This window comes from Mesoplodon mirus, assembly GCF_964341445.2.
Source record: "Mesoplodon mirus genome assembly, chromosome: 2".
NCBI lineage: Eukaryota > Metazoa > Chordata > Mammalia > Artiodactyla > Ziphiidae > Mesoplodon > Mesoplodon mirus.
In genome coordinates, this window is record NC_138977.1 from 126,148,480 (window position 1) to 126,219,431 (window position 70,952).

General features: G+C 54.0%; 1 protein-coding gene across 1 annotated transcript; it reads right to left on the reverse strand.

The window, feature by feature from the left end:
• Nucleotides 1-26,290: 26,290 nt before the first annotated feature.
• On the reverse strand, nt 26,291-50,123 carry CPZ (carboxypeptidase Z). The gene is made up of 11 exons (XM_082610905.1): nt 49,925-50,123; nt 44,791-44,823; nt 43,501-43,875; nt 40,622-40,837; nt 37,935-38,131; nt 37,226-37,387; nt 36,657-36,815; nt 32,484-32,619; nt 30,647-30,786; nt 27,416-27,515; nt 26,291-26,741 (listed from the first exon to the last, which is right to left on the reverse strand). The coding sequence occupies exons 1-11, from the start codon at nt 50,010-50,012 to the stop codon at nt 26,392-26,394; spliced, it is 1,956 nt and encodes a 651-aa protein (XP_082467031.1). The 5' UTR covers nt 50,013-50,123; the 3' UTR covers nt 26,291-26,391.
• Nucleotides 50,124-70,952: the final 20,829 nt, after the last annotated feature.

Sequence of the window (70,952 nt, forward strand, 5' to 3'; positions counted from 1 at the left end):
CATGAAAGGACATGGAAACTTAAATGCATACAACTAAGTGATAGAAGCCAATCTGAAAAGGCTACATACTGTATGATTTCAACTCTATGACATTTTGGAAAAGGCAACGTGGAGACAATAAAAAGGTCAGTGGTTGCCAGGAGTTGGAGGATGTGGGGGAGGAAGGAGGGTGGGATGAATAGGTGGAGTGCAGAGGATTTGAGGGCATTGAAGTTATTTTTTATGATACTATAATAGTGGCTACATGTCACTGTACCCTTGTCAGAACACACAGAATGTACAACACTAAGAGCGAACCCTAATGTAAACTACGGACTTCGGTGATTATGGCGTGTCCGTATAGGCTCATCTACTGTAGCAGATTGTAACAAATGTGCCATCCGGTAGAGGATGTTGATAATGGGGGAGGCTCTATGAGGGTGGCAGGAGTTATATGCCAAACCTTCCTCTAAATTTTGCTGTGCACCTTTAAAATGCTCTTTAAAATAGTCTATTTTTTTAAATGAACTAGAATATGTTTCCTATTTTTCTATTGTCTCAAAGAATTTGGGAGTGATTGGGGTCATTTTTTCCTTGAATAGTTGGTTGTACTGACCTGTAAAACATCTAGGATTGTGTGTGTGTGTGTGTGTGTGTGTGTGTGTTTTTCTGGGAGGATTTTTAAACTATTGATTCTGTTTCTTTAATGCTTATAAGACCTCTTCTTGACTTCTTTTCCATATTTTCTATGTCACTGTCTCTTTGGGTTACATCCTGGGTGATTTCTTCATGTCTCTTTTGCCTTTCAGTAATTCTCTCTGTAGCTGTATCAACTCTGCTGGTTAATAGTTTTTCTAATTGCAGTCTTTACATTTTCAGTTTCTAAAATTATTTTTTTGCTTCTTTCAAATGGTTGATAATCTCTTCTCCTTGGTCAAATTTTCAACACCAACTTTTAATTCTTTAAATATATTCATTGATGATTCCACTGTTGCCATCTCTGTGGATCTAATTCCTCAGATTTTAAATGTTGTGACTTTTCCTCGGGCATTATTTTTTCACTAGTATTTTATATTAATTGTAACTTACTTTGTAGAAAATGTCTTGAGGCCTGAGTTGAATGCACCCCCTGGACAGATCTGCACTCTCCCCTGCCTGATACCTGGAGTCTCCAGTATCCTAGGACCACTCTTAGCCTCACTCCCACCTTACTTTTGTTGGCTGAGGGGATGCACAGCGGTGTGACTTCAGGCCCTCGTGGGAGGAAGTCTCATGGGAGCTTTCTCTGTTCTACTCAGAACTCACCATCTCCCTCTGTGAAGTGGTGTCTTTCTCATCCAGTTTCAGAAGTACTGGCTTAGGTAGGGGTCTCCATCCCAACCTATGACCGTCCTTGGGCCCTGGGTTTGTTTCTTGTCCCCAGTTATGTGGGACCCTTCAAGGCTTATCTCTAAGACACCCAAAATAGGCAGAGGTGTCCCAATGAACCCTGTCTTTGTGCTGGCTCGCTGTTCTGGGTTCATGGTTCTCATCATTTCTAGCCGTCGAGGGTTTCCCTTTCTTTTTTACTAGCTCAAATATGCATCTTAAAAGATTTTACTTGAAACGTATAAAATGTGTGTATAGTGCATATTTATTTCATCCAGCATTTTAAGTTGTTCTGAGCTGGGTTGATTTCTCCAGACATCTAGATCACTACATTGCCAGAAGGAGGGTCCTTTAATTTCAAAGAAAGAAAAGTCCACTTATTCTTCGAGCAGTATGTGCATCGTTGAGCACATACTGTATACTGGGCACTGTAGCTGATGCTGTGCCTGCCTTGGAGGGCTCCCCTGTCCAGTGAAGGGACAGGCAGAGTCACGACAAACTTAAAAGGGTGACCAAATGTCAACCAGGCTGTAGCTTTCACTTTAATTGGAGGCTATGGAAGCAGAGAGACGTGAACCATGGTTATGCCCACCTGAAGGAGACGCAGCTAGGGACTTCCCTGGTGGTCCAGTGGGTAAGACTCTGCCCTCCCAATGCAGGGGGCCCAGGTTCGATCCCTGGTCAGGGAACTAGATCCCACAATCATGCTTCAACTAAGTGTCTGCATGTTGCAGCGAAGATCCCTTGTGCCCCAACTAAGACCCAGTGCAACCAAAATAAATAAATAAATATTAAAAAAAAAAAAAAAGACTCAGCAAGCTGGTCGCAGTAGGTGGCCCTTATCTGAACTGTGTGAAGAACTGCCAACCTTCACCTTAGCTCATGGAAAGATGACTCTGGGTCACAACCGTGAAATTTACCAATATATCCTGGGAATGATAGCTGTTGCTTACGGCGAGGTCTCCCTGTAGAAAAACACTGACATGCCATAGGAGCTGATGGAAGGAAGGGTGGTGAGGCAGTCCACGGCCATCTGAGTAGTTTTCAAATTACAATCTTATTCTCGTTTACCCTCCGAAAACTTAAGGTGATTTATGGACCCTTGTTAAGTGCGGCAATCATTGGATGGGCCTGAAGTCATTACCGACAATTAAGAAGCCGCCATCGATTCCACTAACCAGCAAATGGGTGGTCGAAGGCCGCTTGAGATGTGTCCTCAAGGGAGGTCATCTTCCTCCTCCCTGGGGACCTGCATGGACCCCCTGTACCAAGTCCACAGTGGACGCTGGTGTGGCAGCATGTTCGGTGGGCAGAGCACAGGCTCCAGGGGAGGGATTCAGGTGCACACCCGGCAGTGACCTTGAGTGAAGCCTGTGCCTCCACTTCCTCCCCGTCCACATGAAGGTGGAAGTCCCCACCTCACTGGTGGTTTTTGACTATATGCCATAATGCATGTGCCTGGAATATGGCGGTCGTGCAATGAGCTGTCGCTGTTGCTATGTTGAAACAGGTCACGAGTGGGACCTGGGGTAACTGGAAAGCAAGCTGCAGTTACAGGGCTGCAACCCAACATTACATGATGGAAATCATGTTATATTATTATTAATACAAATGCGACGTGCTGCTGAATGTGGCAGAAATGACCCAGAAGAATAAGGGCTCTATCTCCTTGGACAAGGCAGCCCCACTTGGCAGCCTGACAGGGAAGACAAAGCCCCGCTGGCCCCCGTGCTGGGCCTCGGGTCCAGGCTCCAGGCTTAGTTAAACTGTTTTTATCTCCCATAAATCCTCGTAAGCTACTTTAAGGCTCGTCAGACCCCTCAATTGCCATTTAAGTGTTTTTTCTGTGCTAACTGCTTCTTGTTAAATAGTTTGACATTTATGCGTCTAGACTTTGGTTGTTTTGATATTGATTTGGTCCAGAATGGTAATGGAGGAGAAAGACAGCATTTGTTTTGCTGTCAGTGGCAGTAGCCATATATCTCAGTTAAGTGGATTACTTTTTTATTTTCCCATGCTGGAACCCAAAGCGAAACCCACACAGGGTTTGGAAGAGGTTGCATCCTCCCAAATGGTTCCCCAACTCTTTGGGGCAGGGAGATGGTTCAACACGGGGGTTGAAGGTACAGCCATGGGTGAGGTTTCCTGGCAGGTGCAAGCCTGTTCTTGCTGGAGATCACAGGTGCCAGAGTCACAGGTGGGATGGTGTGGGCACTTCAAGGGAAGGTGAAATTAAATCAGCTTGTTTGCAGCCTCCTGGGCTTGCCAAGCTCTGTCATGCCTTTGTCTATGCTGTTCCCTCAGACATGAGCACCCTTCTTTCCTCCATCTTGTAAACTCCTACTCATTCCTCAAGACCCCAAGCATATGCTCCCTTCTCATCAGGTCCTCCTTTGCTTCCCAATGGCGCATGCGGTGATGTGGTGACGTGGACACCCAGGGGCCTCAGAATTGTACAAGGTCAGCCAGACCCTCCTTGTCAGAATGTGGGTGGGAAAGGGTGTGAACTGCCCAAGGCGACCCAGCAAGCCTGAGGGGCGGCTGGGCCTGAGAGTGGGCTCTCCAGCTTCTGGTCTGACCCCTCTTCCACCATGTTTTCTGTACACCCTGCCCAGATTACCTCAGGGGTGGCAATTCTCATGATCCAGACTGCTGCTGCCGACACCAGCCGGGGAGCTCGTGGCCAGAGAGTGAATTTCCGATCAATACCCAGGAGCCTCACGGAGCCACCGGCCGGCGGCTTAGGTGAGTCATGCCTGCAAGAACTGAGGGAAGCCCCTTCTTCTCTCCCCCTCTCTGCTCTCGTTCCTCATGTCCTCCGTCCTCCGGTGTCTCTTTCAAAACATTCTAAAAACACAGAAAAGCATCAAGGAAAAGTTCCATCCTTGTTCCCAGCTCCCAGAATCCACAGATAGCCACATCTTATTGTTTTTATTTAGATCTGTGGGAATAAAGGGAATAAAAGTCACAGATACAGTTTGCACGTCTCCTGCCCATTCTGCTCTGCCTCCCCCCACCCCCTCCCCATCGCCCTCCCAAGGCCACACGGTCCTGAATGTGTTTTCTCCTGGCGTTCACCTTCTCTTCTACATGGATGGCCGCCTGGAAACAATGGATGGCATTGCATTGCATGTTTTAAAATGTATGCAAAATGTTCAGACTTTGTTTCAACTGTGCTGTAGTATTTCCCCATATGAGTGTACCTCCATGTTATTTATCCATTCCACACGATGGCCATACAGGCCGTTTCCAATTTTTTTTGCCACGACCAGCAAAGCTGCCACCAGCCCCTGTATGTGCCCCCCAGGCATGTGTCATGGCCTCTGAGGGTGAATTTCTGGAAGGAAAGTGCTGGACGCTACTCCATCTCACATCCCTGGATGAGCCCACCTAACTGAAGCCTGAACATCTGTCTATTTATATGCTCGTTGGACATTCAGATTTCCCCTCTGTTTATATCTTTTGTCCATTTCCACGAGATTGTCTGCCTCTTCCTCATCGGGTCACAGCAGTGATGGATAAATCCAGGGTATTAATTTTCCTTCTGATGAATAGGCCACAGATGTCTTCTGTTGCTCAATGTTTATCTTTGTTTTTGTCTTTTGTCCTACAGACCATTTAAATTTTGACGTAATCAAATCGATAACTCTTTCCTTTACGAGTTATGATCTTTGTCTCTTGACTCAGAATTTTCCTGCCCTGAGATTCTGGGCTCATCTTATGTATTTTCTTCTAATAGTTTTGTTTTCCACACTAAGATTTTAGATCCAACTAGAAGTTTTATGAAAGACATGGATCTAATTTTTGCTGAAACAACTTTACATGTCTAGGATAAAGCTTGCTTTTTCATGATGGATTTTTTAAATAATATGTTGGACTGAACTTGCTAATTCTTCATTTAAGGTTTTATATGTGTGTGTAAAGATTTGGCCCACATTTGTCTCTTCTTTTAAAGATAGGTCTAATGCCGGGGTGCACCACCTTTTCAAGCTGCTTTTATTTTTCTTTTCTGAAAGTTTGAATGAGGTAGATATAATCTGCTAATTGAAGATGGGTTAAAACTCACCTTTGAAATGGCCTGGGGCTGCTCAGTTATTTTCATCATTGTAGGTTTTCTATTTCTTCTTAAGTAAAATTTGATAACATATTTTTTCTGGAAAAAAATCTACTCCTAATTTTTCAAAATATTCATATAGGACTTCCCTGGTGGCACAGTGGTTAAGAATCTGCCTGCCAGTGCAGGGGACAGGGTCTCGATCCCTGGTCCAGGAAGATCTCACATACCTTGGAGCAACTAAGCCCTCGCACTGCAACTACTGAGCCCACACACTGCAACCACGGAAGCCCATGCACTCTAGGGCCCGTGTGCCACAACTACTGAAGCCCATGTGCCTAGAGCCCATGCTCCACAACAAGAGAAGCCGCTGCAATGAGATGCCCATGCACCGCAACAAAGAGTAGCCCTCGCTCGCTGCAACTAGAGAAAGCCCATGCGCAGCACCAAAGACCCAACGCAGCCAAAAAAAAAAAAAAAACCCACAATATTCATGTAAAGTTGTTCATAATAGTTTCCGAGGATTTTACAACACCCTGTTGTGCTTGTAGCTGTGTCTTCTTCTGCTTTCCATATTCTTTACTTTTGCCCTGTCTTTTACTCTTAGGCAGTCTTGGTAAATATTTGTTTGCTTAATCTTTCCAAGAACCAAATTTTGGAGTTTGCTGCTATTTATACTACCTTAGGGTTTTTTAAAATTTGTTTGTTTGTTTGTTTTTGTGGTACGTGGGCCTTTCACTGTTGTGGCCTCTCCCGTTGCGGAGCACAGGCTCCGGACGCGCAGGCTCATCAGCCATGGCTCATGGGCCTAGCCGCTCCACGGCATGTGGGATCTTCCCGGACTGGGGCACGAACCCGTGTCCCCTGCATCGGCAGGCGGACTCTCAACCACTGTGCCACCAGGAAAGACCTACCTTAGGTTTTTAACTGTTTTATTCTTGCTGTTGAAGGCACAGTAGGGTGGTGATTGATAACCTGGACCCTGGACTGCATCGGCTGCTGCTTCAGCTGTTAGACCTCAGGCAAGTTACCCCACCTTGCTGTGCCCCTCATCTATAAAGAGAAGAGAAGAGGACCCAGTTCATGGGTTGTTGTAAAAAAATTAATAAGGTAATACACATAACGAGTTGTAAGTACTCTTTTAACATTTAAAAACCAACTTGGCAAACTAAGACTAGAAGAGGATTTCCTTGACCAATGTTGAATACCCACCAAATCTATGCAAGCAGCCTGCTTGAAGGTGAACTATTAAAAACATTCTCTTACACATCAGGAACCAGGCAAGTGTATCCACCTCAAGTCAACATGACTAGGAGGTCCCAGCCAGCTCAGTAAGGCAAGGACAAGAAAGAAAAGAACGATTTTAGGAAAAGAAACCAGGTTGTCATTATTTTCTCATGACAAGATTGTTCCCTGCAGAAACTCAAAATAATCTATAGACAAATTATCAGAATTACTAAGAGATTAGCAAGATTTCTAAAAACTAGATCAGTACATTTAAAAATATATATTAGTTTAAGTTAGCAACAGGTAACAGGTAGAAAATCTAATTTTTAAAATAGTAACAGCAGGACTTCCCTGGTGGCGCAGTGGTTGAGAGTCCGCCTGCCGATGCAGGGGACATGGGTTCGTGCCCCGGTCCAGGAAGGTCCCACATGCCATGGAGTGGCTGGGCCCGTGAGCCATGGCCACTGAGCCTGCGCGTCCGGAGCCTGTGCTCTGCAACGAGAGAGGCCACAACAGTGAGAGGCCCGCGTACCGCAAAAAAAAAAAAAAAAAAAAAAAAATAGTAACAGCAATTAAAGAACACCTAGCAATAAATCTAAAAGAGGATAGAAAAGAGCTCTGTGGAGAACATCATTAAACATTATTGACAGACATTTTAGGAGACCTAATAAATGGAGAAATATACCATATTCATGGAGACAAATCCTCGTGAATTGAAAGATGTCAGTTCTCCCCAAATCAGTCTATAGATTCAGTACAATTCCACCCACATTTCTGTGTGTGTGTGTGTGTGTGTGTGTGTGTCTTAATGAACTGATTCTAAAATGTCATATGTTGAGTTGCATACATTTTTAATAGGTGAATTTTATGATATGTGAGTTCAATCTACATTTTTTGGACAAAGGCTCTATCCAGTGGAGAACTAAGAAAATGGACCAGAGTGGGCTCAGGAGGTCAGGGCTGTGCCAGCTTGTTCCCCAGGCCCAGGTGGAGCACCGTGTCTGATGCACGCCAACATATGTTAAACATTTGTTGACTGACTCTGCATGTTTGATGCATGAATGACTGAATGAGCAAGGCCAGAATGGTTCAGCATCTGCCCCTGGTCATCCAGCCGGTGGGTGAGTGGAGAAGCTGGGATTTGAGTTCTGCCCTCCCTGGACCACCCCTTCTGCCCCACCGGAGGAGGGAGGGCAGCATGCGAGATGGGGGCAATCAGAGAGAGCCGGGAAACCTGCCCGCACATCGACCTGTCTGCAGGAGATGGTGCTGGCCAGGGTGTGCAGGCCAGTGTTTGAGAGTGACCATGGGCGGCGAGGCTGGAGAGAGGGGGCAGCAGTCAGGATGACCCTGGCACTACCTAAGCGGGGCTAGACTTCACACTGGGGTCCAGGGGGACACTGGGGATTAGAGGAGCGAACGGCATCTGCGGCAGCCACGTGGAGCGACCCATGGGAACACGCGGCTGAACGACATTTCCCAAGTTGGAATGTGGCGCAGTCGGGGTTACCTCCCGCCCGTGCTGTGAGAGGCAGGGCTGGAGCTGGGGTTTACTGAACCCACCACTCTGCATCCCCCAAGACACCAGAACACACGCCTCCAGGGCTCAGGTGGCCTTGGAGCGAGAATTCTGACTCCCAGTCTCTGTAAGATGCTCCCACCTGATATGCAATAAGGCGAGAGTCTTGAGACCCTTTTTATTGTAAACTGTTGTAATGAAACTGTTCTTCCCTCACCTCCCAACTGACCAGGGACCCTCTAGGCCAGGTCTCCTGATTTATAAAACTTCAGGGTAAAGATCCAGGTTGGTCCCTGGTTTCCCCCGTGGTGGGTGGGAGGGAGCAGCGCTCAGGAAGGCCCGCGGACACAGTCAGGTGATTTAGGTGGTGAAGCATTTATCCTCCTGATGCAGTGGGAGCCCTCCCCATGCGACCTGAAAACCAGCTATTTTTGGCAGGTGCCAGGAAAAGCGCTGGGAGCCCTGTGGCGAGAGATCCCTCTTGGGGAGGACGGCCCGGCGCTGCGGCTTACCTTGGGGGACCCATGGCGGATCTCGTGGTCTCCGAGCCTGGGTTCCCTCCTCTTGGGCTCATCCCGCCCCGACCCCTGCCCAGGGCTTTCTCCAGCCACCAGGCTACATCTGGAGCGCGAGCAGGGTGCGTTCATGGGCCATCGCCTGGACAGGCTTGCTCGCTGAGATCTTGCCATGGCTCCAGTGTGTGTGTGTGTGTGTGTGTGTGTGTGTGTGTGTGCGCACGCGTGTGTGTGTAGGGTACTGTGTGGGGCTGAGGATGGATTTGATTCTGGAATATCTCCCCCATGAAGCCTGGATCAGGACAGAATCAAGTCAGCCGTAGCACCTGCAGAGCCCGCCTTCCCCACAACATGCGAGGATGCCCCTGGTGGAGGAGCAGCTGCCGGGCGGCCCCCCCAGCCTCTGCAGGTGGGACTCCTCATCACACTAGCATCACTCCTCGCTGGACAGCTCACAGCACCCTCAGGACCAGCCTCCTCACGTGCAGATTGGAACCAGGGTGGGGCTCCAGAGCCCTGTGCATCTGCACAGCCTCTGCCAGCCCGCTTCCCCCCCCCACCTCCTTCGGCTCCTGTGCCCCCCACCTCTGCTCCCACATCAGACCTGCCCCACCCCTGCAGAGAACCGCTGCGTTTACCAGCACTGCGCTTACATGGAAGACTCCAGTCTGTGCCAGTCGCTGGATCATCAGTAAATCTTCCCCAAGCCCCCATACATCTCTCCTCCATAACGCTTATTACCAAGAGCAGGCCCACTCGGGGGTCTCCACTTGGAGGGACCCGTTCCTTTGATCAATCACTTTGGCCAGGGTTAATTCAGCACTCACACAGTTCATTAAGCAGCTGGTCTGTCCCAGGGAGGCAAGAGGACACAGGAATGCAGCTTCCTCTACCTTCTCCTGTGTGTGGACGTGTATGGAGAGGACGCTACTTGCTTACAGAGCTGACCACAGCACCATGAATCATGCTCTGAACGAGGTGTGCGCAATGAGCAAATAGCCATCATTTCCACACCAAGAGCCTGGTCAGAGGTGGTGATGTTTCAGTGGGGCTTTGAAGGATGTATAGGAGTTGGTTAGAGGAAGAGAGTCCTAGGAACAAGAAACCACATGAGGAATGGCAGGAAAATGTATTGCACTTTGCATTAATTCTCTCCAGCTGCTTAACAAACTACCACAAACTTAGTGGCTTAACTTTCTTCTGACAGTTCTGGAGGTAAGAAATCTGAAATGGGTCCTACAGGCTTAAAATCGAAGTGTTAGCTGGGCTGGCTCCTTCTAGAGTCTGCAGGGGAGGAACCATTCCTTGTCTCTTCCAACTTCTAGAGGCTGCCAGCATTCCCTGGCTCCTGGTTGCATCCCTCTGATCTCTTTTTCCATCGTCATATGTCGTACTTCTGTAGTCGAGTCCCACTCTGCCTCCCTCTTATAAGGACCCCTGTGATTACAAGTAGGGTTCACCTGGATAATCTAGAACCGTCTCCAAATCTCAAGGTCCTCGATCACATCTGTAAAAAGTCCCTTTTTCCATACAAGTGCCCGGGCACTGCAGTGGATTATGTACACCTCTGTCTCCAGACCCACTGAAGAGCAGCCTGTTCTCCAGTGGTGCCTGTCTACATCTCCCCTGGAGTGATTTATAGTGTGGTGGTCTGCCTGGGACAGGAAATGTAACTTGTGTGTCTTGTTTTCCAAAATATCAGCAGGGTATCCTCTCTGGAGCTTTGGATTCAGAGCCCCAGCCCGAGAGGCCGCCCAGGGACCCTGGCTCCAGCCTTGATTTTCTATTTCCAGCAGTAAGGAAAAGTGCCCCGGGGGTGAGGGGCTGCAACAGCGGCCGGGGCTCACCTTTCCAGTCAAGTTTTGGGGCCACATGTTAAATTACTGCAATGGTCGTGGTGACAGCATTTACTCCATGGAAATCTGGAAACACTACAAGTCAGGGCTGCTTGGTTGTTTTTTCCTTTCTGGAGAGCCGGTTGTTAACATTCCCAGCACAGCAGTGCGCACACACACAGACAGCCGACGGGGCTTCCATGGCCAGGTGCCCTCCTGGGGGCTTTGCGTGTTTGAAAGCACTTGTCCTTACATCATCCCTTTCTGATGCATACCTGCATCCCTCAGCCCACTTTACAGAGACGCTAAGTGACCCTGCAGCCAGCGGACATGGCGCAACCCAGAGCTGGGCCTGGCGTTCTGATGGGGGAGGGCGTGCTCTCAACCACCACCTGCCGGCTCCTCAAGGAGGCCTGGGGACCCCCGAGACAGAGGGGGAGCACGGCCGCTCACCCCAGGAGTTCTAGCCCACGTCTTGGCCAAGATTGCCCGGCAGGCGCTCAGCTCACGTTGCTTGAGGTCTGAAGGCAGACAGGATGGAAGTGAAAGGGCGGGAGGGCTGGCCTGCATGCAGGTGCCCCTCAGCAGAGACAGAGCAAGTGGGATGATTCTGGAAGGCTGGTCCGTGGGACCCAGCTCCCCAGCCCTGACTCAGGCCTGTCTCCCTGACTGCAAAACTCCAGGGCTGCGGAGAGCACTGTGGGATTCAAAACCCAGATCCTGTCTCTTCCCCACCGCGTGACCTGCTGAAAATGAGCTCACCTTTCCACCTTGCTTCCCCTGTCTGTGGGGGTGATATTGACACCTGAAGGTTAAGCTGCATGCCTGGCTCCCAGGAAAGTCTGCCCTGCGCTGGCAGGGGCTGAGACCCCCAGCACGGGTCCGGGCTGAGCTGATGCTCCGGGGTCTGCAGCCCCGTGAACCAAGGGAACCTTGGGTCCACATCCTCTGCTTAGCAGCCCCTCCCACGGGCCTCCCCGCAGACCAGCATCCTCCCTGCTGGGTGCCCTGGAAAGAATTAGGCGCCTCCACCTGCTTGGGGAGGCTGGGTTTTGTTGTCTCTTTTCGTCGAGAGTTGCCCCTTCAGGTTTGCATCCTGTAGATCTGGGCGTGCAGAGGAAGTCTGCTTCTTATTTTGGCAGCGCTGATGCGAGCCAAAGCGTTGGGTCAGTGGTCAGGAGGCATCCGTGCTTAGCCGCTCATGGCCGGGTAGGCAGATGGCTTTGATGTATGCTGGGTGGGTGGGAAGACGGAGCATCAGGGTGAGGGAAACCACTATTCCCGGCCTTGGAACGCCCTCCTCCCCGGGCCTGGCCCCTCTCCTCCCGGCCCCCGAGACTGACAGCACCTGGCCGAGGTCTCAGCGCATCCCAGACACCCAGTTCCAGGCTCTGGGTTCCATCCATCACCTCCTTTCCTCTCTCCACCCCGTGAGACTCGGTCAGAGGAGCAAGGACTGGGACAGCCCAGCTGGTGAGCGCCCCAGCCAACATTCAAACCCCAGGGCTCACGCCTCCTTCTTCGGGGGAGAAGAGATGGAGGTGTGGAGATTGTGGATGACAATCATGAGGCCAATCACGAGTGTGTCCGTGAACCCCATTGCTAGGGGCGGTGACCCACCCAATGTCAATCTCCTGGGGTTTTCCTGGGTCGTGTGCAAAAAGGGGTCCTGTGGTCAAATAAGTTGGGGCACCGCCAGGCTAGAGTGAACCGATTTCCTTACGCAGGGCTTCTCAGAGCCTTTAACATGATAATGTGTACCGGAAATCTCCAAGATAATCTCCCAAATTTATTGGGCAAGGGACCCCTTTGCTCTGGGGGACACCCCAAAGGCCTTCTCCTCCATGGCACGTGCTCCGGAATGAAGGCTGAGACCTGCAAGCTGACCAAGCCATCACATCTGGAAGATACTGCCCCTTTCTCTGCCCCATCCTCCCAGCCTGGGCTCCAGCTGACATAGCCAGGGCTGAGGGCACTTCACACCTCGGCAGCTTCCCCACGAATGCCCTCTCTACTAGCCAGCCCCCGAGAGCTCTGATTGTGCCTTCAAGATCCACTCATGCCTCTTCCTCTGGGAAGCCCTCTTGGAATATCCCCCCTCACTCCAGACTGCCTTATATCCAGTGGCGTCGGGAACCGTAGTGCGTGCTCGGCGAGCAGGCGCGTGGTGAACGCACAACCGGGGGTTTAGAGGAAGGCAGCAGGTGCACAGCATGGAAGGTTCACCCGAGGTGACCAGGAAGGACTGCAGTCAGGCACTCTCTAGCTCACGGGGTTTTCTTCAGCCCAAGACCTGGGTGCACATTTCTTTGTGAAAGTATTGGAACAAATTTATGATTTAAAAGCCTTCCTTTGTTTTGTTCATTTTTGTTCTAGGTTAGCCCACATCTCTCAGTCAGCACGCAGACCTGGGCACTGACTTCTGTCTCTGAGGCGTTTCAAGAATGATTTGAGCAAAAGTAGCAACTCCAGTGATGATTTTTATAAACAGCGGTTATTCTATCAATGACCCCTACAACTGAGACGGAAAGGTGAGGAATCTGATTCATTTAAATTTTTATACAAATTGAAGGTTAAAAGGAGAGGCCTGGGAATTCCAGTGGGGCCTCAGGTCGAATGGTGAGGGGAGTCCCTTCCTGCCACCCTCCTGGGTTCACTGGCAAGCAAGCAGGACCCCGAGGCTAAGTGGCTTCTGCCCAAGACCCTCAGCTATTAAATGGGGCCAGACCCCCCTAGCCCGGTCCCCCCTGGCAACAGCCAAGGCCTGAGGCTCTAACTCCACGTGGGAAGGGCTTTCTCAAAGCGGGAAGGGGGTCAAACCCAGGGGGGTCACAGAGGATCGGCATTCTCCAAAAAGCCCTGTGAAGTAGTGAGCTCCCTGTCACGGGCTGGAAGGGGGTCACCAGTCAGGACGTGGCCCCCGAGGACCGCTCCTGCCCCACCGCCTGGCCCCTCCGCCCACTGGCGTCGCCCTTCCCTTCCCAGGAACCGCGGTGGGTGAGGGGCTGACACTGATGTGCTCAGACAGCCGAGAGCAGCTGCAGACAACTTTCTCGGCCTTTCTGAGTAATGAGTCCACTCTGACCACACTGCTTCCGCGAACAGTCAGGGAGCTGGCCTGCCCAGGAAAGGCCCGCAGCCTGCCCGCGGTCAGCCTGTCTGTCTGCACACATTTGACCCTGGTCCTCCCTAAACCTTTTCTCACACCTAAAGAGCAGACCTCTGACCTGGGCCTGCAGAACTCGATCAGCGCCTCTGGGGTCTGTTTATCTTACGTATTAATTCTGGCCACGTGGGCTTGGCCCGGAGACCGCCTGACCCCCGATTCTGGGGGGCATGGCAGCCACTGCGCTTTCACCGTCACTCAACACGGGAGCCTCGCTGGCCAAGCCAGATGGGTCAGAACCAGCAGTACTGTTCCTTCTTTCCACCACTCATCACATGTCTGGGGGATGCCCGCTCGGGGCCAGCCTGTGCACACGGAGGCAGTGGACCAGAGCCTCCAAAACCCATCTTCTCTGTCTCTCACATTTTATTCTTGAATTGCGCTGGCTCAGAGATGAGTGTTTCAATCCAGGTCAGGTCTGAGCCCCTCCAGGAAACTCTTCTGAACTCTTCGAGTCAGATGCAGTCGGATCAGACAGAACCGGGAAAGTGCACGGGAAGCTGCATTAGGAGCCTCTCGCCTGGGTCATGGGGGCTGGGACCTCATGCAGTGGTTGGAACCATGGGCAGGACGGAGCTACCCCCAGTTCTCCCACCTGCTGTGAGGCTTGGAGCAGGTCACACGTCACCTGTAAGGTGAGACTGGTGATCCCTGCCGGGTAGGATGCCTGTTAGGGTTAGAACAGCGTATGTGATGTGAACAACGCATGGGTCACAGGGCTCCTCCCATCCACAGACCATGTTCCATTAGCTCATGACTGTATCTTCAACACCAGGCACATAGTAGCTCTTCAATAAATGTTTGCCTAATGCAGTCATTTATCACCCACTTTCTCTTTTGCCAGTTTCTGTCAGGCCCCGATCTGACAACACCCTGTCTTTCCTCTGAATAAATGACATTTTAAATCTTGTGGACACTGCGAACCATGAAATGATCCTGTTCTCATCTTTGGTCTGAAGTCCAGGCTTGAATTTCCACCGCCCCTCACCTGCGTACAGGGGCTTCTGGTGGCATTTTGTGTGTGATCCTTACCTCTGACTTATTCTTCTGTTCCTATTTTCCCTTTGTCCAGATTCCTTCATTTATTAATTCTTTCCTTTATGATAGTATTTCTATAAACTCTCAGACGTTTGGGGACATGGAATAGAATTAAAAATTTTTTTTTCTACTTCCACAGCCTTCTTTTTCTTTTTTCTTTTAAATTTAATTTTTATTTCATGTTGGAGTATAGCTGATTTACAATGTTGTGTTCGTTTCAGGTAGACAGCAAAGTGATTCAGTTATACATATGTTCCTTCTTTTTCAGATTCTTTTCCCATACAGATTATTATAGAATATTGAGTAGAGCTCTCTGTGCTATACAGTCGGTCCTTGTTGATTATCTATTTTATACATAGTAGTGTGTATATATTAATCCCAAACTCCTAATTTATCCCTCACTAGAATTTTTTTTTTTAAATCACACAGATAAATCCTCAATGGGCAACTAGGTCTCAGTTATCAACTTGTGTAAAGGAAAAATAAAAGTAACAGAGGGCAGCCACTCTTTCTCAGCCCCACACTTGCCACGATGTTCCTGGGGGTCCAGCACACTAATAGCAAACAGCAGTTGCCAGGTTTTGAGGGCCTACTGTGTGTCACACTCTTAGTGACTTCATTTGATTTAGTGGACACGATGCCAGTCTCATGGATGAAGAAGTTGAGATCCAGAGATTTCGAGCACCTTCTCTGGGTTACCCCAAAAGCGAGTGGAAGGGTTGGGATGTGAACCGGGATCTCGCCCATGCCTGAAGTCTTCTCCCGTGTCATAAATGCCTCCAAGAAAGCCTGAAACCAGTGTGAGTCTCCAGCCTCGCAGGAGACAGACTGTCCCACGGTCCGGCTCACAACCACCCTCCCACCCAGCCCCGGCAACACGTGTGGATCAATCGAGCCAGCAGAGGGGAAGCCCCCCACCCCCAAGCGGGTCTCCAGCTCGGGTCCCATCTCAGAAACAGGCTGACGTTTCCCACAGGAACTCTGAGTTCAACTAATCAGTCATGCCTCCGGATGTGAACTAGAATACATGTTTACCATAGAAAATTGGAAAAATGCTGGAAGCGGAGAGGCACAAAATGAACATCAAGCCTCCGATGACAATTCTGAAACAAGTGCCAGGGCCATGTTGCCGTGGACCTTCTAGCTTCTGTCTGCGCTTTCCACGTGGCTCCTTCACACTCTGTTATCTGCCCACAGAACCAATGAAGAGACCCTGCATTAAGTTTTTTCTTACGGGTTCCTTCTAGAAAATGGAGGAGCCCGCATTTGATGGGCGTAGTGGCTGGCGTGGAGGTGAGGTTGGACCAGCCGGGAGGAGGAGAGCGCTGATTGGCCCCTCCAGCTGTTGGTCATTGTCCTTGTCTTCTCTTGTCGGACGTGGCGCTCTGGGGGTTTCTAAATCATTTCTGTTCTCTGTGAACAGCGCCTGGTCCTGCCCTGAGGCAGCATCCTCTCTCTTCCTGTAACACTTCCCGTAACGGTATCTGTGGGTCAGGAGCCCAGAGCCCAGGTCAGGCCAGCACGCGTGTGTGCTCCTGCGGCTCCGGGGCCTCGCCCGCAGGTCTCGGCACGCACATGCTCGGCGAAGCACAGGCCCAGGGCCTGAGGATGCAGCCGCAGGTCCCGCGGTTCCTGCTGCCTGCTGCCCCCAGAGGGCTTACCTGCTACCACCGCCAGCCCTGCCAGAGCCCGCCCTTCCTTCACCCAGCAAATCTCATCCTCTAACGAGACGGCCGCCCCCGCCAGTGACAGCCCACGTCATGTACAAATCAATTTGTCTCCACTGAGGGGAGAGAATTGCAAAGCCAACCAATTATGCGCGTCCCGCTGCACTCGGGGCACGCGGGCCACAGCTTCCGAGGGATTTGCTTCCTTCACTCTCACAGAGTGACTGCCCTGGGGAGAAACGTGATGCTCCCCAGCCCCTGAGGAATAACTGCCCAATTCCTTTTCCCTTGAATGATTCCGTCACCAGATGTGAAGAGAGGACCAGCCATCACTTGAGAAGGGTCTGTATCATTTCCTGGGGAGGCCTTAATGGAGCACCCCAAACTGGACATCTTAAAACAACAGAAGGACTTCCCTGGAGGTACAGTGGTTAAACTTCGCCTTCCAATGCGGGGGGGTGCGGGTTCAATCCCTGGTCGGGGAGCTAGATTCCCACATGCCTTGCGGCCAAGAAACCAAAATATAGAACAGAAGCAATATTGTAACAAATTCAATAAAGACTTTAAGAAAAAATAAAAATAAATTAAAAAAAATTTTAAAAAGGTCACAGAAATTCCTCTTTCACAGTCTGGAGGCCAAGAGCCTGAGACCCAGGTGTGGGCTCACCTGAGACTGTCAGGGTAGATCCTCCCAGGCTGCTCCAGCACGGGGGCCACCCCAGTCCTTGCACCCTTTGGTTCATGGCTGCGTCACTCCAGTCTCTGCCTCTGTCATCACGTGGCCTCTCTCTGTATGCCTGTCTCTCCTCTTCTTAGAAGGACACCAGTCATTGGAGTGGGACCCAGCCAGTCCAGCATGACCCTGTATTAACCTGACTACAGCTGGAAAGATCCCGTTTCCAAGTGAGTACCTGGGGCTTGGACGTCAGCATAGCTTCTGTGGGCACACAGTCCAACCCCCAACGGGATCCACCCACCATCCTCCAACCTGTGGACCCACCGGGGAGGGAGGCCTGAGGAGCGAGGCACACACCAAGGCCTCCTAGGCATCATCCCATGTGGTCTCCCCAGGAGGGAGCATGTGACCAGGGGGGCAGGCCTCAGCCTCGCAGCCAGGCCGGTCACACAGGTTCACAGTGAGAACTGCTGTCCCCGCTGCCGTCACTGCACAGGGGGCCTTAAGGCCTGGCACCTGGCCCACGACACTTGGCTGGGAGCCCAACGCATGGGGGCTGCCTATAGCACAGGTCGATCCCAGAAGATGCATTGGGCACGATGCCCGTCTGGCCACCAATGGGCTGTGCGACTGAAGCCCAGGCCTCAGTTTCCCCTCCTACAGCCTGAGGAATGGGGTGAAGCAGGGTCCAAGTCCTCCTGCCATCTCTACCTCAGGAGCCTCCAGCTCCGGGAAGGGGCTCAACCCTGTCTCCCTCCAGAATCAGGGCATCTGGAGGCGTCCTGCTGATGAGGACTCCATCTACCTGATGGCAGGCTCTGCCCCAGGTTCTAGCGGAAATGATGCGTTCCCCCCCCAGCACCCCGCTCCTGCCCGCAGAGGGCCGCTGCACCGCGGCCGTCAGTCCACTCATTGTTGAAGGCAGTGGGGACCTGGGTGTCCATGCTTTTCTCCATTTAATCCCGAAACAGCCCATGAGGACCGTGTCAGCATCATCCCATTTCCTGATGAATAATCGGAAGTGGAACGTTTAAGTCACTTGCCCCAGGGCGCTGGGCTAGGAGGTGACGGAGCTGGTCTGACTCCAGCTTTTGAGTCGAACTGGGATGCTTCAAACGTGAGGCCCAGAGGCCTCTTCCGCTGGTCACGGAGTCCCTCATTTGGTGGGAACTTGGGAACCCCCACCGGCCACTCCACTCTGACACTGCACAGTAGTAGCTTCCAGCTGCTTCACTGTAGGGCCCCCTCCATGCGTCCTTGGAACCCCTGTGAAGGTTCCTTCTGAGGCTGGAGACAGCTGACGAGGAGGTCCCCCTCCTGGCTCTAGACAGTCCGCACGGAATAAGGCGAGAAGCCACGTCTGGCCCCAGTCCCTCCCAGGACCCATATTATTTAAAGAGGTATTGGCTGCCTTCTGTGGAATCAGTGGGGAAGGACAATGCCATTCTGACTAGGGTGATGGTGTTGGTGAAGCCTGCATGGAGAAAGCAGAATCCGCACTGGGGTCAGGGTTTCAAAGGACTTCCCCCACCCCGCTTTTTCTATTGAATATTCTTTGGGAGCCCTGACCGGGTGGCGAACGTGGCCAGCCTCAGACATCTCCTGAGCTCCTGGCCCCTTGTCTACATCGTCCTCCTCCACGAATCCTCCGCCTCAGGAAACCAGGATGCACAGTAAGTAACAGCCAAGGAGACTGAACTCCAGCCTCCCAGAGCCCATCCTTCACACCCGCCGTTCTCTTCCTCACCTCTGACCGGGTGGCCCAGCGGAATCACAGTTCTCAGTGATCCGCTCTGCTGGTAGAAAGAGGTGTAGCCCAGGCTGGTGTTGGTGGCTGAGACTATCCCTGTGCCCCGGAGGTCAATCCTCTGGACACCGCTGCCATCTTGGTAAGACGTCACGGTTTCAGTTCAGCTGGGAGGGACACAGACTGGCTGAAACAGACTCTGATTCTCTTTATTGAATTGGGTGCTATTGAATTTATGAAACTCAACTTTCCGATGACAAAAAAATTATCTGTGTGGCCAAATAAAGATGAACGAAGCTCAGAGCCAACTCCAAAGGCAATTTCGTCCGCTAATCCAGCTCATGGGTTGCTTATCGCGTCAGGGGATGGTGTCATCTGCAGGGTTGGGATATAAAGTGCCCTTTTGGATTTTTCTTAAGCTAACATTAGAAAATTGTGTATAAATTTAATCTCAGCTAAAAGGTAAAGATAGTCCACAGCCAAAGGGCAAGGCCACCATCACATGGCAATTGCTGTGCTTTATGTCCAATCAGACGCAAACTAAGAGGGGAAAATAGGGTTCTCTAGACTAATCAATTACATTTGAGTAATTGATCGTATATTATTATTGATGAAAGCCCGTAATATGTGAGTTAGAAGAAAGTAGGTTCTCAAAAGATTAGATTTGTATACGAAAATGGAAGGGAAAAAATGACTCTCATAAAATCATTTGAGAGTGGTTTATGGTTTAATGCAGAGTGGAGCGTGGAGACTGGTCCCAGATTGCTCTCTCCTCTCCCTGTGGACTGTCCACCTGGGAAGGAGGGACCTGGACGCTTAGCAGAGGGGAGCACAGTGAGTCCACGGGAGCTGCCGGGATGGTGGAAGAGTTGTCATGGGAAGAGAGAGGACTTGACGTAAGAAATGGACCCCCTTTAAGGAAGTGCTTTCTCACAATACGAAACATCTACACAGCGATTGCGTCCTTGTAAGGGGGTAATCTTCCCACCCCTCAAGGCATGTAAGCAAAGATTGTAAGACTAACTATCAGAGATGTTGCAGAGGAATCTCTGCTTGGGCAGAAATGTCTCTAGAAGACCCGCAAGGTCACTTCCAATCAAGAGTCTAGGGTTCTAGAGAATGCCCCACACCTAAGTTGTGGGTGTGCTGGAAGGGACCTTGAACGTGCATACCCTTGGCGCAGGTGAAGCCCCTCCCTCACAGCCCCCGAGTCTTGTTCAGCGGCCCCCTCCGATTTCCCAGGATGACTCCCCATACCATCACCCTCCCACCCCGCTTCACTCTCACCCAACAGTTTCTTCTCCTGCTTCACAGGGAGAAGAGAGGCCCTGCTTTTCCCATGCCTGCGGCCACCCCACCTCAACCTTGGCAGTGGCCAAGAACCCTCACCACCCCTGCTCTGGTCCTTGGCTCTCTCTCCTCCCCTGTCCCTCCCAGTCCCTAAAGCAACAACCAACAAGCAAAGGGGGCTCAGGAAATGCTTGGTCAACAGTCAGGCCACATCTCCCCCATCTTGGGAAGGTGAGAACCCTCGGTTGACCCCCTCCATCTTCTGGCGAGAGCCAATGCCCATTTTCTTCCCAGGCAGCCCGGAAAAGCGTGGCCAGCACCCCCAGGGCACCCTCAGCCCTGCCCTACGTCACCAGTCCCCAGGCATGTCCAGCTTTCCTCCTGCTTCTCACTCATTCATTCCTTGTTCAGTGAACATCAGAGATGCACTAGCCTCTCACAGGACCTGGGACCCAGTGACACCTTCCCTCCCCCGAAGACCTCACAGTCCCCAGAGATGGGAGGATGCGTGTGTGATGAGCATCCCATGACCGAGGACAGATGTGCCCCAGACCCACTCCCACAGTCTGTACATCCCCTCAGTCCTTGACATCCCATTAGTGAGCACTGTCACCTGGATGTCACTCAGTGTCACTCAATTCTTCATCTCTGGGCGCTCCTTCCAACAAGGCTTCTCTCTACCTTCTTTAAAAAACAGAGATAAAATTCATAAAACATAACATTCATCATTTTAACCATTTTAAAGTGTACAGTGGATTTTAGTATATTCATAGAGCTGCACAACCATCTCCACTACCAAATTCCAGAATATTCTCATCACCCCCAAAAACCCACACCCATTATATTAGCCGGCACTCCCCACTCCTGCCTCCCACAGCTCTCAGCACCCATGTTTTCATCTGCTCTCTAATACATGATCTGTTCAAGTTACCTACCTACCTTCTTCTTAGGTTAAGTCTTAAAATTTATACTTATTTTTAAAATATATTTTATATATTTAATTCACATTTTTCCAGGAAACCATCTTTTTTTCTCCAGGTCTTCAGTTTTAATGCCATTGAGTTATATAAAACTTTCTGTAAAAAGATATGTTTAAATCTCTTCCAATTTTTTAGTTATTGTCTTTTTTTCTCATTTTTGATCATGTCTCTTTTACTCTCTTTCTTAACCAGGTTTGTGAGAGATTGATCTGTTTTGTTGGTCTTTTTAAAGAGCCAGTTCTGGAGCTTGTGAACACTTTCTACTCTTTTGGTTTCTTTGTTCTCTTTATGTTTTTTTCTTTATCATTTTCCTCTTCTTATATTCTGAGTTTAAAAAAATAGTTTCTTCAGGTGATAAATTAACTCCTATATTTTTAGTCTTTCTTCTTCAATGATGAATGTATCTAACCAGTGTACCAGCTTTCACTGTGTCCCATTGAGAAGCTTTCCTTGTCATTGCTCTCAGATTAATTTCAAATTTCAGTTTTCATTCTCTTTTACTCCGAGGATATAGTACAAGGTCTAATTGTCTTACTAAATCCATTCTCCTCTTTTCTATGGTAACAGAGCCCTCAGTTTTTATTGGACATAGTCCTACCCAGGATAAAAACTACAAATCCCAGCATTCCTTAAGCTAGGCATGACCATGTGACTGAGTTCTGGCCAATGGGATGTGAGCAGAAGTGATGGGGGCAAGTTGGGGACCATGTGGATGAGGGCAGCCCCAGGATGGTGGAGCAGCAGGATGATAGGACCTGGGCTCTCATGGAGCATCCTGCTGTCTGACCACAACCCAGGCCAGACTTTTAAACTTCCATCGTGTTAATTCACTCTTCTCTTGGTTCTCTGCCATGCAGCTAAATCTATTTTCTAAGATAAAGCATAATTTAAGAGAGTGTGCATGTTACTTTCCAACTGGTAAAGGGTTGGGTTTTTTTGGGGGGGAGAGATCGAAATTTTATTTATTATTTCTAATTTTTCTAGCAAATGGCTAGAGAAAATCTCAACCTTTTAAATTTTTTCTAAAGGTTTACTTTGTGACTAAGTACATTATCAATTTTCATAAATGGTCAGTGGCTCTCAGAAAGAATGTGAATCTGTATGTGAAGTATGAAATATTTTGTATACATCTATTAAATTGAGTTTGCTGGTGATTCCATTTCTCTAAAACTTGATTTATTTATTTATCATCTACCAGATTGGTCTGATTCTGAAAATGGTACATTGCAATTCCTGTTGAAATTCTGCTTTTATGACGTTCTCCTCATATTTTTAAATAACTTGGTTTTATATAGTTAGCTGCTAAATTGATTAGTGTATAATACAGATTTATTATTTTATCTTACTCATAAATTGTCCTTTTAATCCTTCAGAATGCCTCTCTCCCATTTAATGTTTTTGATTTTCAGTTCCACCTTCTCTGGACTAAAAATGATGCCCTTGCTTTCATTTTGTCTGCATTTCTTGGCATCCTTTCAACATCCCTTTATTTTCAAGCATTCTTTACCACTTGCCTTGAAAGCTGTTTCTTTAAGAGAATGTAAAAACAGAATATAAATATTTATATGTGTATATATATATATACACATATATATACATATATATATCTGAACCACTTTGCTGTACACCTGAAACTAACACATTTTAAATCAACTATATTTCAATAAAAATTTTTTTAAAAGAGAATAAAAAATAAAGTAAAATACATATAGGCTTTTTTTTTAAAACCCAAATTGGTGGTCTCTGGTTTTTAACAGGGTAGTCAGCCCATGCACAGTTTTGGTGGTCTGCATTTTACTCCTTCCATGTTCTTTATGCTCATTGCTTACTTTTTCCTTGCTGTGTGATCTTTTCCTTTTCCTCCTTTTTTCTGCTATTTACCCCCACCCCCTTTCTCCTCATCAGCATCTGTGAGTCATCTGGGCTCTCTCTTTATGCCAAGGGTCACCTTCCCTTTCCTGCTTCTACATCAAACTCCCAGTTCTGTGTTGAAATCAAGACCCCCTCCCGCCAACCAGTGACCCCACCCCCACCCCCAGCTGCTGCGAGCTCTGCTCCCTTTCGAAGCCGTTCTTCCCCGGTGCCCGGCCCCATGCAGGAGAGCAAGGACCAGCTCCTGCAGCCAGTGCTACCCAGTGCCTGGGATTCTTTGCTGCCCCTCAGTTTTGTGCCCTCAACTGCCAGGACTAGTAAAATCTAATAACTTGACCTTGTATCTTTAATGGGTTGTTTCCCAGGACAAAAGAATTTTAAAAAGGAAAAATTTGAGCTGTTTTCAGTCATCACACCATGGGCGGTGGGGTGGTGGTGTCCTCTGAGGCTGGTGTGTGTGTATTCGGGACAAAGCAAATGAGCAATTATAACAAACACTCACTCTATCTTCCCCATTGCTGTTGAAAACCGGGTTTCTCAGAGTAGCACGGAGGGCTAAGTAATTCTGCATTTGGATTGGAACCATGAATGTGAACTCATCTATGTTCCCCCTTCAAAGGAAACCTATTTCCAGCTCTGTCTGTAACAGGGAAGAACCTTTGTATTCTGTTACAAGTTCATCACTAAAGGGATGTTGCCTATAAGCTTAAATTACACATCATTGCCCATCTCTGGGAACCCTGACTCCCAGGTAATGAGCATTAAGCTAAAATACCTTTGTTCAGCTCACAGGAAACATCCTGACCAGGCCCACCTGTGAATGACTGCAGGGGGAAGAAATTAACACATCCCCTCTGGAGGCTGATGGGAACCAGGAAGTGTTTGACTTTGCTCCCTCCCCTTTTAGTATAAAAGGAGTCTGAATTCTAACTCAGGTGAGATGGTTCCTTGGGACATGAGTCCACCATCTTCTCTGTCTGCTGGCTTTTGAATAAAGTCGCTATTCCTCGTCCCAACAACTCATCTCTCAATTACTGGCCTGTCGCGCTGCAAGCAGTATGAGCTTAGACTCAGTAACATGTCCTCTGTCGGGCCTGGAAACCATGGCCAACCCCTGGGGGAAAATGAGGAGCTAGGTGTGCAGGTTATATTTTTAAACATCATCTCCCACGATAGAAACCAGGAGACTTGAAAAGACAGGGTGGAGCCAGAGGACCCTGGCTCAGGGCGCTGTCAGAGGGCAAGGGTGTTGCCAAGGACTCCTGGTTTCTACTGAAAGGACATAAGAGCCACCACAGGGACTCTGCTGGCCACAGACAGATGATGTGAGCACCAGTAAGGAGCTGGGGGGGGGGCTCTTGGACTTCCATCTCCTCGTCCTCATCCCCATTTCCGGGGCCCTGCTCTCAGCACCTGGCATGAACCAGGCACCGGACAGAGCTGTTTCTGCCTCTCACACTGACTCTGGGAGGTGGCTGTGATCAGCAGAGAAAGTGAGAGATGCCGGGAGAGCAGGAGCCCCACACACGGGTCCTTCAGGAGGGGTCCAGGTGCTGCCCACATGCTGCGAGGTCCTGGGCTCCTCCCACAAGCTCTCTGGGCAGTACCCATATCCGTGCAGCAGGGATAGAGTGCCCAGTACACAGTAGGGCCAAATAAGTGCTGGTCTTCGGGACCACTGACACATGAGGGGGTGAATGTGAAGTAGAGGGGCTCTGAAAGCTGTGATGTTTGACCAAAGCTCCAGATCATCCCTGGATGCACACACGTGCCTCGCTTTGCAAACTGTGAACCGCTGTATGGGGGCCGGATTGTGTGACTGGAGGATGCCCTCGCCCCCTCCTGCACCTTCCCCCACAAAGGCAACACCACCCACCATCGGAGGCATGCCTGCTCCTGTTGGCTTTGGCCCAGGCTGACAGGAAGCAATCCCACAATGCTGATGATGCTAGTAAGTGTTGGGCTGGTATCCAGCTGGGGTGAAGGCATTGCTCCAAAGGGATACCGCACTTCTGTGTGGGGTCAACCCTGACCAGGCCAGGGACACTAGGATGCAAAGGACCCCAAGAACACAGTCAGGAGCAAGCAAGGATCCCATTTCTCTTATGGGTTGAATTGCATGGCCCCCCCACCCGGAATTGATATGTCGAAGTCCTAAGCTCCAGTACCTGTGAACGTGACTGTATTTGGAGACACTCTTTACAGAGGTGATCAAATTAAAATGAGGCCATCAGGGTGGACCCAGATCCAATAAGACATAAAAAGAGGACATTTGGATAGAGAGACAGACAGGCATGGAGGGAAGAGGATGTGAAGAGACGGGGTGAAGACAGCCATCTAGAAGCCAAGGACACAGGCTTAGAGCAGATCCTCCCTCATGGCCTCAGAAAGAACCAGCCTGCTGACACCCTGACTCGGACCCCCAGCCTCCAAGACCAGGAGACAAGTGTCTGTGGTCTGAGGCCTGGTCTGCGGTGCTTTGTTACGCAGCCCTAGCTGACTAGTGCACCCTCTCTACGAGCCTTCTCTGATAGGCTACCTCACTCCCTGCCTGATAGATCCCAGGACCGACAGACCCACCTAACTTCAGAAGCGGACCAGAAGGGGGTCCTGTGGGGAGTTTGGGGCCTCAGGTACCCCTGGACCTAAGTTGGTGGCAACATAGGATGAGGATGGGGCCGAGGGAGACCCTCCCTCCTGGAGTCAGGAGTCTCTGAGTGTGACCATTGGGTGATGCTTCTTTTTTTTTTTTTTTTTTTTTTTGCGGTACGCGGGCCTCTCACTGTTGTGGCCTCTCCTGTTGTGGAGCACAGGCTCCAGACGCGCAGGTTCAGCGGCCACGGCTCACGGGCCCAGCCGCTACGTGGCATGTTCCCTGCATCGGCAGGTGGACTCTCAACTACTGCGCCACCAGGGAAGCCCTGGGTGACGCTTCTTGCCAGCTCTCCTGCCCTTGAGGCTGTGACCCTGAGGGGGTCACCTGCTGCCCACCCCCCACTCCCCCAGCCAGGCTCCCCCCACCTTTCTCCTTGGCCTCCCACCTCCACATATTCCCAGACACACAACCTTCAGCTGTAGGACCCAGAGTCTTGGCTCCCAGCCCGGCACCACCCTCTGCATGTGTGACCTTGGGGTGTCACGTTCCCCGCTAAGCCTCGATTTCCGGTCTGTAAAGTAGAGGACCCTCTGGATTCAAGGGCTCACTTTCTGGGAATGGGCCACACAGAGGGTTTGAAGGGCAAGCTCGCTACTGGCCGCCTGTGGGACAGAGGAGCCCTTGCCCAGGTGACCCTCTCTCCTCCAAGGGACCGTGTCTTCCCCTGCAGAGCCTCACACACAGAGCCTCTCACCACGGCGGGAGGTGAATAGAAACACTTTAATAAAACAGAAACGGCTTTGTGGGATGTCTTTGGAAGGTGGAATCAAGAGCAGGAGAGCGCATGGCGGGGCAGGGGTGCCTAGTACTTGAGCAGCCAGCGCGGCTGGTGCTGGCCAAGCGACGTGAAGTAGGACCACCACCAGGGCTTGCTGCCGCCAGCTGCGGGCTGTCTCCGGGCCCCCAGGGGCTCTTGGCTGGGCTCCTCGGGCTCCCTGTATGGGCCGGCGCCTCCGGGCCCACTTCTCCGTGGCCCGAGAAGGAACGTTTTGGGTCCGATCCTCAGCGGCTGGAGAATGAAGTCCACACGGCCGGCCCTCCTCATCCGGGCAGGGATGGTGACTTTCTTGATGACCTTGGAGTAGCCAGGGGCTTGAGCAATGACGATGTGGGACCCCGGGGGCAGCAGTCTCCAGTAGTCACCATCTGGGGCTGTGGACAAATGGAATGAAAATGACTCTCAGACCTGGGCTCAGATAGCTTTGTGATGATGGGTAATGGGGGGCAGCGGGGCATCAGCCTGGAGGGCAGCGGACCCCAAAGCTATACCTCTGCATTGGCCTGGAATGTCCTTCCCACCTGCTCCCTCTGTCAAACTCCTATTCATCCCTCAAAACTCTACTTAGGCAGCACCTCCTCTCTGAAGCCTTCACAGACCATTCCATCCCCCACACAGTTAGCAATCCCTCCCTCCTCTGGACTGTGTTTCCACAAGGAATTCACATCACAATGTACGGTATTTTTCAAATCAGCTGTGAAATCCCTGAGGGCACCTGGAGCCCACATGGGCACCCCAGCTTATCAGTGGGATGTAAGCTCTAGGATAGGAACCAACGGGCTCCCTCCTGTAGTCTTTGAGAAGGTTTGCCCAGCAGTCACTTCTTGAGGAACATGGAATCCGCATCGATGGTCACTGGCAGCCAGGACGTGAGCGCAACCCCTACCCCCTCACTGGACCCAATGCTGCAGGAGACACAGCTCGTGGTGGACACAGACCCCAGGGCTCCCCACCCTCACGCCCACAGGCCGGCGCAGGATGGAGGGAGCAGCGGGCACGCTCTGAGCACCGCAGGTGCCGGCACCACGTGGCCCCAGGAAGTGCTCACCGGTGGTGATGTCATGGCGGATGCCCTTGACTAAGATCCGGGCGTTTTTGACCGGCTTGCCAAATTTGTCCATCACCACGCCTTTGATGCCCCGGTGCACCTGAGGAGACCAAGGACAGGGCATGGATACGGCACGTACCCTCCTGAGTGCCCGGCAGCCCTCCCAGCCAGTTCCCACCCATCTCCAGGGAAACGGCCTGGCTAAGCCCAGCTCTGCACCACTCGCCTTGCCATCTTGAATAAGCCACACCCCCTCTGGGTCTTGGTCTCCTCATCTGTGAAGCCAGGGTGACCAGTGAGCCCGCCTCTGGGGTCCCCCTGCGGCAATCAACCCCGTCCTGGGTTTGTGAACGGCCCACAGTCCAGCTCGGGGGTCTGGCTGACATCGTCTCCTGGGCCATGAGCGCTGAGCAGCAGACCCCTACGTGTCCACCTGTGAACACATCTGAGCCCCCTGCCTTCACAGGCAGAGCCGGCGTGACAGGTTCTCTCTGAGCCGAGGTCCCGAAGGCAGCGTGTGGCAGCGGGAGGACAGGGGCCTGAGGGTTTGGACCCTGGTGTCAGTCCTGGCCAGGCACCAACCCACTCCTTGACCTTGGAAAGCTACCTGGCATCTCGGCCCACTCTCCCCATCTGTAACACAGGGTCACCGTGCCCACCTCAGGAAATAAGAATTAATACACGTGAGGCGCAGCGGCCGAGCTGGAGGCAGGACGGCCCACCCTCCTGATGGGTCCGAAGCACAGCCACTCCCGAGCACACGCCCTGCAGCTCCTGCACACATCACAGTCAGACTAGGAAGCCGCACTTTCCAAAGAAATCACCTCCTGGAGCCCCGAGCCCATGCACAGTTCTCCTGAAACAATGAGCAACAAGCACGCTGAACACCCTTGCTGTCAGGCTGCAAACAACCAGAGGTTGAAGCTCACATCAAAGGTGGTCGGGACGCCCTGGGGGGAGGGGAGACTCAGCGCGTGGCTGCTGTCCTATTCCCGGAGGCTGCCCCTCACGCTTTCAGGGCTGCCCCCGGACTCCCAGCCTCCATCCTGGCCCTTCCTTTGCTCAGAACACCTGACCAGCTCCCTCACCTGGCCTATTCCTCTCCCCCTTAGAGACACAGTTCACACTTCTCTTCCTCAAGAAAGCCCTCCCTGATGACTGGCCACATCAGGGGCCTCTTCTGGGGTCCCACAGTCTTGGTTTCCACTCTCCCAGCCCTGACTTCACTGCGATGTCATCTGCCCTTTCCCCTCCCCCACAGCCTGAGAACAGAGGCCAGCACACAGTAGGGCCTCACGTAATACCGGCACGCACCAGCGAGATTTTGGTCCGGCCTCGCTCTCGGGCTGAGGAGTCACCTTCATGCAGAACCAGGGACGCGGAGCTCTCAGGCAGAGGAGGAGAGATGGCGCGCCTGCCCCTCCCCTCCTGTCCAGGGGGATGTAGACGCCCCCCGCCCCCGCCCAGGCCTGGTCAGGATCATGTGCAAAAGGCCTCAGTGGACACGACAGACGGATCCTTATCAGGAGGCCCGGGCAGCTGTCCTGGGGGCCATCCTAGGAGGCCGGCCACGCCCGGCCATGTGCTGCCCAGCCTTCCATGGTATCGCACTTGCTATTAAATCTTTATACCCCGAGCCTTCACATACAATATCCACGGAGTAATCCCAGCTCCATTTAAGGCTCCTTAAAACTCATTTTCACCAGACAGCCGTAAAATGAAACAAGCCAAGAGGCCTGGCCTCGAGCCATTATCGATGATGACCAGGCCCCGCAGCGAGGTCACTGGCACAGCCGCAAAGAAGAAGCAGTGCTAACAACGGCCAGTTATTATCCACGGCCTTGCTTCCTTCCTATTGCTGCAGCTGCTGGTCCGGAGGCTCGGCTTGCTTCCTGCCTGGAGAAAGGTTCCTGATCTTTCTAGAAAGCAGGGGGCTCAACAACAGAACTGGCGTTTGGGACAGGCACATCTGAGTTCGAGCTCTGCGCAGTGGCTGGTGACACTGGACCCGCCCGGTCACTCTCTGACCCTCTGTCTCCTCTGGCTGTATCACAGCCTCTGTGAGCCAGGATGGGAGCCCAGTGACCCCTGACCAGCACGATACTCCCCCCAGCACCCCTGTGCCTCCAACTAAAAAATGGGGCAGCCCCATCGCCTGGCCAGGACTGGTGTCAGGATTCGATGTCACGTGGACACCAACTGCAAAGCTCTGTGCCCTCACAACCTCTCGTTGTCTCCCTCGGGCAATCCTGTTTTCCTCTTAGGACCTGCTTCTCACCGGGACACTGCAGCAACACGCCATTTTTATGATTCTTAAAAATGCTCAGGGATAAGCAAAATGTAGAGGCTTCTACTGTAATACAAAAGCACTGTCTTGTTCCATTTTGAATTCCTGTGTCCCTTTCATGAGTGTTATCCTATTCAGAACCACATCCCCTGGTGGCAGGCCATGCTGGGGAGACTGATGGGTGGGGCAGTGCTGGGAGGGGCAGTGGGACCTGCGGAATCTGGTGCGCACACGGGCACCAGGCCACTGGGAGACCTGGCTCTCGGGGTCCAGTGATGGGTGATTGTAGACACATTCTCCGAGGCCCCCGCTCACAGCCTGCCCACCTCTGGGTGACCTCAGGCCCATAACTGGTGGGGGGGTTACCCCTCAGTCCGGGTGCCTCACTGCTGCCCCAGCAGCCTGTGCCCTCCCCTCTGAGTCCCAGGGGCAGATGTGCACAAGGCCCTGCCTGGACCGCAGACACCCTGCTGCCCAGCCATCACCTCCAGCCCTGCCCCTGACCAGGGCCTGCCACATTCCTCCGGCCACGGCACCCCTGCAGGCCTAAACGTCCCACTGAATTCTAACATGTGCTGTCCCCTCTGCCAGAGGGGTCCCTGTCCTGTCACCTGATCTCCTTCCTTCTTCAAGATGCAGCCCAGGTGCCGTCTCCTCCAGGAAGACCCCCGTGGCCTCTGAGGCTGGGTCAGGCGCCTCTCCTGGGCTGCCCTGGTCCCTGCACTCCCCTTGTTGAGACCTTTCCTGTACTGGGGGCCCTGCTGTATGCCCCATGGTGTCCCCAGCCACCCCAGGGTGGCCAGTGAATCTTCACTCGTGAACACAGGTGGTTAACTAATAAACAAGTGCAGTGTAATCACGTGACAGCACGGGCGCTGAGCCCCTACGCACGGCCTGGGTCTGGCCCTCCCCACGCCAGGCCCCAGGGGCCACCCGGAGCTCACCATCTCCACGAAGTTCAGGAGCGGTTCCTTATTGTGCTGCCAGATGGTATAGAGGGCCTCCTCGGGCGGGAATTTCACGCAGCCCAGCTCCACTGTGATCTCAAAGCAGTTGCTGTGCAGGTAGTTGAAGTCGGACATGCCTGCAGCACAGGGGGTGGCTCTCAACGCTGGCCCCGCAGGGCCCTGGGCCGGGCAGCTGGGAGGGGCTGTGGTCCTACCCCCGCCTCCCAGACAAGCAGACCGAGGCCCGGGAACGTCACAGCTCCCACCCAAGGTCCTGGGAGCGGGCAACTGCACTGTGGACCAAGCGGTCTGGCGCCCACGTCCGTGGACTCAAGCAGCATCCCTGCGGCCCCTTGGGGGGTACAGAGCAAGCCCACTTCCAGCAGAGAAGCTGGGAGCATGTGGGGGCCATACGTGCCCCTGGGGCCCAAGTTGCTGGCTCTCCCCTGGCCTGAACCCCCAGTGATAACGTCCATCTACCTGGACGGTCCCAAGAACAGCCCAGGGAAGAAGGTCCTACTACCTTCCTCTCCGGGTGAGCCTGGCCCAGCGAAGCCGATGGCCAGCCAGGGAGATGGCAGAGGCTTCGAAGCAAGTGGGGCTGACCGCCCCCCCCGTGTCTGCCCTCCACCCCATCTGCTTTGGGAGGTCTTGTCCAGCAGAAGCTGCAGCCGGGCTCTGAGGTAGCCCTGGGCCCCGATGGGGCAGCGGGAGCCCTGGCCTTCAGAGCTTCAGAGCCTGCTCCGATTCCTGGTACCCAGCGGCCACCTTCCCAACTTAACATTCACGTCCACAGAGGCCACACTCCCCTGCAGATGGCCCTTCTGTCCCTGGTCACTGGCCCCATGCCCTCCCTGGGTCCGCGTCCTGAGGGAGGGGAGCCCAGCTGGCCTCTCCCAGGCTCAGCCCCCCAGTGGGGCCTTTGCAGACCCCAGGAACAGGTCGTGCCTGAGACTCAGAGCCCACCCCCCGAGGGTCAGGGAACCCGTGCGTCTGGATCCAGGGAGGGAGAGAAGCCGCCCTGACCCCCGGGAAGGACCACATGTGCCATTGTGGGCAGCAGGGGTGCTGAGCAGGGGGTGAAAGTGGCTCTGGAACGGGAGCTGAGGGGCCTCCCTCTCCGCCTCCACAGGAGAAGGTGGGGCACAGGCAGGGTGAGTCCCAGCTCTACCACGTGCCGTGGCCCTCGAGCTGGTCCTGCTCTTGTCTGAGCCCAGTTTCCTCATCTGCCAAGTGACATGAATAATAAGGGTCGTGTTGGCGTGGAGGGGTGGCTGGCAGCACGTGGAAGCATGTGGGCCCAGCCTCCAGTGTCCCCATGACACAGGGTGTCACCTGCTCCCACATTTCAGAAAAACAACGAATATGGTTTTAGCGTAACCATATCCCACACAATATCTGGGACTTGCACAGTACTTATACAGAACTAAAAACTCTTCCTTACTTCTCTGAAATTCACATTTAACTGGGGAATCCCATATTCCATCGGGCAACCCTACTAAACCCCAAAAGGCAAAAGTGAACTGGTCACGGGTGGAACCGTGAGATGCTAAGTGACCATTAAATAAACCACAGAACTGGCAATGGGGAAGTCACAGTCTAGCTCTTCCACAGCAGTCGCACGTGAACTTCACCAAGGCCGCAAGAGAACTAAAGTCAGCCACGCCCGAATCCTCCCACCCCAGAGCCTAAGTCTCCCCACACGTGAGGCATCCCTGCTGCTTTCCCTTGTCCTGGAAGCTCCAGAATCGAGTTCCCAGGAGAAGCTGCTGGGAGGAGGCGCCAGCCTGCCCCCACCCCATCCGAGCCCCGCCCCCGCCGGTCCAGGGCGCACCTCCCGTGAAGCTGTACCAGTCTGCCCCGTTGATGATGCTGCCCCTCTTCAGGAAGTTCCCCCCACACCTGTTCTCCGACTTGTCCATCATCATGGGGTGCACGTCGGCGTAGGCTTTGGCCAGCAACTTGAACATCTGGAAAGGAGATGGAGAGAGAGGTCCCCTCGAGGCTAAGACCGGAAGGTGGGCACTCTGCAGGATGCCCTCCGAGCTGGGGGCAGTGGGGTGAGGAGGGGCCACCACAGGGAATACCTGCAGCTCGGGTGGGAGGGGGACCAGGGTCCACGCAGAGGGCACAGCACGTGCAAAGGCCTGGAGGCGGGACGGCCAGAGCTCGGGGCACCGGTGGTGGGCACATGGGCGCATCATGGAGCCCCTACGCACCTGGCTAGGGAGCGTGGCCTTCCTCTCGAGAAGGGGTCACCCTGTGGGGATACTGGCAGGACACCTGGAGGTCGGCTTTGCAATTTATAAAGCGTTTCCTGCCGCTGTGCAGAGGGCAGGCCTCGGGAGAGGCGGGAGGCTGGCATGGGGCTCATTTTCACTGACTTCATCCCCCAAGCGAATGGCTGTGATAACTGTCACTTCATTTCCCTAGGAGACAACCAGCCCTGGCGGCCGCCCACCGCCCTGCTGCCATAACCACGTACAGTTCCCACCATGGCTGGGAGGCAGCTCACAGGGCCTGCCACCCCCTGTTGGAGAGCCTGGGTGCGACCCCGATTCCTGGGTGGTGTGGAGCCCCTCCCCCACTAACCTCCCCCAGCCCAGAGCTCCCCCGTTACACTCCCCACCCCACAGGGCCACCAGGTCCTTCTCCCAGGCTGGACTCAGCCACCTGTACGTCCCAGGACCGGACACGGGTCTGACCCAGGGCAGAGGCTCCAAGTAGAGGTCAGAGGGAGGAGGGCCCACCTGTACTGGGCCTGTTCAGGCCCTGTGGCCCCGAGAGAGGTCTGTCCTGGGCTGGGCATCCCTCTTTAAGAAAAGGGGAGGTGGGGCTTCCCTGGTGGTGCAGTGGTTGAGAGTCTGCCTGCCGATGCAGGGGACACGGGTTCGTGCCCTGGTCCGGGAAGATCCCACATGCCGTGGAGTGGCTGGGCCCGTGAGCCATGGCCGCTGAGCCTGCGCGTCTGGAGCCTGTGCTCCGCAACGGGAGAGGCCACAGTAGTGAGAGGCCCGCACACCACAAAAAAACCCAAAAAAACAAAAAAAAAAAAAAGAAAAGGGGAGGCGGGCAGGTGGGGTCAGAACTGGGGAGCTGCTCCAGGCCAGAGAGAGAGTCTCTCCTGGCGACTCAGACGCTGGGACCTTGGGTTTGGGGAAGGATGAATCCACTTTCTCAGAGATAAGACTGCAGTTTCAACTCAGTCCCACAGACACAAACCAAGCACCCAAAATACAAGCCCACGCATGTCCTTCAGTCACCGAGGTTGGCAGTCAGGGACCGCCATCCTGCCAGCAGCCCCTGTCACCCACGGGCTGTGGTCAACCATCTTTAGCCAGGCGTCCAGGTGGTGACGGGGCTGTTTCTGGAACTGTGGCCTGGCCTCCACCGCCTGTCTGCAGAGCGGGACCTAGGCTGGTGGGCGTAGGTTGGGCCAGCCCCTCTCGAAGTTCTGCTCCCCGACCACGCTCCCTCCCGGTCTCTCTCTCCATCCTGCCCTGGGGCCTCCTCCTGTCACCTGTCAGTCAGCCCCCTCAGGAGAGCAGGGAAAGTCACCACCAGTCCCTACAACCCCAGGGCACTGGAGCCCCAGGCCCGGCTGGGAACAGCCCCGACCTGGGGGCAGGATCTCCACCCAGGGTCGAGGTGGGGTGGTGGGTCGGTGGGGGAAGGACACAGAGACAATGACCCCCCCAGGTGAAACAAGGTGGGGTGCGGTGGGCTGCTAGGAGGGGCAGACATGGGCTGACGAGGGGCCTAGGATCACATCTCAGGGCCACGGAGAAGGACCGGCCTGCCCGGACCTGGATACACTGCAGCTCCTTCCCACTGGGGGGTGGGCTGCGTCAGGGAGGGCTTGGTTGGCAGGACGGAGCTTGAGCCCAGCTGGGGAGTAGGATTTTGGCAGAAAGGGCAGGTGTGAGGGGGACAGAGGGGGGAGAGGCAGGCAGCCCTGGCCGGCCTGGACGTTGCCCTGAGGCGCTGGCCCCCATCCACTGGGCACTGTGGAAGTTTGGGGGTGTGACTTGGTCTCCCTGGCCAAGCCCTCCTCACGTGCCCCCACTCCCCAAGCCTCTCCTGGGACCCTGGTCTCCACAGATACCGCCACTGGCTGAGGGGCTGAAGGAGTATCGATTGATGATCGATGGTTGATGGCTGGTGGGGCAGTTCTCAGGGTTCTGACTCTGCGGGGACCCCCTGAAGCGAACTTCCCCCCAGAGGCGTCTTCATGCACCTGCCCCTGAGATCCAGAGATGCTGAGTCCAGCGGCCAGGGGCCCCCTCCTGCCTGGAGGACACAGGCCTCACCCAGGCATTGGCCCTGATCTCTGACAGCACAGCAGGTGGAAGCCAGGCACAGCGGAGATCACCCAGCCACCGCAGGGGGCCCTGGCTGAGCTCCAAGCATAGAACCTGGCACCCCTCCAGGTGCTAGGCTGGTTGTAGTGGTCAGTGAGGGAGTGAATGAATGAATGAAGGAGGGAGTGAACGAGTGACTGAATGAATGAGAGAGTGGGAGCAAGAATGAACAAGTGCAGGAACAATCGCAGGAGACACGGGCTCTGCACCCCCAGCCCTGGAGGAGGCCGGCCCAGCCCGTCCCTGCTGGGCCTCCCCAGCCCCACTGCCCACAGGCCCCTGAACCCTCACTCCTGGGGGTCTGGTGGAGTCTCCACCTGCTCTTTCAGGCTCCACTGCAGTAGCTGCCCCTTGAGGACACCCTCCTTAAAGTCCACCTTAAGGCTGAGGATCCAGCACACACACACACACACACATACACACACACACACACCATCCCTGTGTGTCCCCGGCCTCCTGGGGAGCCCCTTGTTCTGGCCAGGCCACACCTTCTCACCCTTTCCCGTTTCTGGCTCCGTCTTCCACCCTAAACTAGGACCCTCAGCCCAGGGCCCAGTCCATGGGACCGGCCACACACAGGGAGGGACTGGGTGAGGCAGGGTTGGCCTCTGGGTGGCCGCAGGAGGAGAACACGAGGGGAGCCAGCTCCGGGCACTTGTCTGTCCAGGACCAGTCCCACCCTCCCTGCCCTGCCCCCAGTACCAGGTAGAAAGTGCGAGAAGGCAGCAGAGGCCAGGCCTCGCTCTCCACCCCGAGTCCGGTCCACCAGGGGGCCTGCTGAGTGACCAAGCAGACAGCTCAGACCCTCCCAAGCCTCCCCAGGCTGCTCAAGAAAAGACTATCAAACTCTGTCTTCCCAGAAGGGCAGGAAAGTCTCCTGCCTCCTGATGGGGGAGGGAGGGCAGGAGCTGGCCTGCGGGCGGGGGTTCATCAGGGCAGTTGGGGTAGCTAAGCTCCAGTGCACTCGGCTGTGACCCACCGAAGATCACCCCCTGCCTGGCCTCAGTCTCCTCAACCCCCATGCCCTTCCCAGAAGACCAGCCTCTACTATCAGTCAGGGTAGGGGGTGCCCCCGGGGAAGGGAAGAACGGGGTTGGTGAGGGGTCCGGCCATCATCACGGGTCTCATGCCCTGCTGGTCTGAGCAGCGAGCGAAACAGGCCTGGAGGCGGGAAGGGTCTCCTCAGGGCCCACGTGACCGCTGGGGCCAAAATTCCTACTCTGATCCCACTGCATCCTCAAGTCCCAGGGTACCTGACCCTTAACAAACTGGCCAGACCCACAAGAAGGAGGGAGGCGCCAGGAACCAGCCGGGCGCCATGCACGATGCAGCGCTGCCCTCTGCCGGTGTCGCCTGGAACCCCAGCCTCCCTAGGACAGAAGACACGGGGCGGCCTCGGGGGAGGGCACTCGGCCAGGGTCCCCACCCCGGGAGCTCCCAGGTGAGATGAGACACTGATGGAAGGGGGGCAGCCATAGGAGGGAGGGGCTGCTTCCAGCTGGCTGGAAGGCTTCCTGGAGGAGGGGGTTTGTAGGTGGGCCTAGAAGGCTCCTAATGTTTCAGAGCTCCATGGGCTTCACCGGCTCAGAACCGGAAGGACTCCGGGGCCCCGAGGGCACCCCCCACACTTCTGCCCAGCCTCTCACCTTCTCGTCAGGCGTGGGAGAAAACATCTTCTCCTCCTCGGGATGCTTGGAGAAGTCGAAGGGATAGGACACCACAAGGTCGCCCCCATGGAGGCTGGCGGAGAGCACGAAGGGGATGGTCCTCATCCACTTCATTATTGCCTTCGTCTCAGGGGCCACCTGCCCAGGCGGACGAGGCAGTCCTCAGGACCAGGCACGTCCCCGCCGACAACCCAGCCCCATGCCCAAGATTCAGGATTCTGTTCAGGCCCCACCGGGCACTCTCACGTGCCCGTCCTCTAGCCTGGAACTCTCTTGCCCACCTCCTGGGGACGCCACCCCCTCCAGGCAGCCCTCCGGTGCACTGCTCCTGAGCACCTGCCAGACTCCGGGTGCTTTCGGTACACGCTCCCCGAATCCCACCAGCGGCCCAGTGAGGACTATCCCCATTTTGCAGGCAGGAAACTGAGGCTCAGAGGCTAAGGCTGCTAACCACCCGGCTCTGCTGCCCTGGGGAAGGATGACACCCGAGGGTCCCAGAATACCCAGAGACCCTCGGCTGCATCAGAGGGGCGCGCGGCGGCTCCTACCTTACCCCACCAGTAGTGCTGTGGGATGGCGATGTGGCCACTGCGCATGTTGCGGCCCGAGGCCAGGCGGTAGTACTCGGACGTCAGGTCGGGGAAGTTGCGGTTCAGGTCCAGGTTCTGCGCGTTCTGCCTCCCACTCGTCCACCCATTGTAGCCGGCACCCTGAACACACAGGTCGCCCCCGACCAGGGGTCAGCACGTCCACCCTGATCCTTCTGGAGGGAGGCGCAGGGCTGGGCTGAGAGTCGCAGGCAGGGCTGTGGTTTCTCTCTGGCTTCACGTGATGAACTTGGGAGCCACCCTTGACCTCCTCTGCCATCTCTCCAGCCTCTGGGCTGATCCTCCAACCTCAGGCCCTGCACTGGCTGTCCTCCACCTGGAATACCCCTCGCCAGGGCTGCACTGCTCGCTCCCACCTCCCGCAGGCCCTGCTCAGGGCCACCTTCCTTCTCCCGGAGCCCCCCCTCCAGCCAGCACACGGTCCGGCTCTTCCCACCCCCATCATCCTGTTTCCACGGCGCGCGTCGCCTTTTAACCCACCATAGAACTCCCAGCATCTGTCCGCCCTCCCCACCCCCAAGCAGGACCTTGCGGATGTTGATGCCCACTGAGCCCTCGTGCACAGAGACCCTGCACAACCGCTAGAGGGCGAACGAACAGGGTGGGGGGTGGAAGGCAGCGGCCACGGGGCCCGCCTGGGGGCGCTCACCTCGGCGGCCGCCACCTCATAGCCGTCGGGGTTCATGGAGGGCAGCAGGTGGATGCGGGTGGTGTTGAGCAGGCGCTGGACGCGGGCACTGCCCAGCAGGTACTCAGAGCACAGGTACTGGGCCAAGTAGATGAGCATCTCCCTGCCCGCCACCTCATTGCCATGGATGTTGCCGATGAGCTTCACCTCGGGCTCCACTGGGGGGGGATATAGTGACCTGGCGGCATCGTCTCAGAGCCCCGGGGTCCCCAGAGACTTGAGGGCCCACACGGCAAGGGTGGCCAGTTGTTTTGGAACCTATTCCTACTCGTTTTGGCCCAAGTGACTCTGTGACTAATGAGGTCTCATCAAGGTCATCACTTTGGTTGAGCTCATCTGTGGTGTAGAGCTATGACTATTAGCATGATGGATCATGGATGTTGATTAATAATAATATAAGTTATCATTGGTCTGTGAGAATTTCATTCATGGCCACTCTTCATGTTTGCGCAATAGAGTAGGGTATACATTGGTGCTTAAATGAGAAGGCAGCTGGCCCTCGGATGGATGGATGGATGGATGGATGGATGGATGGGTAGGTGGAAGGAAGGAAGGAAGGGAGGGAGGGAGAGAAGGAGGAAGACAGAAAGATGAAAGTATGGATGAAAGAATGGATGGATGGATGGGTGGCTGGAGAGATTTAAGGAAGTAAGGAAAGAAGGAAGGGAGGAAGATGAATGTAAGGATGAAAGGATGAATGGATGGATGGATAGGTAGGTGGAAGGAAGTAAGGAAGGGAGGGAGGGAGAGAAGGAGGAAGACAGATGAAAGTATGGATGAAAGAATGGATGGATGGATGGGTGGCTGGAGGGATGGAAGGAAGTAAGGAAAGAAGGAAGGGAGGAAGATGAATGTAAGGATGAAAGGATGGATGAATGGATGGATGGATGGACGGATGGAAGGAAGGAAGATGGATAGAAGGATGGAACAAAGGAAGGAAGATACATGGAAGGATGAAAGGATGAATAGATGGATGTATGGGTGGATGGGTGGATGGATGGATGGATGGATGGAAGGAAGGAAGATGGATGGAAGGATGAAAGGATGAATGGATAGATGGATGGATGAACTGATGGATGGAAGATGGATGGATGGATGGAAGAGTAGACCAGGAGCCTGACAGTCTTACTAACAGTGTGACCTAGGACAAGTCACCTCTCCTCTCTGAGCCTCACACTGCTCACCTGGAAAATGGAAAATGGCATCTCCCTCCTTGGCTGTGTGCAGCCCAAGGACCACCAGCTGTGGGAACAAGTGGCCATGTCCCTCCCACATTCCGAGGGTATAAACAGCCCTGAGGCTTTCCACACCAGCCACCGCCCTTGACCCTCTCACAGGGGACACCCCTCACCCACATGTTCCAAAGCTGCAGGCCAATCAATCTGAAAGCCAGAGTCCTGTCTTCAGCCCAGGGCTGGAGGGGTAGGAGACAGGGGGGGTCTTGGAGGCTGGAGTGGGGCTAGATGACCTCTGGCCCCTGACGGGAGACAGGGCTTAGGGCTCATGACGTCCATGCCGCCCAAGCCACCAGGATGGAAACTGGCTGAGTGTGGCCAGCCCAGCAAAGGGGCCAGAGCCACTTAACCAAGATGAGGGGTAAGGACCAAGGTCAAGTGGGGCTGTTTCTAGACCAATCCGTCTGACTTCCACAGTCACAGGGACAGACAAGCTGAGAGACCAGACGAGAAAGAGTCAAAGGACTAGGACCCTCACTCATCGACTCCCCGGCAGAGGCCAGAACGGGGCCCCTATGCCCGATGCTCTCAGTGCCCTGGACGGCGGGCTCGTGGTCATCTTCTCCCCGCCACCCCGGAAACAGGCTGCAGCCAGGGCGTTGAGTCTTTGCTAGAACATCTGGATTCTTGGGCCAGACGCCCGAGCCCCGCCCCCCGGGCCCACTGCCTTTCCTTGACCTGGCCCTGAAATTCAGTTTCACAGTAATGTTTTTTCAGTATCCACACTGCAGGCCCTTCTCAGTTATGGCGCAAGACCCAGGACTGTGGTGGAGTCTGACTCCTCCTCAGCCCAGCAAGAACATGGCTCCGAGGGACAGTAAGATGTGGCACTTCCCACATGGTCCCCCATCTCCAAACAGGACCTAAGCCTGATATAAGCTTAAATGGACGTGGGTTTTAAATAAATGGGAAAATGGCTGTATTCACATCACTCTCTGAATGTGGACCGCACAACTTAAAGTAGCAAACGTAAAGGGCCAGGACCCAGAGCCCCACATACCTGCCTGGGGTCCGGGTGTGCCAGGGCAAGGTTGCAAAAACAACAAAAGGTACAGACAAAGCACAGTTAAGTTTGCACTACAGATGCACAAGGCCCGACGTGCCTGCAGCCACTGTACACCTTCACGTCACGCCCCCTGACTTGTGCAGCCCACTTCTCCAGGACCGTGGCCCACCCCGCTGCTCCTCCCAGCGACGTGGCTGTGACAGCGGTCACACATGCCCGGTGGGATGGGACTTGCACCTCAGTGCCCCAAGCACACCTCGAAGCCCCCGCCCGCATCCTGTCCCCCAGACATCGGGGACTTTGATCAGGATCCCGGATCTGGCTCGTGCACCCCAAGGCCAAGCAGGCCAGAGCCTTTTCCTGGCCCAGGCCTCTCACCCCTGCCCCCGACGGTGACAGTGGCTTACTCAGCTCGTGCCGGCCAGGCAGGCTCGAGAACTCGATGACCAGCAGCTCCCGGCCGTCGAAGCTGCGCCCGATGCTGTAGGTCTTGGCTATGTGGGTGCAGCGGGCCGCCGTCTGCTTCAGCACGCGTACCATCTGGGCGTAGGAGTGGTGGGTGAAGCGAAGGAAGGTTGGCGGATGGCCCGAAGGCAGCGCCTCCTCGACGACATCCAGGCCTCCTGGGGGAGGGACGTGGGTGCCGGGGGTCAGCTGGGCCTGCCCGCCCGCCCCCCTCCCCCCGCCACGATGACGACAAGGGGCCCTGACCTCTCCCGGCACCCTCACCCCGTCCCACACTGCACTGTGGCAGCTTGGGGCTCGGGACTCAGCTGTCCCCCTCGGATGGCTCCCCGGCCAGTCCGTGTTTGCTGGTAATGAAAGTTCTCTTTATAATGCTTTATATCAACAGCTAATAACAGCCCCCCAACAGATGTACCCAGCAACACAGTTCCTAGCGTTACTACGAGTAACAATCATATGTAGTTAGTTGGGAAATTTTACAAAATACAGAACAGTAGAACACGAAGGAAGGGGCACACCGACAGAATCCTCAACCCAAGGGAAACCTCCGTTCAGCGGCTGCCTCCTGACTCTGGGTGTTTCTGTGTCCCGGGAGCATCAAGCTATAATTGGGGGGGGCGGTGGATGCAGGTTCCTGTTCTGCTTTGTTTACTCAGCATGGCGGTGGAAACAGTTTCAACATCTTGTCAGGGAGGCAGCAAGGCTCTGAAAGGCTCCTTACTGCCCACTATTCCACTACCCTCCTGAGGCCAAACGTTAGCTGTTATTACTCACACAACAGTGAGCATGCGGGGGGGGGGGGGGGGAGGTGGAGAGAGAGGGAGGGGGATGGGAGGGGGAGGGAAAGGGGAGGGGGAGGGAAAGAGTACGAGAAAGAGGAAGGGAGGCGGGCGAGAGAAAAGCTTTTTCCCCAGTTTTAAAGTTTTCTTAGGAGAAATTCCTGGGCTTCCAGGTCTAGGGAAGGATGTTTTTTTTAGCACAATCCACAGGCCAGCGGGCTGTCCCCTCCCACCCACATAAGCACCCCAAGGCCAGCCCCAGTGGCCCCTGCCCACCCCCTTCCCCGGGGTCTCTGCACAGAAAGACGCAGGTCCCCGCAGGCTGGTCCTGGGGGGAGCACTAATGGGGAATGCTTTTCCCAAGCGTCTCACTTGCACTGCGGTTTTGTTTCTCCTCAAAATGGTTTCCGAGGGAGAAGCAAGCAGATGGAACTGGCAATTTGGTGGCAGAATTGCCCAAAATAAACTCTCTCCAGCCCACTCTGCGGGCTCTCTCAGGGCGGGCAGGCTCAACCCCAGGGAGATGTCTGGTTTCCTTCCTCTGTTTCTCGTCCCCCACCCGGCTGTTCCCGCTGTCCACGCTTCCTGCGTCCTCACGTGCAGATGGCTCCTATCTGCCTGCAAGGTGCCACCCACGGGCCACCACGTCACACAGAAGCTGCAGGTGGACAGAACCCCCCAGCCCCCAGATTCAGCTCCAGGATCATCCCTGAGCCCTGCACAGCCAGCGAGCGGCAGATCTGCAACCCAGAGCTCACTGGAGGCGAGCCCAAGGCATCTCTGTGTCCAACCCCCCGCCATTCTCATTGTCCCAGCCAGGAGCCATGGACACAGCAGGTGCCCAAGAGCTGTTTGGTGAATGGACAGATGGGTCCATCCATCAGTGACTGGCCTGGGTCACACCAGCTCCACCAGGCAGGAGCCGGCCACCTGCCGCCACTGGCCTTCCCAGAGCCTCCACTTTGCCATCTGTAAAATGGTTACACCAATATTCAGGGTCGTTGTGGGGTTTTCATGAGATGGTACATGTACAGCACTTGGCCCCAGATCACATGAGCCTCCCCGTGAGCTCCATGACATGAGCACATGAGAAGCCAGAAGCCAATGTCATTCTGCACCGCCCAGTGTCACACACGGGCCACGTGTGGCTATTTGCATTTAAGCTCAAATTCATTAAAATCTAATCAAATCAAAATTTAGATCCTTAGTCACACTCGGGAGCCACGTGTGACCAGTGTCTGCCGATTGGGGTGGCGGTGGCACAGAGGGTTCTATGAGTGGGGCTGCTGTGGGTTCCACTGTGCACTGGAGCTATCCCTTCTCACCCAGTCTGGAAGCCCAGCCAGGCGGTAGGGAGGCCTACAGAGGCACTTGGCCTGCACGCCCCCCCTCCTCCAGCATCTCTGCCAAGCTCCTTACTTAGGAGAAATTCCTGGGCTTCCAGGTCGAGGGAAGGATTTTTTTTTAGCACAATCCACAGGCCAGAGGGCTGTCCCCTCCCACCCACATAAGCACCCCAAGGCCGGCCTCAGTGGCCCCTGCCCACCCCCTTCCCCGGGGTCTCTGCACAGAAAGCCAGGAGCTCCTTGCACACCCCCCAAGACGAGGGGCTCACCACCACTCAGGGCTGCCCATTCCATCACCACGACCCAGGGCTGCCCATTCCACCTCCACTGGTTTGTCCACACGACAAACCAAAGCCCATCTCTGCAGTCCCTCTTCCCCTCTCCCCTGGGGCTCCACGGACCCCACTTTGAGGAGTTTGGCTGCCACTCCTGGCCAGTATTCTACATGTGGTCTTTCAGGACTGACCACAGGCATCACCAGGCTTTGCCAGGTAGGCCTCACGGGGAGACAGGTCCTCCTCACAACAGTGCCCTCTGTTCTCTGATGGCGGGGGGCAGTGCCAGGACTCACACACCTCTGCCCTCCCAGCCGGGCACCTGCATCCAGGGCCTCCTTATCGGCGCCCTGGCCCAGGCACTTCCCGGCCGACGTGTGTCCTATCCGCCTGCCCGACCCCCAGCTGCTCCAGAGCCCACCTCGCAGCTTCTCCAGGGGATTGTAGCAGCCTTCCTCCTGGCCCACGAAGTAGCGGCCACAGTCAAGGAAGTAGGGCCACGCCATGTCGATGGCATCGAATGCAGGCAGGCAGGCGTCCCGTAGCGCCTCACAGACATGCCGGCAGGGCCTGCGCATCCGGCCGCCCTCACACTGTGGGGCCAGCACGGCACAGCCCAGCAGACGCAGGTCCGGGTTGCACTGGCCCTCTAGGAGGTGGTGCAGGACGCTCAGCAGGATGTACTCGGAGCTGGACTCTACCGCCGCCCGGGACCGGTGCTCCAGCAGCGTGGGGAAGGTCGTCTGGTTGTAGGAGGCGTCGCTGCAGGTCTGGAGCTGCAGGTCCACGCATGTAGCTGGGGGAGGCGGGGTCACCACGTTACTCCTTCCCACGATGGCCCACCCAGACGCCTACGAAGGGTCTGCTCTGCCCAAACCGACCCCGCTCAGGGCCAGGGCCTACGGGATGGGCACCTGCAGTCTGGCAGGGAGAGGCCAGGGCCCTGTGGGAGGACCAGAGAAGGCTCCCAGGGCTCACTGGCGAGAGAGCAGGGCAGGCTGCTCTGGATCTCAGCTTCCACGTCTGCCAAAGGGGTGCAGGAAAGCCACCCTGGCCGAGGGTCTGCCACGTTAGGGCATGTCACTGACTTCTGTATGGGGAAAATATTTTCCTACTTTTAAAAAAATCTAGTCCCTTCACTTAAAATATACCAGATGCCTAAATCTGGCAGGAGGGGCATTGAGGAAATGTCTGCTTCTGAGCACCTCTGATAGGTCAGACCCCACGCCATCTCCAAAATCATCCCGAGATCAGTATTCCCTTCCTCGTTTTACAAAGGAGGAGCTCAGGGCCAGGGAGGGAAGGGGCTTGTCCCATCCCTGGACTCAGCAGGTGCCGGGCACAGAACTGGGAACGCACAGGATAAACAGCCAATGCAGCGGGTGTGTGCACACCTCACGATCGGAACCCAGCCTGCTTAGATCCCACCTTGATGGGGGGGGAAGGGGGGAGTGTGTGGGGGAATGGGAGGACCCTCTGCAGGAGCCCGGGGCAGAGTCAGGGTCGGGAGCTCAGCTGCACAGAGGGAAGGGCCTCCTTGTCTTGTTTTGTCTAATTTCTGGCTGTTTAAAATGGGTCTGGATTTAATCGATGGGCCACCTTATTCATCAGCCACTTTAGAACGGTGGGTTCCACCCCCTAAAACGCTTTGATAGTGTGAAGGGCCTGCATCACTCCTACAAAACAAGACCGGGAAGTCCATGTACCGTACCGCTGTCCGCAGCTGCTGCCCTGGGACATCCACCTGGGGAGAGAAAGGGCAGTGCTATCAGGGGAGCGGACCCCTGCCCATCAGTCTTCCCCCAAATGTGTACAAAGGCACTGCTGCTTCTCATTGGGTACTGGCCAGGCCCCCAGCCCCCTGCCCACCCTCCCCTTCACAGCCACCCTCTGATGTCCACATGGCCGTCCTCCCATATTTCACAGGAGGGGAGACTGAGTCTCAAAGAGGTCACATGACTCCCCTAACGGAAGACAGCCAGGACGAAAGAGCCCTGGCTCAGAGTGTGGGCCGATCGCTGTGGTGTGAATACTTCCACTGTGGCCAATTTCAGCTTCCTGCAGCTGAACTAGTTCTCACCAAATTCCCAAATATTTAACAAGCAGCCCTCAGAGGCTGTACCAGGGGCTGCACCCCACCAGTGACTCTCACCCCACGCTATTCCAAGTTCCCCCGAGAGTCAGGCAGGCAGTGGCCCTCTCCCCTCCAGAACACTCTGCAGTGCGCTGTCTCCTGTTTTTTGAGAAGAGGACCAACGCGTGAACTCTCCTTGGAATTGTGGGTTTCAAGGGTCCTCCCCAAGGCCCAGACACATGGACCCAACAGTGAGACCCCTGGGAAGGTCACTAAGACCAACCTCAACCAACACTACCTGCCAGGTTCCCCATCAGAGGCAGGTCCCTAGTGCTCTGTGAGAGCTAAGAGGGAAAAACTGGCTCCAAGAGAAGGAAATCAGATTTAAAGCTCAGCTGGTGCAGGGGTCCTGGTGGGGGGGAGGGCAGGCTGGGCGGCAGAGCAGCAGGAAACAAGAAAGCGTTGGGTGGGGCGGAGGGCACTTCTCTGGTGGTGCAGTGGTTAACACTCTGAGCTCCCAATGCAGAGGACCCGGGTTCGATCCCTGATCAGGGAACTAGATCCCACATGCATGCCGCAACTAAGAGTTCACATGCCACAACTAAGGAGCCCGGCTGACGCAACTAAGACCGGGGCAAAAAAGTAAATAAATAAACAAACAAAAAGAAAGCGGGAAGTGGGTGCAGGGGGAGCCCAGGAGGAACACGGTAAGGATGCTAGGACCAGAGGGAAAGGCTGTTTCTAACCCTGTAACCTCATCGGGAACTACACCTGTACCACAGCAAGGGTGGGAGCTGCTTCTAGGGATTCGCCTTAAGATCTGGGGGTCGTGGAAACCTGCCTGAGCACATGTCAGTCCCCAGTGGACACGGTGGGGGCCAGACAGCCCCCCATGAGGACCTCTGCACACGGTTCCCCCACCGTGGACTAGGCGGCCACAGTCCCTGACCCCTCGGGCCAGCTCGAAGCTCTCATGGGATGGAGACGTTCAGGGTGCCCTCTCACCGCCCGGTGAGCCAAGGATTCAGGCTGTCCTAACCGGCTGGCACCACTTGGCAAAGTAACAGGCAAGAGAATAATTTTCCTAAAGTATCCAGGCAATGGAACTGCCACCCCTAATGCAACAGAGAGGGCTGCTGCGTGCCCACCTCCCGTGCCCTCGGCTACCCCGCAATGCCCGCTGGACTGAGGCTGGCGGTGAGTGAGGACACCAGGCAGAGTGTGAAGCACGTGCTCTCAGCCTGCAGCCTGGGAATTTCCACGTGCCCGCCCGACTCCATCACCCGACTCTACGCCTTTAGGGTCTAAAGTGTCTCCAGATTTGTGCCCACTGCCCTCTGCGGAATGAGGAGGCATGAGGATGAATCAAAACATAAGGGAAATAAAGAAAGAACCAGAAACTGGCCCAGGACAGCTTGGAACACTGCGCTGTTATCTGCTTCTCTGCATTGATGTCGGGAGAACAGATGAAAGGACGTGATTGGAGCAAGACCCCCTGGGAGCATCCGTGCCCAGGGCTCACACTCAGAATTCACGCTCAGCTCAGCCGACCCGCCCTCACAGCCCGTGCGAGCTCGGACCCATACGGACGCCACGACTCTGTCAGCTCAGGAGCCCAAGGCCTCCCTAGGCGGATGGCTTCAGCCAAGGCCCCCACCCCCTCCTTTTGCCTGCACCCACCACACCGAGGCTGCACCTGCCGTGTGCCCAGCCCAGGGCCGACGGGGGCGAACCTGAAGATTTGCTCAGATTCTCAGCAGGCGCTCAGTGAGCAGAACCCCCGCTGGACCTGGGGCCTCTGCTGGCCTCAGGCAAACGCATGGAGGGGAGGCCGGAGCACAGTGACTCCCACGCCTGCTCCTTCAAAGCCATCAGATGCCACACGGTCGCCTGGATTTGAGTGGATTTGACAAGTGGATCCTCCCGGTTTCACGTGGCTTCGAGCCTCCCTGAGTCACAGATGAGAAAACTGAAGTCTGGGAATTAAGCTGCTCTCTGTGCCTCAGTCTCCTCATCTGTAAAATGGGGATGATAATAAGAGTGCCCACTGTTGTTGCAGGGTCCGATGAGGTGGTGCTGAGGCCAGGGCCTGGGCCCAGTAAGGGCCCAACACACAGTGGCTCGGGGTCGCATGGGAAGAAGGAGGGACGGCCCATTGTGATCCTCCTGCCAGACAGCGATGCCCAGTGGGAGGACAAGGGGGCGGCATCTGCTGATTTGGTCACCAACACTTCCAGGGTGGGCACCAGGGGCAAGACAGAGAGATGGGTGGACTCGTTTCCTGAGGCCACCGTAACGAAGAACCACAAATTGGAACAACAAACATTGTTCCTCTCATGGTTCTGGAGGTCAAAAGCCCTAAATCAAGCTGCTGGCAGGCCACACCCTCCGCAGGGTCTGGGGAGGGTCCTCCTGCCTCCTCCAGCTTCCACCCCCAGCAACCCTTGGCTGTGGCCACATCACCCTGCTCTCTGCCTCTGTCACCACACGTCCTTCCTGGTGTGTCTTTGTCCAAATTTCCTTCTTCTTCTAAGACATCAGTCATTGGATTCAGGGTCCACCTTAAAGCAGAGCAACCTCCTCCTAATGTGACCATACCTGCAAAGACCCTGTTTCCCAATAAAGTCACAGGTATGGGGGAAGGGGGGCTAGGACTTCAACATATCTTTGGGGGACACAATTCAACCCATACCAATAAGCAAGCCCCAGGGGGTGCCTTTGGGGAGCTTGGGCTGGAGGTGGTGCCTAGAGGGGACACACCATGCAGTATGGTAGCCACTAGCCATGTGTGGCTATTGAGCACTTGAAATGCTGTGAGTCCAAACTGACATGTGTTTTAGGTGCAAAATATCAACTTTCAGATCTAGCACTTAAAAAAGAATGTAAAACAGTTCATTCATAATTTTTACATTGATGACAAAATACTGAAACAATGTTTCAGATATATTGGGTTAAATAAAATTTGTTATTAAAGTTAATTTTGCCTGTTTCTTATTATCTCACTCGTGTGGCTTCTGGGAAATGTGAAAGGATGTAGGTAGCTGGCATCATTCTGTTGGGCAGCGCTGGTCCAAAGGCTGCTTTGGAGCAGAGTCCACACATGACCGTTACACCTCTTGACCACAAGGTGTCAGCATGTCTTCAACGAAGGGAGCAAGATTGACCTGGGGCTGAAGGTCTTAAAAACGAAGAGCAATAATAGAATGAGGTAAGAGAGGTGGGGCCATCTGCCCAAGACCACACAGCAGTGTAGAGGACTCAGGATTTGAACCCAGACCTGCCTGGCCCCTGGGAGCTTGAAAGTTGTCTCAAACCCCAGGCTCCCAATAAAGGCCTGAGGGAGGCAAGGGACAGGCGGGGGGAAGGGTCTGGGCCCGCTCGGAGCCCTGGGACAGTGAGGACCTGGATATAGTCCTGGACATAAAGCCTGGACTCAAGCTGCCTGGCCCTGCCCACGTCAGCGTGCGGTCTGGAAAAGGCACTGGGTTTCCACGGACCACACATGCGCATCTGTAAGGAGAAGATCCAACTAGAGGAAGGAATTATTCTAGAAACAGTCACTGATGCCACCATGGAGTGGAGGACAGAGATCCACTCTGCCCAACCCTCCAGGTGAGGAAGGGGCAACCTGGGTCCAGAGGAGGGGGCTGCATTTCTCCCTGGAAAAGGGGGAGGTCAGAGAGAGCTTCCTGGAAGAGGGGACTGTGATCCCTGACAAGCCTATAATTCTAGACATTTCCTGGGGCCTCAGGGGTTCAGGGGAGGGTCCACCCATGACACCACGCAAGTTCCATCTGCATCCCGTGCACAGATGTGCAGGCGTGCATGTGAACACACACACATACACACATACACACTCTGCCTGGCCTGGGTCTTTCTGTAGCAAGTGGAGGAGGAAAAAGGTGAAGGGGGGCAGAGGAGGAGAGAAAATTCAATTTGGGCTGAGGGAGAAGAAAAGGAGAAGATGGCCCTTGGCACATTTGAGAGAGGCATTTTGCTCCTGGCACACCCACTTGGCTGGTGCCCGCAAGTTCTCAGGTATCCACAAACCTCCAGTGCTTGAGAGATTCCGAATCTGACACGCCCAGACCCCTGTGCCCCAGGGGACCCCCGCCCTCCAGGGGCACAGATGTCTGCTGCTGCTAAGAACCCTGAGGGCAGCGGACTAGATACACCCTCACCTTTAAACGTAAAGGGAAAGCGAGGCCCACTCCAGAACGGGAGGTGTGGTCAGGACCGGAGCCTGGGCCCCCAGCTGGCCCCCGCCTCAGCCCGGCACCTCACACTCCCAGGCGCACAGCCCCGGGAGGGTCCCTGGCTCCCGGCACTCTCCCCCTCCCCCTGCCCCAGAATCCTACCCCCTCCTCCCCGGCCCTCTGCGCCCACTTCCGGAGACGCTGTTGTCCAGGCCACAGAGATGGGAGGGAGGGGTCAAAAGTGTGCCCTGCCCAGAGGCCGCCCCCTTCCTGGAAGGACCGGGGACCTCGGACGACCTCTCCTCCTGCAAAGTTCTGGCACCCGCTCCCTCGGACGCCACCTGCAGGGCGCCCTGCCCGCTGTGCCCAGACCGAGAACTCCCTGCCAGAGCACTGGGTACCTCCGCTGCCCCCAAGCTGCCTGCGCGTTCCGCCCGGGGGTCCCAGCCTGGATGCGCTCAGAGAGCCGGCTGCCCCCTCCTGCGCAGACCCCGAGGTCCAAGGTCACAGGGTGCCCACTTGGGGACCATGGGTCACGCGGGGGAAAGTTCCCGGTTCCGGGGCGCCGGCCTTACCCGCGGCGTCCGGGTTGGGCTCGCACCAGGGCCGGGCGGCGGCGAGGACCAGCATCGAGAAGAGCAGCGGCGGCGGCGGGGGCCGCATGGTGGGCGGCGGGCAGGGTGGCGGGCAGTGATGTGGCACTCGGGCCGGGGCGCAGCGCCGCTCGGGCTCCCGCCCCCCACGAGCGCGGAGTCGGGTTACAGCACGGCGGCGCCAGGAACCGCGCAGAGCGATGCGGCGGGAGGGACCAAGGAGCTCTCAGCCCGCTTCCGGGCCGGTGCTCCGCCCCGAGGGGTGGGTGCCCCCCTTGGGGCTCGGTTTCTGCCTCCCCCCTGACCTCCAGATCCCCTGCTGATCCTGCCTACAGACCCTGATTCCTGGACCCGAGGGGTCTGTGGGCAAGACGGGGTCCTGGCCCTCGCTGGACCCAACTGGCGGGGAGCCAGGCCAAATCATCCCCAGCTCTGGGCCTGGGTCCCATGAGAGGAGTGATGGAGTGTCCCCACCTCCCCACACTGTCGCAGGCTGTGGATGCACCTGAAGGGTCTTGGGGGGGAGGGTCGGGTGCCAGGAAGGGCAGGCAGCTCCTCGGTGGCCTTGGGTGACTCCCCACCTCTAAGCCGGCACCCTGGGGGGGAGCCCCCTCCTGGTTTGCTCCCAGCAGGACCTGGCAGGGAGTCTGGCACCAGGGGTCCTCAGTGAAACGTGGCAGTCCCTCCGCTCAGCCCATTAGAGCCAATAGAGGTCCAGGTGATGGCATAAAGGCTCACTGGGGTGTCTCCTCCATCCCCCGCCCCCCGCCCCCAGCAGATGACAGGACAAAAGCAACTCAGAGGCGGGCAGAGAGCCCAGCGCAGACACTCTAACTCCAGGGGGACCTGTCTACACCTGGGGGTGTGAGAGAGCCACTCCCCTGCCCTCCCCCATTCTCCTGCCTGCATCACCAGGAGCCATCCGGCAGGAGGCCTGAGGGGCCTGGGAAGAGGGAGGCCCAGGACCTCAGCCCCAAGGTGAGAAAAAGGTGGTTCCTAGAGCCCCTCTCTCCTCCCAGGGTCAGGACTGCTTGGGCGTTCAGCCAACGCCCTTGAAACCCTCACCCCCCCACACCCAAGGAGCTGAACAGGTGCTCACTCTGCTATCCAGATGTGCACACATCTGCCTGCCAGCCACTTCTCACAGCCCCACAGCTGTGGACCAGCCAGCGTGTACGTCGCTGTGCTCATGCCCTGAGCACTGGGAACACTGCGGGCCAGACACGGAGGTCCTCAGCCCAGCATCGTCCCCTGGGGCAGGTCCCTCCCCAGCTGGGCCATTGGCCCAGACCATCTTTGGAGCCCGGTTCCTTTATGGGCCTCCTTCACCAACTGTCCTGGTTGGCACGGAGGCCGGACCCTGGAACCAGATGTCACCCAGCCCTAAGACTTGGGACGAGCCGCTTAGCCCAGAGGCTGGGGTGACAGTGACAGTACCTACTGTGGAGTACACGTGGGAAGAGGGCTTTGATCCATCCTTGGCTCAGAGAAGGAACCACTCACTCCACTCACGTCAGCACCTCCAGAGTCTGGGGCGCTGGCCTCCATGCTACCCTCTGTCCACATGGACTGCAGGCTTGTCCTTCCAGAAGCCCTTGGCCTTTCTCTGGGCAGTCTCCTGGGCACTTTCCTTTGACTTCGCCTCTGAGGTTTCTGGCCCACACTGGGAGTGTGAATGTAGACCCCAGTCTTCCTGAGTGCCAGCTGGTGGTGCCCGTACTGGGGGACGTGTGTTCCCTCCCCCTCCCTCCCCACCATGCGCCCACGTGGGCACAGGTGAGTCTCCTGGCTGTCCCCTCCTGCGACGGCTTCAGTTCTGAGCCTGAGCCGTTAGGTGGTCAGCTTCATGCTTCCGATTACATCCCTCTCATCCGGTTTGAGTGAGTGGAGCATAACAGTAATGATACAGTTTTAAACCAGAGGCATTTTGGCTTGGAATGAAAAGATCAGTGTTAGCTGTTGTTTTTAAAGACCCAGTGAGAAGAATTTAGTAATCCCCTCTAGGACTACCCTCTTTCCTCTCCAGTGAAGTTGGAAGGAACAACCTCTTGCAAAAGCTTTTTAGCCAAGAGGTTGATCCACCAAATCGTTCTGACCCAAATCAGATCGTTCTGATCCAAATGATCCAAATCGTTCATCGGGGGCAAGTCACAGGCAAGGTTAACCCTTCCCAAGGGCCAAATCCTCCCCATCCACTGAATCCCTGCCACCGAATAATGGGCCAGAGGGGTGGGGGCAGCCCGCAGCGAGACCTGCACATCAGGATGGAGCAGATGAACAGGAGAAGCAGGGAACCTGAGTCTGCAAGCACTCGGGTGCCTGGGCCGGCGGACGAGCCCGTGGTGGCTACTTGCAGAATAAGATGCTGGGCGAGAAGCCACACAGTGTTTCAGAAAGCTCAGACTCTGCCATTCCTTATCTGCCACTTCACCCTTCGAAGGACGCGCAGCCAGAGACTGACCTCAGCAAGGGGCTCCTGATGCAGGGGTGGGTGCCCAGCAGCCAGGAGCCCATAGGTGATGGGAATCCACTCCCCGCCAGCCGGAGGTGGTTTCCTGTGCGCCCCTCCTTCAGCACCTGGCTGAAGCATCAAAGCCTCGGGGAGCCACCCCCATGCCCCCACCTCCCCAGGAGCCCCTCCCCATGCTTCCTCTGAGACAGCGCTTAGTTCAATAAATTTACCATGTTTAATTCAAGCATGAGGGCTCTCCAGACACAGGCTCGGTGCCACCCCTGCTGGGCACTGGAGCGACGTCCTCCTCTCATGCAGCCCTTGCCTGGAGTTGCCAACAAGGAAGCTGGCAGCCACCCTCTGTGCAGAGGCGAGTCATTCCCGCCCTGTGCATTCCTGCCCTCAGGTCCTCTGAGCATCGGAGAGGAGGCAGGGACTCTCCCCAGAAGGGCATGAGCTTTCCAGGAGAACCAAGTGCATCTCCCGGCACACATGGTGCAGGTCTAGTCGGGGTCATCCTGGAGGCCCAGCAGGGGACCTGCCTTCCTGGTCACAGACAGTTGGCTTTGGGCTAATGCAAAGGCAGCTTTTTCTCCTTCCCAGAGACATGAGAGACTTTTTGAATAAAGTGTTTATTGGTTCACAAAGTTCTTGGGACACAACACTGTTTTGCAATACATTTAAGTGCACATGAAAAGTATCTTTCAAAAAAAAAAAAAAAAAAAGACCACAAGCCCAGGATGAAAGACAACACAGGGACTTCCCTGGTGGTGCAGTGGTCAAGAATCCGCCTGCCAGTGCAGGGGACACGGGTTCGAGCCCTGATCCAGGAAGATCCCACATGCCGCGGAGCAACTAAGCCCGTGCGCCACAACTACTGAGCCCGCATGCCGCAACTATTGAAGCCCGTGCACCTAGAGCCCATGTTCTGCAACAAGAGGAGCCACTGAAGTGAGAAGCCCACACACCGCTACGAAGAGTAGCCCCCGCTCACTGCAACTAGAGGAAGCCGGCCTGCAGCAATGAAGACCCAACGCAGCCAATAAACAAATAAATAAATTTATAAAGAAAAAAAAGAAAGACAACACAGTGAGTAAGCCACATCAGCTGAGAGAATGTTCTAGAATGCCCAGCACAGACACAGCTAACAGCACTCCCCCGGGACGGGCCTGTGCCTGAGTCGTCTTCTAGAAAATTCCGTGGGGCTTCAGGGAAGGCAAAATAGGGAGAGGAAGAGCCACCACCTCTAATAAGTGTTGTCTCTTTCCAACTGTGACATTTTCAGCAGGACAGTATGCACACATTTCCTCAAGTGGATTTAAGGCTCTAAGAGTGGATTTTCACATGGCAAGACTGTGCATGGTGTGGCACGGGGCCCAGCCCCGCCGGTTGGCACACTTCTCCCACCCTGGGGATGTTTCCAGGAAGTAGCAGCGGGTTCAACCTGCAGATTCATGGCCTGGCTCTGAAGTCACAGACAAGGGGACCACACTCTCCTTTGCAAGAACTGGGGGTGCCTGGGAGAGCCCCGTGGGCTCTGGGTCCACATTCCTCCTGTGAATGAGGGCAGCGAAGCCCGCCACCGCCTCGTATCTGCAGCCTACCGCCTAGGGCTGGAGTGATGGCTTTCATTGAACTGCCTGAGTAGTTTATTTTTTAACTGCTTGCTGACCCCGTATCTATAGCTATTATTCTCTCAAGTAATTTGCTTTATTTGAATTGCACCTTATATTTTATGAGCACTTAAATATATTCTGCTGGCGGGAGGTGCTGGAGAATCAGCCAAAGCAGCCAACGATGCCCAGTTAGTTGGAAAAGAATTTGTCAAGGTGGCTCCACCAGGCTACAAACTGTTACTAACGCCTTGAGAGTCCAAAAGAGTTGACTGCTGTGTGTGTGTTTGGAAGGGACGAACTCAGGACCCACCTCTCCCTGGACCTGGGCGGGGGCCAGCGCTGCGGGCTCTGCAGGGTCCTGTGGGCGGGCCCCTGTCAGACAGTCCATCTTACCAGGTGGCGACCCCTGCCCCCAATCACACTGCCCACCCCTGGTTCTGCAGGGGTTAGCACGGGGCCGGGAGGAAGGAAACAGTGATGAACAGGATTGAAGAGGGAATCGAATTCATTCATTCATTCACTCACTCACCTGTACAGCCTCCCTCTGCTGAGGGGAGACTTCTATGCTGGGCACCATTCTCTCTTTGGATTGTGAAATATGACAGATGTGCACGCAATTCCCGGACACTGTGCCCTGGGTCCATTTGGCAACAACGACGGCGGGTGGCCCTACCTGGGAGCGTTCCCCTGGATGGACCACTAGACAGAGGATGATGCCACTCAAGGGAAGCCCCACCCTCTCTGGGCTCCAAGGCTGAGGAGAGTGGCCTCAGTGAGGGCGGGAGGCCCCCAGCCTCCCGGCCACTGCCCCCCTGGACTCCTGGGCTCTACCCACTGCTGTTACTTTCTTGACCTTCTCATGACTGTCATCAAGAGGCCCAACGGTGGCCTTGGGAGATGGGGATGGGGTCCACGTGCTCTTATGTCCTCATCAGAAAAGGCTGGGACACAGACACTCTTTATGTCCTTCCCCAGTCAAGATTCTGATCCTTTGGAGGAAGTAGACCAAAAAAAGGCAGACGGGGTGCAGGTGTGACCAATGAGTCCAGCCTCCGAGGATCACGATGAACGGAAGTGGAGCAGAGGGAACCGACAGCAAGATGTCTCGGGGGACCCGCCCCTGCCCGCACTGGAGCATCCCACCCTGACCACAGATTGTCGGACGTGATGAATGGGGGCCCCAAACTAGACTCCCCGCAGAATTTAACTCCCTCACCTGGACAATTCTGAGAGGCAAGGGGGGCAATGTTAATAACTGGGCTGGAACAACAGGTGCTAACCTGGGCCACCCCAGCAGACCCTAAGCGAGTGTAGTCACCCTACGCGTAATAACAGCTGTCACTTACAAGAGACCTACCATGTACCTGGCACTGCGCAGGGGGCCTGCTGACCCACCACCTTGAAGCATCACAACAACCTCAGAAAGGAGGTGGGGAAACAGGCTCAGAGAGGGCAAGCCACTGTCCAAGGGCCAGCCCGCAGCCACAAGCCCAAGCCTGGAGCTGAAACGATCCCCACTGTGACAAAGTGGGCACTGATGGTGACAAAGGGCACGAGCTCCACCAGCCTGCTGGGCAATCGAGCAGGTAGTTCGGCAGCAGTGACACTCACACAAGCACACCTGTGCTCTAGAGAGCTGGAAGTTTCTAGACCCACAAAACCACAGGGGAGTACAAATGGCAGCCCTGATGCTTACTGGCTGAGTGGCTCTGGGCCTCAGGCACAGGTGTCCAGGGAGTGAGTCTGGGAGCAGCACAGCGGGTTAGTGTTCGGAAAGCGTTGTCTGGCTCGAGCTGTTGAAACTCAGGCTTTGTGTCCTAAACACACACACACACATACACACACACACACACAAATGTGTACCTGTGCACCTGCACACATGTGCTTACACACACATGTGCACGTGTGCACACGCAGACGTGATCCTGGGTCAGGTAAACTGCTGGCTCATGGAGAATACCACCCTTCCTTCTGTCTGCGATGGCTCCATGCCGTCTCCCCAAACCAGAGTCCTTGCCAGGTTTCACGTGAGGAAGCACGGTGCCCACGACCCAGGAGAAACCCACACCGTGTGCCTGAGCCAGACGGGGTCAGTGACCGACAGTCACGTGACTCGGGTCCTGAGCAGTGATTCCCAGCAGGAGCTTGACGGGGAGAAGAGAGCCCCCTCCAGCCAGCAGAGAAGCTCAGGGACGCCCCCCCCTCAGCTTGTGGGGAATGCATACCTCCTCCCAACACCAGCTAACAAACCACATGGCCTGAGGAGACAGACAAACTGACCTCACAGTGTGTCCTAGAGCCCCAGGAGAACCTTGTGTGAACAAGCCGGGCGCCTGGACCCGCGCCCCGTGCCTGCTTTCTGCCCTGGGCTGTGGCCTGGGCCATGGGTGACCCAGCCCCATGAGGCTGAGGGCCATCAGCTCCTCCTGGGGGCAGTGAGGACCACCCAGGGAGTCTGACCACAGCAAGACCCTGGCCACGGAGTGAGAATCCCAAGAACGCAGACCCACGCTGCCCTCATCACAAGACCTTGACAATGGTACCCAGAAGGCCCTTGACACGGGCTCTTTCCCAATCCCCTGCAAGCTCCAGGCCAGGGTGTCCAGGGAAAGGGAATGGGGGGGAGCAAAGAGACCACTCACTCAGGTGTGACAATCCTGAGGCCCCGGCCTGGCCCTCCCCCCAGGGTGCCTGCAACCCATGCCCAGGGGACGCTGAGTTTCAGGCTTAGGTTGCTCCCAGTTTGCCTAACTGATTTTAAAAACTTCCTAGGATGAGAAAGAGCCAGGTGCTGGCTCAGACGGACCCACTTTACTGTGCCGGGTCAGTCTCCCTGGGTGGGGCAGTCTCTTCATTTAAAGCACAGTAAGTGGGGCTGGGGACATCCCAGTCCGAGCGCCTTTGACAAGAGCTGGGATGAGGCCCCTGGTGCCTCAGGTGTTGAGGAGGGGCCTGTGGATGTTGGCTTCCCTCCAGGTCCCCGGCTGGAAGACCTCAGAGGCCGACTGAGCCAGAGCCCACCCTGCCCAGCAGTTCCCAGGACCGGGGTCTGACAGCCAAGACCCATCTAGTCACAACACATGGGGCAAAGCAGATGATGAAGGACCCGCTGAAGATGCCAGTCTTCCTGGCAGCCCCCAGGCAGCCCTGCTTCTGTGCACAGAGGCAGTCCCACCGCACGCTGCAGGGAGAGGAGAGGCCAGCAGTCAGGGCGCCCAGGAGGGCAGGGGACAGAGCTAAGCCCAGAGCCAAGAGCCGAACCAGTCAGGTTCAAGGGGACGTCCAGGCCCAAGGGATACAGAGGGATAGAACAAGAGAGAGAAAGAACAATGGAGAGCTGGGTTTCTTTTGTAAAGGTGAAGTCGTGGAGGCACGGGCAGAAGGAAGGAGGGGACAGCCTTCCCCCCTTTTCCCATTTTAAGCCCCTCCCCACCCTCCCCTGGCGCTTCTTCCGCTCAGTGCAGAGAGAGCTAAGATCCGCTCAGGGGGGAGCAGGCTGCACCCTCGTGAGGAGAAGCCACCTGGGCCTGCGGGGACATGGGGAGAGGGCAGCGTGGCGCAGGGGCTGCGGGAGCTCCGTGCACAGGTGGGAGAAGGCAACACTTAGCAGCGACCCCAGCTGGAGAGTCAGCGGGCACGTGCATGCCAAGTAGTGAGCTGACAGAACCCGGCAGATCCTCCCCGAGACTCGAGTCCCCAGGTCAGGCAAAGGCACAGGGTCAGCAGGACAGAAATGGGGAGGGCTCCGAGCCACACCCACCTGCCCCAGGATGGACGTGGCTGATGTCCTTACATCAGAGCGGGGGCAACCCTCCCCCATGGCGCAGACCTCACAGCTTGGTGCAAAATGTCCTGTCTGCTGCAACACATGTTCCACAGGGACATGAGAGACACCCATGCCTTTGGGTGTGTGGACACACAGAGGAGTGTATAAACAAGCCAACGTGGAAGCTCATGAGCAGCGCGCAGGGGAAGCCCTTGAGTGCAATGCCTGAGCAGGTGACCGAGCCTGCAGGGTCCTCTGAGCCACCTGCCAGGGGAGTACAGGAGCTCGGATGCGGCCTTCGGGGCTGGGGGGTGGGGGGAGGTCAGCTACCTGCGTGGGGACGACGTCGCTGCGCTGAAAGTGGCCTAGTGTCACCCGCAGCAGCTTGAGCGGCAGGCGGAGCGGCCGGTGTGGAGCAGGGAGGCCAAGGCCCCCGAGGCGCCCGCGCAGCGAGCAGGACGCGAAGGCGCCAGTAGCCGAGCCACCAGCAGACGCGCAGTGAGCTCAAAGGCCAGCGACCCTCCCCACCAGCAGGCCAGCAGCAGGTGGGTGTCGCGCGGTCGCAGGCTCAGGGCGTAGGGCGCAGCGCAGCGGGAAACCCACCGCCAGCCTTGAAAGCCGAGGAGGTGTCCAGGAAGCCGACGGGCCAGGCCCCCGTGGCGACCGCCCGCGCAGCACGCCGAGCAGCGTAAAGTGCAAGTCCGGTGCCGGCAGCAGCCCGGGGCCCAGGGACAGGCTCACCGGGAAGACGCCCGAGGTGCGCGCGCAGCTGGCTCCGTAGGCTCAGAGCAGCAGCGGCGCGCTGGACAGCGGCGACACGGCCAACACCAGCGCCAGCAGCACCGCCTCTCCCCGGCCCGTGGCGCTAGCAATTCGCCAGGCACCCGGCTACGGCGTGGGACAGACCGGGTGCGAGCGGGAGAAAGCGCGGCGGGGCAGCGGGCGCGCCCGCAGAGTCCGAAGATCCGGAGTCGGCGCGCAGGTCCGGAGCGGCTCTCAGAGCGGCGGCGAGCGCAGGGTTCCAGTGCACCGACCAAGGCGCTGCGCTGCGGAGCGGGGCGCCTCCCTGGAGGGCGGAGCGCGGACACCGCCGCAGAGGCCACCGCCCGTGGCGCTGTCCAGGGTGCTGAACGCGCTGCCGTCCCCGCGCCCGGCGCAGATCTGCCCCTGGCACCGTCTAGCCCCTGAAGCTAGGCAGGAGGGCGCAGGGTGCGGGGGACCCAGAGGTCTGATGGCTGTTGCTTTGCCTTTACTTCCCTTCTCGTGGAGTGGCGGGAGGGGGCTCTGCGCCCCTCTGTTCCGGACCAGGTTGGTCCGTGCAGTGGTCACACCTTCACGGGAGGCTCCGCGGTGACTCACGCACAGTTGAAATGCTGGCCAGCCAGTGAGCTCCTTCTCCAATGCCCCTCACCGTGCGCCTCATCCTCCTCTTCGCTGGCACCGTGGTTTGTTGGGGGCTCTGAGTAGGGAGACTGAGGGGGCAGGGAAGTGTGCAGCCCAGGCAGAGGGTGTCACAGGGAGGGAACTAGAGAGGGAAAGCACGCACTGGCTGGGTCACGTTCCCCGTCCCCAACCCCCAGCTCAGGGTCAGGGACTGGATCCATGCTTGTTGAACCAAGAAGCATGGCAAGAAGTGGAAACAGGGTTGGAAGAGGGGTGAGGGGAGGAGGGAGATGAGGAAGGAAAGGTAAAAAGGAGAGGAGGACATCAGGAGATGGAGGGGGAAAGGAAGAGAAACAGAAAGACAGAAAGACAGGCTGAAAGACAGAGAGACAGAAAGAAAGGCTGAAAACTTAGGAGGGGCTGTTCCCAGCGCCCTACAGTCTGGAAGCACCTTTGGAGCTGGAGCTCTGCTGCCCCGCATGGCTCCTGGAGCCTCTAGGAGAGGGTCTCTCTCCCTCCCCACCTCCCCTGACCCCTCATGGTTTCCAAACCTTGTCACTCTGTGGGAATCTTCCAATCATTTCAGTGACCAGCTGGCAGGACAAGGATGAGGGGAAGGCACTTGGAGGCCACTGGTTCCAGGAACCTTCTTGGCATCTTCTCTGCAGTGGCAGCCCTGACATAAGAGCCAGAGGACAAACCTTCATCCCACCTTTCCCCACTCCTTCCTACCCACCCTTACTCGGAGGCTCTGCAAGCCTAGCCCTTTCTGAAGAACAAAGTGTGGCTAGTAGGTGTAGTGTGTAGTGTGTCCCTAGTGCCAGTGCTGTGAGACCTGGAGAGAGGGCAGGAGACTGGAGGAAGCAGCAGGGCGGACTGGCCCCATCACCTGCCACGTGGCCTCGGGCAAGTCACTTGACCTCCTGGGCCTCCTTTTCTTATCTGTGTGATGGATATCAATAGCTAGTAATTGCATCTTCCTTGTGTGGCTGCTATTAGGATTAAACTAACATATATGCATAAAGGGCTTAGAGCAGTGCCCGGCACACCACACTGAGCACTCAGAGAAGTGTCAGCCTCTATTATGATTCCCACCTTATAGCTGGGGAAAGGAAGACTCAGGTAAGTTAAGTGTCTTTTCCAAGGCTCCATAACTAGAAACCAGGAGTGCTGGGAATCACTCTGGCTCCAACCCCAATGTCCTTATCATCCCTATGCAGAGAGGCCATCAAACCAGCTCCAAACCCAGCCTACTTCCATTAAATGCAGCAGCTTCCTCTTGCTCCCTCCTTCCTGCCAATCTGCTTTCAAATCCAAGAGAAATTTTCACCCAATCAGACCTTGTGTGAAACCAGAACAGCAATCAAACATATAGAGGCTAAACAGTGCACTGCTAAATAAGCAAGAGATCACTGAAGAAATCAAAGAAGAAATTTAAAAAAATACCTAGAAACAAATGGCAACAAAAACATGATAATCCAAAACCTATGGGATGCAGCAAAAGCAGTTCTAAGAGGGAAATTTATAGCAATTCAGTCTCACCTCAAGAAACAAGAAAAGGGCTTCCCTGGTGGCACAGTGGTTAAGAATCTGCCTGCCAATGCAGGGGACACGGGTTCGAGTTCTGGTCCAGGAAGATCCCACATGCTGCGGAGCAACTAAGCCCATGCTCCACAACTACTGAGCCTGCACTCTAGAGCCCATGAGCCAAAACTGATGAGCCTGTGTGCCACAACTACTGAAGCTCGTGTGTCTAGAGCCCATGCTCTGCAACAAGAGAAGCCACCACAATGAGAAGCCCATGCACCACAGCGAAGAGTAGCCCCCACTCACTGTAACTAGGAAAACCCGCGTGCAGCAACAAAGACCCAATGCAGCCAAAAGTAAATAAATAAATAAATAAATAAATTTTTAAAGGAACAAGAAAAATCTCAAATAAAAATCTAATCTTACACCTAAAGCAACTAGAAAAAGCAGAACAAAGAACACCCAAAGTTAGTAGAAGGAAAGAAATCATAAAGATCAGAGCAGAAAGAAATGAAATAGAAATGAAGAAAACAGTAGCAAAGATCAATAAAACTAAAAGTTGGTTCTTCGAGAAAATAAACAAAATTGATAAACCTTTAGCCAGACTCATCAAGAAAAAAAAGGGAGAGGATGCAAATCAATAAAATTAGAAATTAAAAAGGAGAGATTACAAGTGACACTGCAGAAATACAAAGCATCCTAAGAGACTACTACAAACAACCATATGCCAATAAAATGGACAACCTGGAAGAAATGGACAAATTCTTGGAAAGGTACAACTTTCCAAGACTGAACCAGGAAGAATTAGAAAATAAAAACAGACCAATCACGGGTAATGAAATTTAAACTGTAACTAAAAATCTTCCAACAAACAAAAGTCCAGGACCAGGTGGCTTCACAGGAAAATTCTATCAAACATTTAGAGAAGAGCTAACACCCATCCTTCTCAAACTCTTCCAAAAGATTTCAGAGGGAGGAACACTCCCAAATTCGTTCTACGAGGCCACCATCACCCTGATACCAAAACCAGACAAAGATATCACACACACAAAAAGAAAATTACAGACCAGTATCACTGATGAGCATAGATGCAAAAATCTTCAACAAAATTCTAGCAAATAGAATCCAGCAACACATTAAAAGGATCATACATCATGACCAAGTGGGATTTATCCCAGGGATACAAGGATTCTTCAATATATGCAAATCAATCAATGTGATACACCATATTAACAAATTAAAGAATAAAAATCATATGATCATCGCAATAGATGCAGAAAAAGCTTTTGACAATGTTCAACACACATTTATCATAAAAACTCTCCAGAAAGTGGGCATAGAGGGAACCTACCTCAAAATAATAAAGGCCATATACGACAAACCCACAGCAAACATCATTCTCAATGTTGAAAAACTGAAAGCATTTCCTCTAAGATCAGGAGCAAGACAAGGATGTCCACTCTTGACACTATTATTCAACATAGTTTTGGAAGTCCTAGCCACGGCAATCAGAGAACAAAAAGAAATAAAAGGAATACAAATTGTAAAAGAAGAAGTCAAACTGTCACTGTTTGCAGACGACATGATAATATACATAGAGAATCCTAAAGATACCACCAGAAAACTACTAGAGCTAATCAATGAATTTGGTAAGGTTGCAGGGTACAAAATTAATGCACAGAAATCTCTTGCATTCCTATACACGAACAATGAAAGATTAGAAAGAGAAATTAAGGAAACAATCTCACTTACCATTGCAACAAAAAGAATAAAATACCTAGGAATAAACCTACCTAAGGAGGCAAAAGTCCTGTACTCAGAAAACTATAAAACACAGATGAAAAAAATTAAAGGTGACAGAAACAGATGGAAAGATATACCATGCTCCTGGATTGGAAGAATCAATATAGTGAAAATGACTATACTACCCAAAGCTATCTACAGGTTAAATGCAATCCCTATCAAACTACCACTGGCATTTTTCACAGAATTGTAACAAAAAATTATACAATTTGTATGGAAACACAAAAGACCCCGAATTGACAAAGCAATCTTGGGAAAGAAAAACAGAGCTGGAGGAATCAGGCTCCCCGACTTCAGACTATACCACAAAGCTACAGTAATCAAGACAGTATGGTACTGGCACAAAAACAGAAATATAGATCAATGGAAAAGGAGAGAAAGCCCAGAGATAAAGCCACACACATATGGTCACCTTATCTTTGATAAAGGAGGCAAGAATATACAGTGGAGAAAAGACAGCCTCTTCAATAAGTGGTGCTGTTAAAACTGGACACCTACATGTAAAAGAATGAAATTAGAACACTCCCTAAGACTATACACAAAAATAAATTCAAAATATATTAAAGACCTAAATGCAAGACCAGACACTATAAAACTCTTAGAGGAAAACATAGGAAAACCACTCTTTGACATAAATCACAGCAAGATCTTTTATGACCCACCTCCTAGAGTAATGGAAATAAAAACAAAAATAAGTGAATGGGACCTAATTAAACTTGAAAGCTTTTGCACAGCAAAGGAAACCATAAACAAGATGAAGAGACAACCAACAGAATGGGAGAAAATATTTGCAAATGAAGCAACACACAAAGGATTAATCTCCAAAATATACAAGCAACACATGGACCTCAATATCAAAAAAACAAACAACCCAATCAAAAAATGGGCAGAAGACCTAAATAGACATTTCAGCAAAGAAGACATACGGATGGCCAAGAGACACATGAAAAACTGCTCACCATCACTAATTATTAGAGAAATACAAATCAAAACTACAATGAGGTATCACCTCACACCGGTAAGAATGGCCATCATCAGAAAATTTACAAACAATAAATGCTGGAGAGGGTGTGGAGAAAAGGGAACCCTCTTGCACTATTGGTGGGAATGTAAATTGATACAGCCACTATGGAGAACAGTATGGAGGTTCCTTAAAAAACTACAAATAGAACTACCATATGACCCAGCAATCCCACTACTGGGCACATACCTTGAGAAAACCATAATTCAAAAAACACATGCACCCCAACGTTCATTGCAACACTATTTACAATAGCCAGGACATGGAAACCACCTAAATGTCTGTTGACAGATGACTGGATACAGAAGATGTGGTACATATATATAATGGAATATTACTCAGCCATAAAAAGAAATGAAATTGGGTCATTTGTAGAGATGTGGATGGACCTAGAGTCTGTCATACAGAGTGAAGTAAGTCACAAAGAGAAAAATAAATCTCATATATTAACATGTATATGTGGAATCTAGAAAAATGGTACAGATGAACCTATTTGCAGGGCAGGAATAGAAAGGCAGACACAGAGAATGGACGTGTGGACACGGTGGGGAAGGGGAGGGTGGGATGAACTGGGAGATTAGGTTTGACATAAATACACTACCATGTGTAAAATAGACAGCTAGTGGGAACATGCGGAATAGCACAGGGAGCTCAGCTCGGTGCTCTGTGATGGCCTAGATGGGGGGGATGCGGAGAGGGAGGGGAGGTCCAAGAGGGAGAGGGTGTGTGTATGCGTATGGCTGATTCACTTTGCTGTGTGGCAGAAACTAACACAACACTGTAAAGCAATTGTACTGCAATAACAGAACAAGCCTTGATGATTTTCCCAGGAAGAGCAGACAGGTCTTCAGCCTCTGGCATCAGTCAAGGGCTCCGGGAAATAGCTGGAACAGACTCCTCCAAGGGTCCTGAGTGACTGTCTGAGGCCCCATGGATCAATGGAGGTATCAGGTAGCTTCACAGGGGGACTTCAGTCCAGCCACTTACAACAAATGCCGTCCCCTCTAAGTGTCTCCAGGGAGAGACAGATTCCAGTAAGTTCCCAGGGGAGATGAGGTAGGAGGAGGGATTATGTATTATGTAAAGAGAAGCCATCCACTCCTCTGCAAGGATTTACTGGGTGCCCTGCTTGTGTGGGGGACCCTGTGGACACTACATAGACTCTGGAGATTAAACAGAGAGAGCATTTGGGCAAAATAAGATCTGATAAATGCAACCGCCCTGACCTCCTATAAGAAATAATGATCTTGTTCTTTTTTAAAAAATTTATTTATTTTATTTATTTATTTTTGGCTGTGTTGGGTCTTCACTGTTGCGCGCGGGGTTTCTCTAGTTGCGGCGAGTAGGGGCTACTCTTCCTTGTGGTGTGCGGGCTTCTCATTCCGGTGGCTTCTCTTGTTGCAGAGCGCGAGCTCTAGGTGTGCGGGCTTCAGTAGTTGCAACACACAGGCTCAGTAGTTGTGGTGCACGGGCTGAGTTGCTCCGCGGCATGTGGGATCTTCCCAGAGTAGGGATCAAACCCATGTCCCCTGCATTGGCAGGCGGATTCTCAACCACTGCACCACCAGGGAAGCCCTGGTCTTTCTCTTTAAGACAAGTGAATTGCATCATTTATATCAAAATGAAGCACAGTCCTATGTGAACCAATTCATTTCCAGGAATGTGCACTGAGACCTTGCTATGTGTAATCAGGGAGGGGAAAAATGATGAGTAAAGAGGAAAAAGAACAAGTGTTAACTGAGTCTTTTGATTTTTACTTAATTTTAAGTGTATTTTATTATTGAGCTTATTTAATTCTCATTCATGCCCCAATTTTTCAGATCAGGAAACAATTTGGAGCAGTTAGCCTTTGATTAAGTCTCAGAAGCATCATCATTCAAGCCCAGGTCTTCTATTTGGGCTGAAACAGAAGTGTCAGTGAGTACACAGAGGAGCTGGCACTCTTCCAGCCGACAGGTGGGGAAAGGCCTAGGAGAAACAAGCAGGGGGAGCTCTCCAGGACAAGGCAAGGCCATAGATGAAGTCAGAGCCTGGGCACCGAAGATGTGACCAAATGGGCGTCTGCGTGTGTATGTGTGTGTGTGTGTGTGTGCGTCTGTGCGTGTGTGTGGGTGTGTGAGATCACAGTGGCAAAAGGAGCCAGCAGATCCTGGAGGGTTCTGGGGGGTCACTGAGGGATGTCTCAGGCAATGTGGAACCGTTAAATATTACTGAGCAGGGAAGAGGCTAGGAGCTCACTCTGAGCTTTGCCATAGAGATGGGTCTCCCAGAAAGAATGAGCAAGATCTGGCTTCCTGGTGGCACAGTGGTTGAGTCCGCCTGCCGATGCAGGGGATGCAGGTCCGTGCCCCGGTCCGGGAAGATCCCACATGCTGCAGAGCGGCTGGGCCCGTGAGCCATGGCCGCTGAGCCTGTGGGTCCGGAGCCTGTGCTCCGTGACGGGAGAGGCCACAACAGTGAGAGGCCCGCGTACCGCGATAAAAAAGAATGAGCAAGATGGAGTAGTGAAGGGCACACGCTAACTTTTTAGAGCAACATTTTTAAGTCAAGGTGAAAATATTAAACATTTTAATAAAGTTTTTTTAAGGCTGGAAGGTACATGGGCTAGACCCTGTATGCCACCCTACAGAGGAGTTAAATTTTTCATCAGGAATGAGATTGGAGGGTAAGAAGATTAAATGGTACTATAAGACCACAGGACTCAAAACCACCACCTACAACCCCAGGTGATGGGAGGCAGCCCAGCTGGCGAGATCTGAGCCCAGACGCTTTGTGGGCTTCAGGGAAGAGCAAACAAAATGTCTCCAGATCTACCAAGATGCCCCTCCATATACTCCAGTGATCTGCCTTCCAGGAAAGCACTTCAAAAAAACAACCTGAGATAGAAATGTTTGCTCACACAGGCAGAAAATCTGAAAGAAAGAGAAATGAACTGAATACCGAACAACAGAATATGGCAAATACAGTACTGTATCCTCCAACACAATACATGTAGCCATTAAAAGGCAGGCCAATGATTATTGAGTATTATTTAGTGGAAAACACTGATCATGGCATGAAAACATACTATGATCTCAACTCTGAGCAAGGTGTGGAAAGGCTTGGTGGAAATGTGCCAGACCACTAAGAGTGGTCACCTGTGGTTGGTAGAATTGTGTTTGGGTCTGTTTTTTTCTGTTTCTTTATACATTCTGTAACTTTTACATTTTTTGTAAGAGCATGAACTGCTTTGAAAATCAGGAAATAATTCAAAAAGAAAGACCCAGGTCAAGTCCTCTGTCAAAACCCGGAGCAATGCTATAACTTCCACACCTCAAAGTCTGCCCATCATGGCTGACTTTTGTTTCCCAGGTTTGGAGAATCTTTTTAAAACTTTTTTATTGGAGTATAGTTGATTTGCAATGTTGTGGTAGTTTCAGGTGTCGGAGCATCTTAGTTTTGTAAAATCTGGTAGAAGTGACCTTCCTGTGGGGTGCAGGGGGGAAGAGTCAGGGAGAGAGAGGAACAGAGAGGGGATAGAATTCCTTAAAATCACAGAGGGGTAAAAAAGTACTGAAGTTGGTGATATTGTCCAGACTTCTCAGCCATCAACCTTGTCTGCATTAACAACAATTAAGACCTCTGTGAATCAGGGAGAAGTCCCCAAGCACCAGGGAGCCGGCACCTGCGGACGCTATATGAGTTCACATCTGTCCTCTGCCCTCCTGGGGTTTACAGGATGCAGATGAGATGGAGAGCAAGCCAGAGGCTGGACATGACCCCCTGCAGGATCAGGGCTGTGATAGAGGGAGACCCAGGGTTCTGGGGGAGCCTGGGTGTGGCCCCTAACACGGCCTGGGTCTCCCCAGAGCAAGGACGCAAGAGTCAGACCAAGAAGGAACAAGTAAGATAATTAGATAATCGTAGCCTGTGGCGGGAACAGACCCTAGAAAACCTCGATATTGGGCTACACAAGCCAGGTTTGTCCCAAAAGGCTCTGGATCCCTCAGTCTGGCAGCCCCGGAGGCCTGTGGGGTCTGGTCAGTGCTAGGAGTGCTGAGCACACAAGGGCCACGTCTGCGCAGGAGCCCAGCCCGTGTGTAGCCCATATGAAGACCCCTTCGGGATGGGGAAGGAGGTGGGGACCCAGGAGAGTCTCAGGAGGTCCTGGAGGCAGCAGCTCAAGGTCAATGATCAGCCTGGAGCCCTGCCTACCTGGACCACCTCTGTTCATCCTGCAGCCCCACAGCCGTCAGATCACGCCCAGCCCTGAGCCTGGCCTCCTTCTCCTGAAGTACTCGAAATTCTCAAAAAACTCTTCCCAGAGGCGTCCTGAGCACTGGAAGCGAGTGGCCTGGGCTCAGATCCTGGCTCATTGCCTTCTGAGCAGTGTGGCCTCGGGAATCTGAGCCTCAGTTTCTTTATCTATAAAATGGGAACATCATTGCCACAGGCTGAATGTTTGTGTCCCCAAAATTCCTAGGTAGCATCCTAACACCCAGTGTGATGGTATTAGGAGGCCTTGAAGGTGGACCCACTGGCCAAGTCTGGACCTCAGGTTTTCCAATTCAGTCAAATGTGTATACTGAGGGCCGACCAGTGGGAGCCCCTGTAGTCACCAGGCTGATGGGCAAAGACTCCCCTTCTGAGAGAGAGGGGCAAGGGCGCATCCGGCTCCAGGGCTGGGAACTCCAGGTGGAATGCTCCGGAAACCCCAGATTCCCCAGAGGTAATGTCTTGTAAATGACTCTAAGATGAAGCGCTGCTTTCTGTCCTGCTCCGGAGATCACAAGCTGTGCCAGATGGGTCACCAAGTCCCATCCTGTGAGTGACAGCAGTCCAAGATGGGACAACCCTGTCTACGGGCATCTGCACCCTCATAGCACATCTGGATCGATGGCCACACAACACACACACAGCCAAGCTGGGAACCAGCCGCAGAGGCCCGGCATCCCAATCCCTGTGCAGCCTGGTTCCCATGTGTCAGAGAAACCCCTCGCTTTTGTCTCCATGAAAGTAGATTCACTGTGGGAAGACAGGGCGAGCAGAGACCAGGAGACGACCCCCACCTCCGCATCCCTCCTGGCTGCACACACACGATTTAAAAGTAGCCATCACTTCGTCTGGGTTGGGGACTTAGCCTCTGGGGAATGTCTCAGTCCCTCCAGACTGCTATGACAGAATACCACAGACAGGGTGGCTTCTAAACACAGAAATTTATTTCTCACAGGTCTGGAGGCTGGAGCACGGTCAGGGTCCTCAGGGGCCCCTCTTCTGAGTTGCAGACTTCTTGTGTCCTCACTCGTGGAAGGGGCGAGAGAGCTCTGTGGGGTCTCTCTTGTTAGAACACTAATCCCATCGGGGGGCTCCCTCCTGATACTGCACATTACAGAGGTTAAGGTTTCCACATGTGAATTTGAGGCATGCAAACATTCAGATCACAGCTTGGGGAGACTTGTGTTATATTTCCACTGAAGCTCGTTGTAAAGAAAATGTTGATGATGTGGAGAGTAGGAGGGAAGGGATGTGTGAGGCTACAGACAGCCCTCGACCTGAGATTCGTCTCCATGGAAACAAGATTTAAAATAAATACTCCATTTGTTCATTCTTTGGTTCATTCAGGAAACATCTGATGCAGGTCTGAGGACATGGACAGACAAAACCAGGGCTCAGTGATATTGAAAGTGATGATGATGAAAGTGATGGTGATGGTGATGTTGATGGTGATGATGATGATGGTGATGTTGATGGTGATAATGGTGATGATGATGATGATGGTGATGATGATGATGATGGTGATGTTGATGGTGATGATGATGGTAATGATGATGGTGATGATGATGGTGATGTTGATGAGGATGATGATGATGGTGATGATGATGGTGATGATAATGATGGTAATGATGATGGTGATGTTGATGGTGATGACGATGGTGATGGTGATGATGATGGTGATGTTGATGGTGATGATTGTGATGATGATGGTGATGATAATGATGATGATGATGGTGATGATGATGGTGAGGAAGACGGTGGTTTTAATAATGATAATGGTGATAATGATGAGGACAATGATGATGTTGACTATGATGGTAGTGGTGATAATGAGGGTGATGATGGTGTTATGATGTCAATATACACATTTAATGAGAATCCATCATGTTCTAGCCACCAGCTAAGTCCCTTGGATATATTATCCCACTCAGTCCTCTCACCTGTGAGGTAGATATTGCAGTTATCTTTATTTTAAAGTTGAGGAAATTGAGGCACAGAGAGGATAAAAACTCACCCAAGATGTAGCAGGTATTTAGTGATGGAGCTGAGATATGGCTGTTTCCCTCAATGGTTCTTGCAAGAATGTCTGAGACCCCACAGGAAAAGGGTTGGGTGTGATGCCAGGCCCAGGAAGGCTCAGTGGCCAAGGAGAGAAGAAGGAATTCCTGGAGACAGGAGGCCGGGGGGCTGCTCAGATGGTTCCAGTGAATAGGGCAGGGAAACAGGTCATTGCACATCAAACAGACTGACCCACAGGCCAAAGCGAGATTTGATCAAATGTGTTAGCGCCCATCACTCATCACTCAACAAAGATTGCGAGGGCCCTCAGAGGCTGGTGGCTCAGCATGCCCCTGTCCTCTGTGCCCAGCTCTCTCTGAGATGGCCCCGCTCCCCTCCCCACTGCTGGACCCCAGGTCCTTCCAGAGACTGCACTTAGTAGGTGCTCAACAAATACCCATGGAATGAAAGAGTATTTTTCAAAGTGTGATTCTCATGACTGGATTATAACCACCACATCAGTCCATCAACCAGGGAAGCGGAACCAGCAGGTTTGTCGTAGGGATATTTTTCGAGGAATTGGCTTCCGTGATTGTGGGGTCTGACTAGGCAAGTTGGAATCCATGGGGCAGGTGGTTGGGAAGAGCCAGCTGGGACTGGGGCACTAGGTGAGGCTACAGCCACAGCAGATTCCTCCCTTGACAGGGAGCTAGATCAGCCACCCAGATGACCTAGGATAATCTCTTTTATTTAAAGTCAGCTGATTATGGACTTTAACCACATCTGCAAATACCTTCCCAGCAAAATCTAGATTTGCATTTGATTAAACAGCTGGAGTCTATAGCCTGGCCTAGATGACCCATAAAACTGACCATGATGACAGCCACCAAGTTTAACCAACGATGAGGTGTTACATGCAGCTCATCAGAGTCAAAACAATCAATGCACTGTCTTTTGTCTGCTTGCCCAGCTGTCTCCCCGATCAGCCCCTCGAGGCTGGGGTTTGCGCCTTGGTCTTCCCTCCATCCTAGGAGGTGAGGGGTTTCAGGGAACTCTGCTGCCCTCAAATGTGTGGGTGGTGACTGCCAGGCCAGAGCTCTGCGAAGGGCCCCTTGTGCCCACAGCAAATCGGGTGAAGCTCAGGTCTCTAATTTGTTTGATCCTCTGCTGCCCCGCTCCCTGCTAAGCAT

Coding starts and splice junctions, on each gene's coding strand:
- CPZ (XM_082610905.1), bottom strand. CDS start 50,012: ATGCGGCCCCCGCCGCCGCCGCTGCTCTTCTCGATGCTGGTCCTCGCC. Junction 44,824..49,924: donor GCCCAACCCGGACGCCGCGG/GTAAGGCCGGCG, acceptor TTCTCTCCCCAG/GTGGATGTCCCAGGGCAGCA. Junction 26,742..27,415: donor CCGCCATGACATCACCACCG/GTGAGCACTTCC, acceptor ATTTGTCCACAG/CCCCAGATGGTGACTACTGG.